Source organism: Chelonoidis abingdonii, chromosome 8 (assembly GCF_003597395.2).
Source record: "Chelonoidis abingdonii isolate Lonesome George chromosome 8, CheloAbing_2.0, whole genome shotgun sequence".
NCBI classification, from domain to species: domain Eukaryota; kingdom Metazoa; phylum Chordata; order Testudines; family Testudinidae; genus Chelonoidis; species Chelonoidis abingdonii.
Genome location: NC_133776.1, coordinates 56,418,157 through 56,489,719, shown reverse-complemented (window position 1 = coordinate 56,489,719; position 71,563 = coordinate 56,418,157). Strand labels below are relative to the sequence as shown.

Genomic DNA, 71,563 nt, shown 5'->3' with positions numbered 1-71,563 from the left:
CATTTTCACTAGGTTCTCTTGTTGTTACAAAACACACCATTAAAGTTATTTGTTCCATATGGCTAATGTCAGGTGTGCAGTCCAGAATAATAGAGTAATATCTTGCAGACTTCAGATCTGCCACAATCTTCTGTTTGACTTTTGTTGCCAGTAACCGTATGATCTCATTTTGAATTGTTTTTCCAAGGTAGTGGTATGTGTACATTTCTTGGGTGGTGACTCTTCTTAGATGCTCCTGGAGTACAGCATCAAAGTCAGCAATCAGCTCCACAATTGTGAAGAAATTTCCATTGTTTGGCACGTACAGCTGATCTGAAGTGCCACTCAGTGCTAGCGCTTAGCGATAGATCTTCCAGCTCTCCCCTTAGGTTAACACTCGTTTTGATCTCAGCCTCTGTAAGCTTGCTCTTTTAGTGATTCCTAGCTTGTACGAAGGAAGCCCCTGGTGCTGTGTGCCCAATGTGACATCTCAGCCTCAGTTAGCCTCTAGATGGAATGCAAATTAGCCTCTATTCTTCACACAGTGGAGATAGTGCGGAGCATGTGCAAATTGTGTGTTTAGGCCACTTAAAAGGTTCCTCATACCATCAGGTAGCACACACCAATCCCAACTTCTTCTCATTTCAATGGGTTTTAGGCACCAGGTTCCCTTGTCTAGCACAAGTACTACTTAATTGATATAATGAGACATCTCCTGTCATTAAAGCAGTTTTCATAGTCTCGATTCTAGCATAATCATCGGTGACAACACTTCTTCCTCCTGCCCAAGTAATCCAAACGAAATGGGGATCCAGAGCTGTCAATAAATAACATCCCACGCTGCTGTAGGGCTATGGTAGGTGCGTGGGTGAGCCACATGCAAATACCTAAAATTCTTGTCCACTACTCCGCATAATCTCACCACAGATGTCAGGCAGAGGGCTCATCCTTGATCTGTCTACAGATGGAAACTTCGTCTATTCATTGTCTTGGGGGAACAGGAAGTTTTTCAGCCTGCGTGGCCCCATGCCAATACAAGGAAGTCCCTTCAGCTACTGCTTCAGTGGGTTCACCGTCCTGGATCATCTAGACTTAAGGAAATTAAACTCAGCAAGCAGTTGTTGTCTTGCGCCTTATCACATTCTCTTTCTCTGATTTACCACTTTTTCTTCAGAATGTGCCATGGTATACAATCCATTTGAGATGAGATATGGCGCTTGCAGTAACTGCCAGTTCACCTGCATTCTGACTAACTGCAGAAGATCAGGCATGCTTAAGGGTAACCCAGGGAGGGGAAGCCTGGGAGAGGCAACGGTGGGGAAAGGGTTTACTTTCCTTGTGTTAAGATCCAGAGGGTCTGGGTCTTGGGGTTCCCCGGGCAAGGTTTTGGGGGGACCAGAGTGTACCAGGCACTGGAATTCCTGGTTGGTGGCAGCGCTACAGGTTCTAAGCTGGTTCTCTATTTGGGAGCAAGCATTCGCTACAATTGCAATAGCCTTTTCAGAAAATTTTTGCCAGTAAAGAGATTCTGACTGCAATCTTCTCTTGATGCTATTACTAATGTGCCTTTAACTTTAGTCTCATCTCAGCCTTCCTAGCCTATGAATGTCCTCTGATGATTTCTCTTACTTTCTCACTAGAATGCTAGATTTCTAGCCATATTTGTCCATGTCCTTGTTTCCTGTAGAACCCAATGTGCCAGAACAGTAGACTATCAAGAGTTGAATGCAACAAATACAGTATGCAGTCATTCTTGGTTGTATTTTGGATATCATAATCCATGGCCTCTTCATCTTTGTTCACCATTGGAGGATTTTCACACAGGTAATGTGGGAGTGTAACCTTTCTGCCCTTGCAGTTGGCAGCGCTAACAAGGTGCGGTCAGTATCCCGGGATTCGTTCATAAACAATGAAAACTGGCTCAAGCCCCCACACAGTGACCTGTGACATTAGCATCCATCCCCCCGGCCCTATAGGACAATAAATCTCCTCTAGGCATCTTCTCACCACTCACATCCTCACTGGGGCCGGAAGGCTCACCGTGAACATTTGTGTCTATGTATCTCAGGAGAGCTCCTCCCTGCTTAGATAGAAAAGCTTCCTTTGCTTTCTTTCTTTTTCTGAATGCTGCCCCAGAGGGGCGTTTTCTTCTTTCACTCATGATTGCTGGTCTCTGCCAGCTATAGTGGCTCTCAACACTCAGTTGAAGGGGATAAATAAGCAGGCTGGTAGTGGGGCCTGATTGAGGGAAGATATCAGTGTCTTAAGGGCCTAACTGGCTCCTACTACTTCAGCTGACTGCCTGTTCTCCTCAAGTGGGTTCAGGGAAGCAGCAGGAAACAGGAAGCTCTCTGAGAAGTTGATGTTAATCAGTCCAGGCTCCCGGGGATGCTAGAGAGGTTCCTCCTCCTTTCTCTCCCTGCAGCTCCTGCTGCTTTCTGTTATTCCCTCTCACCTTTTCTCCTGCCTGCCTGTTATGTCTCTTGTGCCCTCCTTCCTCCAGCATAGCACTCCACCATCTCTGTACATCTACAGCAGAAAGAATACATATGCACCAACAGCGGACACAATTTTCTACACTCTGGGTCCTAGTGGCACCCCCTGCCCCACAGTCTGGTACCTGAGGCAGCCGCTTCAGTTCGCCTCATGGTAAGGCCAGCCCCTATGGAGCCCTTGCTGGCAGCTTTTTGAAGTCGATTCTAGGCATTCCCTCCAATACAGGACTAAAAGAAATGCATTAAAAGTCAGAGATTCCACACCCCAGCCTCGGAATGCTATCATGTGGCTGTCTCTCTACTTTGGAACTAGATATGGTGACTGGGCAACTTTAGATCACATACTCTGCAGTTTTCTGACACGCTTGACTTTTCAGCAAGCCATTTTCAAAGATAATTGAAAGTCATTGTGATGAGCCACTGGAAGCCATGTTAGTTTTTGCTTTGGGGTTTTTTTCCTCTAGGCCCTATTGGGAGGGAGGGATAGCTCAGTGTTTTGAGCATTGGCCTGCTAAACCCAGGGTTGTAAGTTCAAAGCTTAAGGGGGCAATTTGGGGATTGGTCCTAGATGGTTTGGACTAGATGATCTCTTGAGGTCCCTTCCAGCCCTAATAATCTATGATTGCAATGGAGTATGTTCTCTGGGTATGTTCTCCAGCAGACTGGGTGGAAGAAATCAGTTTGTGATTCAATGAACATGAAGGCAGTTCAGCACTGTGCTGTGGGAGGTGCCAAGAGCATGACAAGGCACTGATGATGTCCTGGCCACCCACTGCTGCTAAGAACGTCCCTAGCCATAACAGCCCTTCATGCCACTGGAATCTGGTTTCCACAACTGAAAGAGTGGGACTGCCCCTGTGCGATGGCTTTCTCATTTAAAAATTTCCCACACAGGTTTTCTTGCAAATCTCCCCTATTAACAGCATCTTATCAAAGCTTATCATCATATCATCAATCCAAGTCATGTGACAATGGGGGATTGGCAAAGTGACAGGTGGAGATGACCACTGGCAGTCAGAGTCACAATCCTGCACATAGGTGGCCTTGGGACTAGTGGCTGTTCAGCTCCATCCCTGGGGCAGCAAAGAAGTTCAGCGACATCCTAGGCAACTGATCAGCCCTTTAAGGATAACACTGCTAGAAAAGGTGCCCTATACATTGCCTCCCCATAACATCTGGCCAGACTACCATGGCTGACAGTTCATCCTACAGCAGTTGAAAAACAATGAAGAAGAAAAGACTCATTCTAGGAGCATGGAATGTCTACTCCCTTATGGATGGAGGTGATGCATGAAAGCCTGAAAGAACAGCTCTTGTCTCCAGTGAACTCACCTGCTACAATATTGATATTACAGCACTGAGTGAGACTAGATTGGCTGAAGAAGGTTCCATCAGTGAGCTAGGAGGAAATTACATTTTCTTCTGGAAGGAAAAGTAGAAGATGAAGACAGGATCCACGGAGTTGGATTTGCAGTAAGAACATCTTTCCTGAAACAACTTCCTGACTTCCCTGTTGGCCTGAATGAACAGGTCATGAAATTTTAATTCCCCCTGAATTCTTTATGGTGTGTTACTGTCATCAGTGCCTAGGCATCAACACTGACATAGAGGAAAGCAAGAAGTAGTTCTACTCCAATCTGGACTCCATTATCAGATCAGCCCCTGCATATGAAAAGCTCATCCTGCTGGGAGACTTCAACACTAAGGTGAGTAGAGACAGCAGTGGCTGGAAAGGTATGATGGGATGACATGGAATGGGAAAGATGAACAGCAACAGACTCCTCCTCTTGGGTAAATGTGCAGGACACAGTCTGCTCATCACTAACGCTATCTTTAGGCAAAATGATAAATATAAAATGACATGGATGCACCCACAATCCAAACAGCACCTGGTCATCTATGTTGTCACCTGCCAATGAGACATCTGCAATGTCAGAATTACCAGAGCCATGCGTGACACAGAATGCTGGACATTCCACAGATTGGTAAGAGCAGTGCTCAACCTGTATGTAGTTCCCTCACAGTGCAAGTGCCCCAAGCTCACAGAACAGCCTTCAACAGAATAAAGCTCAAGCACGTCGACTATCAGGTGAAGTTTCAGCAGTTACTTGATTACAAGCTTTTTTCATGCCCATCAATTACTGGCAACCCAACAGAAAAATGGAACCGGTTCAAAGATGTGATTATTGACACAGATAAATCAGTGCTGGGGCCAAAGAAAAGGGTACATGAGGATTGGTTCGATGACAACAACGGGAACATTTTCAAACTCCTAAGTGACAAGTAAAAAGCATTTGTTGAATGGCAGAATGATCTCACTTCCATCTCAAAGAAAGATAGGTTTAAGTACTACAGAGAAAGGCCCAGTCTGAACTGAGGAGAATGCAGGATGAGTGGTGGGAAAAGAAAGCTGCAGAAGTTCAGCATTACACAGATACAAACAATGCAATATGTTCTTTGACTCTCTCAAAGCAGTCTACGGACCATTTAAATCTGGCACAGTGCCCCTGAAGTCAGCAAATGGCTTAACCCTCACCAATGACAAGGAGGGAATCATAAAGAGATGCGCCTAACACCTTACTCAAAAGACTGTCCACAGTCAGTCAGCATGTGCTTGATCAATTATCCAAGAAACCCATCAAAGAAGATCTCGACCTCCCTCCATCAATTGAAGAAGTCATGAAAGCCATCAAACAATTGAACTACGGCAAAGTATCCAGAGAGGATGGTATTCCAGCAGAATTGTACAAAGTAACAGGCCTAGAGACTGTAAAGGTGTTTCATGACATCTTGAGAAGCATTTGAGAGGAAGAAGAAATACCACAAGACTTCAAATATGCTATTATTGTATCACTGTTAAAAAACAAAGGCAACAAAGCTGACTGCAGAATTTACAGATACATTTCTCTCCTATGTACAGCACGGAAAATACTAGCTCACATTCTATTGAACAGATTCATTGCAAACATATCTGAGGAGAATCTGCCAGAAGCACAGTGTGGTTTCAGACCAGGTCATAGTACTATGAACAAGATCTTTTTTCGCAAAGCAGGTCCAGGAAAAATGTTTAGAGCAGAACATAGACCTGTATGCAGTTTTCATTGACCTGACCAAAGCTTTTGAAATGGTCAACAGAAAGGATATATGGGCTATTCTACATAAACTGGGCTGCCCAAGAAGGTTCATACAAATCATCCATCTGTTCCATGGCCACATGACAGTGTAAGTGCTTGCCAATGGTGACTCTTCTGACGCATTTGAAATCTCGAACATAATGAAGCAAGACTGCATACTTTCTCCAGTGTTGTTCAACTTATTCTTTGCCTGTGTCCTCAGCTGTGCCACAAGGGACTTAATCAGGGAATATGTTGTATATACTCATTCATAAGCCGAATATTTTTGGTAAAAAAGTGACGCATCACAGAACGGGGCCGGCTTATAATCTGGTGTCCTCCAAAATTTGATGATTTTAAACTCTAAGGACTCATTGAATTGAATGTCTAAATTATTGTAGTTTTGTTTAGCTGGAGTGTCTGCAGGCATGGAGCCCCTGAGCAACCTGTGGCTATTCCCAGCCAATGAGAGTTGTGGGGTCCCGCAGCTCCCATTGGCTGGGAATGGCGAACTGCAGCCACAGGGAGCTCAGGGGCTCCATGCCTGCAGACCCTCCAGGTAAACAAAACATCCTGACCCGCCAGCGGCTTACCCTGATAGTTGGGAGCCAAAGTTTGCCAACCCCTGCAATATAGGGTCAGCTTATGAAAGGGTCATAAAGTTTTTGCTATTTTTACGTAATCATCTTGGGAGGTCAGCTTATAAACGAACAGTTTAATGAATGAGTATATACGGTACATCTGCTACCAATTTGGTGGCTCCCTCTTTAATCTTCGAAGACTCAATGCTAAGACCAAGACACTGGAGAGGCTTCTCTTCAAGGCACTTTTTGCAGATGACTGTGCCTTGATGGCCCATAGACATGACAACCTTCATGTCATTGTTGATAGATTTTCTGAAGCATCCCAGCTCTTTGGCCTTACCATAAGTCTTGGGAAGACAGAGGTCTTGTTCCAACCAGCACCTCATTCCAATACCCCAGCACCAGCCATCTTCATCCAAGGCAGATAGCTGGAAAATGTTGATCAGTTCAAGCACCATCTCAAGTGATGGGTCCCTTGACAAGAGAATTGCCTCCAGAATTAGTAAAGGCAGCCAGGCCCTTGGCCAACTCCAAACCGAAACCTTTAACCAACACAACATTAATCTCTCCATCAAATTGAAGATCTGCAGTGCAGTGTTTCTGTCTTGTATGGATCTGAGACATGGACTCTGTATCGATGGCACATTAAACAGCTTGAGCAATTTCACATGTGCTCCCTCTGCTCAATAATAAGCATTCGCTGGCAGGACAGAGAGACCAATATTAAGGCCCTTGACAAAGCAAACACAACCAGCGTCAAGGAAATGCTACTGAGAGCACACCTGAGGTGGTCTGGACATGTTGTCAGAATACAAGACCATCGTCTCTCAAAACAGGTCTTGTACGGGGAGCTGAAGCATGGCAAAAGAAAGAAGTGCTGTCCATATAAGCACTTCAAAGATAACCTGAAGAGCAGTCTTCAGTGGGCTTCCATCAATATCCAAGAACTCGAGTAAATGGCTCGTAACAGGGCTCACTGGTGCAGGGGTGGCTCTAGACATTTCACCACCCCAAGCACGGCGTCATGCCATGGGGGGCGCTCTGCCTCTCGCCAGTCCCACGGCTCTGGTGGACCTCCTGCAGGCGTGCCTGCGGAGAGTCCGCTGGTTCCGCAGCTTCGATGGAGCCACAGGACCAGCGGACCCTCCACAGGCATGCCTGCGGGAGTCCACTGGAGCCACGGGACCAGCAGACCCTCCACAGGCACGCCTGCGGGAGTCCACTGGAGTCGTGGGACCAGCGGACCCTCCGCAGGCATGCTGCCGAAGGCACCCTGCCTGCCGCCCTCCCGGTGACCAGCAGAGTGCCCCCCGCAGCATGCCGCCCGAAGCACACGCTTGACATGCTGAGGCCTGGAGCCGCCTCTGCACTGGTGGCCTCTGACAAGATCAGCATGTAACAGGCTTGAGTGAGATCTATGAAATCATCTCCAGGCTGCACGTGAAAGGCAGAACAGAGCTGCACCATCAAACACCATAGATGTGGACTTCCCATGTCCTCATTGTGGCCGACTCTGTACATCAGAGTTCGGACTTCAGAGTCATATTATAGAATCATAGATTATGGTTGCAAGAGACCTCAGGAGGTCATCTAGTCCACCCCCCTGCTCAAAGTAGGACCAATCCCCAACTAAAACACCCCAGCCAGGGCTTTGTCAAGTCTGACCTTAAAAACCTCTAAGGAGATTCCACCACCAGCTTAGGTAACCCATTCCAGCTCTTCACCACCCTCCTAGTGAAATAGTTTTTCATAACATCCAATCTAGATCACCCCCACTGCAACTTGAGACCATTGCTCCTTTTTCTGTCATCTGCCACCACTCAGAACAGCCTAGCTCCATCCTCTTTGGAACCCCCTTTCAGGTAATTAAAGGCTGCTACCAAATCCCCCCTCACTCTTCTCTTCTTCAGACTAAATAAGCCAAGTTCCCTCAGCCTCTCCTCATAAGTCATGTGCTCCAGACCCCTAATCAATTGCATTGCCCTCTGCTGGACTCTCCAATTTGTTCACATCCTTTCTGTAGTGAGGGGCCCAAAACTGGATGCAATACTCCAGATATGGCCTCTCCAGTGTCGAATAGAGGGGAATGATCATTACCCTTGATCTGCTGGCAGTGCTCATGCTAATGCAGCCCAATATTCCATTAGCCTTCTTGGCAACGAGGGCACACTGTTGACACATATCCAGCTTCTCGTCTACTGTAATCCCCAGATCCTTTTCTGCAGAACTGCATCTTAGTCAGTCAGTCCCCAGCCTGTAGTGGTGGATGGGATTCTTTCACCCTAAGTGCAGGACTCTGCACTTGTCCTTGTTGAACCTCATCAGATTTCTTTTGGTCCAATTCTCCAATTTGTGTAGGTCACTCTGGACTCTATCCCTATCCTCCAGTGTATCTACCTCTCTCCCCAGCTTAGTGTCATCCACAAACTTGCTGAGGATGCAATCTATCCCATCATCCAGATCATTAATGAAAATGTTGAACAAAACTGGCCCCAGGACCGACCCCTGGGGCACTCCACTTGATACCAGCTGCCAGCTAGACATTGAGCTGCTGATCACTACCCATGGAGCCCGACAATCTAGCCAGCTTTCTATCCACCTTATAGGCCATTCATCCAATCCCTACTTCTTTAACTTGCTGGCAAGAATACTGTGGGAGACCGTATCAAAAGCTTTGCTAAAGTCAAGGTATATCATGTCCACCACTTTCCCCATATCCACAGAGCCAGTTATCTCATTATAGAAGGTAATCAGGCTGGTCAGGCATGACTTGCCCTTGGTGAATCCATATGTATGGTCATAGATGAGAATTGCATCATCATTGTCATCATTGCCAGCGATGGACTACCAACGTTTTTTGGATAGTCAAAGAATACACTCTGGGAAAATACCTCTTTTTGTGTTCCCAAAGTGTTAGAGAGGGCGCACCACCTTTAAACATGTACCAAAAGAAGTGGGAAGCTCTCTAGGATTTAGCTATTTTAAGATGATTCACCCAAAGGATAGCTTTGTTTACATGTGACAAAGATATGCAGCTAATCCTTGGAGTCAACCCAGTTCAGCCATGCCAATATCTCTCAGAACCGATATTTAATGATTTGACAGAGGGAAGTTCTGAAGGATTTATTACCTTGTGAAGAATACACACAGAATCTGTTCACAAGTTTGTATTTGTGATGTTTAGTCCTTTAAATTATTTGCAGGTTCTCCAGATTATCAATATTTGTCTGCTGTTGCGTGCTGGGGTTGGTTACGTACTGTGGGCTAGATCATAGAACTATAGGATTAGAAGGGACTGCAAGGGTCATCTAGTCTAACTCCCTGCCAAGATGGAGGATTTGTTGTTTCTAAACCATCCAAGTCAGGTTACTATCCAGCTTCCCTTTGAAAAAACTCCAGTGAAGGAGCTTCCACGACCTCTCTAGGCATCTATTCTATTGCCCTACTGTTCTTACATTTAGGAAGTTTTCCCTGAGATTTAATCTATATTGAATCATATTGAATCAGATCCACAATATGACGAAGGTGCCAAAGTCCAACAGTTAGCTGCCCCTGACATTCTGAAAACCCCAGCTCAGCTGCCAGCTAAGTTTTACTCATGGGCATGTGCAAAACCACCGGAGTCCAGCTCCTGCCCCACAGCTAACATTTCATTGGGCATCACAGGAGAGGAGTGAGCATATTCATGAGTGACACCCAATGGCCAGGGAACTCACCTGTGAGGTGAAAGACCCAGATTCACTTCCCTGCTCTGCCTGACTTGGAGCAGGGTCTTGATCACAAGTCTCCCAGGTGAGTAGGAGGTGGGAATTGTGACAGACATGACAAGCTCCTGCCACATCGTAGGAAGACCTTATTGAATTAAGTATCTTTTGGGTCCATTGTATTAAATGAAGGGTTTATGTGTTATTGTGGGCCAGGATTGTATGTAACCTTTCAAGGTGGGAGACATGACAGACCTGAGACCTGGGGGCTCAGAGGACTATACTAAACTATGTGCCAGACAACTATGGCCTCTTGGAACAAGGCATGTTAAGTGGTTTTCCTGGGGAATATCTAGGGGGAGATGAATGGAGATTCCCTTTGGCTATGCAAAAAGCCAGGCTTTTAAAGCTACAGAGTGGGCCTTTGTTTGCTGACCACTTATTACCTGAGGCCAGGATCAAAGAGCCAAGCTGTATGAAGGAAAGACTAAACTATTCATGGCTGTTCTGATTCTGAATCGTAGACAATCATGAACTTGTAACCATAGCGAAAACCCAGTTGTGGATTTTGAAGGACTGACGCACGCTGGTGACCAGGGTTGGAGTTGTGGAGGACCTGTGGTAAGGTTTTTAGCCTGCATGTAAGTTTTTGTTGTTTTTAATGTTTTCTCTGTAATGCTTTCACCATAAGTATAAAGGTGCTTGCTTATACTGGGCTGTGTGGTAACTTGTAACTGCTGGCAATTACAGCTCTTCAGAGCCTTCAGAGAGAAAGCAAGGTGCAAACATGGACTGTTTAGGCAGTCAGGCTTGCTCAGGATATCACAGTGTAGGCAGGGAATTGTGCAGCCTGGAAAAAACTCGGTCAGGAGGGAGAGAGGTCTAGGTCTCTATGCAAGAGAGGTGATGGCTGAGGAACTAGAGTGGGTGTCCTTGGTAGACCATGGAGAGGGAATATAGATGCAATTGCCCTAACCTGTGACAGGAGTTTCTCCTGCTGAAGCTATTCCACTGTAGTCCAGTGACTGGAGTACTCAGATGGGATGTGGGAAAGTCAGGCTCAAGTCCCTACTCCAGTGAATATTTATTTATATAAACTGGAATAACTTCTCCAAGAGAGAGGTCCCTCCTGAATACCCTATAACCTGATGGTTGGAGCATGCACCAGGGAAGTGGGAGACCTGCACTGAACGGTACTCCAAGTCAGTCAGAGTATGGATTTGAATCTAGGTTTCAGTCAGCTACCTATAGGCCCAGATCAATGGCAGTAAGATACCTGAGAACCTTTGTGGATCTGGGCCTTGACCCCTGCCCCTTCCCTCTGCATTTCACTCCTAGCTCCTTGCTCAGCACGCTGGTTTCTGATAATCCCTGTGTTTGGCACCAAACTCACCCCATGCACTACATGGGGAGCTGGGTGGCCTACCTGGGGCCTGAGGAGTCCACTGTGCAGCAGGGGGGCTAGGAACAAGGAGTAGCCACATTGAGCATTGCAACACCTCGGTCCCTTTGTGATTCTAGCAGTGTCTCATGCTCAGTAGCTTCAAGGTGTCCCCATGTGTTGTGCTACGCTCCCAGAAATCTCGGCACTGCATCACAAACCACACACTGATTTTGAATTTAACAGGGATTGGTCCAGGTGGTGGTGGCAACTCTTTTTGTTCACTTGAAAACTTAATACAAATGATCTTTAAAAAAGAGATGTAAATTATTCAGTGGAGACTATAGACAATGTTTTGATCCATGCATATGCTACTGGAACCTCATGCTCTCTGGGTTCCATATAAAAGCCTTGACTGGTCCAGGCTGGGCTGAATGAATAGAAGACAAGGATGGACAAGGTTCTTCCCTGGAGTTCCTGGCTGACATCAGGCAGGTCATTGTCTGGAGGTGCCCCATGGCCTTGAAAAGCAGCTACCCTGGACATGGCTTATGCATCCAGCTGTCTAGGTGAAAGCATTACCTGGTGTTCTCACTTGTGCTAGGAAAATGTTTCATGCCTGACCACGCACCATCCTGCAGCACTGAAAAGCCTATGTCATGTGCTGAGTAGGTGGTGATTGTGACAGATATTGCAAGTCCGTGTAGTATCTCTGGGGACCATTGTATTAAATTTATAAATGGTTGATGTATGATTATGTTTTCCTCTGTGGGGGAAGGTTACCACAGCACCTCCAGGAACTAAAAATTGGTGCGGGGCAGGGGGGATGATTACCTTGGAGATTGTGAACAATTCCAGGAAAGCCCCACTCCCTGGGATCTCTGGGTCAAACTGGGTTTTCCAGAGACTCAAATGAAGATTTGGTGTAAAAAGGCTGAGTTTAAATGGATACAGGCTTTCTTTCTGCTCCAGCAAATAGCTGGGGCTGTCTGTCCCGGGGGTGGGGGGGAAGAGGCCCAAACCTAGCAGAAGGGTGGGACAAGACTTTGGCGTGCTAGGGGCTTGTAAGACTGAGGGGTGATTGTGGTATTTAGTGTGTTTAAAATCTGTTTATTGTTTTTTACATGTGTTCTCTGTAATGCTTTTACCTGAAGAATAAATGTGTTTGCTTAGGAAGAGCTGTGTGGGACTGCTGACAATACACTGTTCACAGCCATCAGAGAGACAGCAATGCACAGGTGCCGAAAGTTAGGCAGGCGGCTTACTGGGGCTATTCCAGTCTAAGGCAGCTTTAAAACCTCTGGGCAGGAGGGAGTGGGACATGGGTCACTACCCAGAGACCGGCGATGACTGGAGACCTGAGACCTGATTGGGCACTGCTGGAGCGGCCCAAGAGAATGTGTGTGTGGTACGGGGAGGAGGGATACAGACACAGGTAACTGCACCAGTATTTTCCCCTTTATTATACCTCATCTGGTGGGGATTTACATGTTTTTTGTCCCTGTTTGCAGCCGTGATGGGATCGCGCCATTTCCCAGCTCGCACTGTGCTGTTCGAGAGGGAGCTGAGCGGAGTGACTTACCGCATCCCAGCACTGCTCTACATCCCCTGCATGGCGAAGCTGTTGGCCTTTGCTGAGGAGAGGCTGAGTATTGATGATGCGCATGCAAACCTGCTGGTGCTAAGACGAGGGACCTTCTACAGGAACTACGTGGAGGTGAGTGGCAAGGCCGATGCTGTTAAATCAATTAATGGGGCAGCTGCCTCGAACAACCAAATAGTTAGTGCAAGATTTGGGGGAGTCTCCATGGCTGAATCTGCATCACCCTTTCCCACTCCATTGGTGTGGGGCATGACAGGAGACCAATGGGCTGTGTGGCTGAAACAGACAACCCTGTGTAACATGATATAACTTAGAGCATCCTGAAGAGTTTTCTCTGTGGGGCTTTAAAATGAGGAAGGATAGATAAAGATGACATGACCTGATCTTGTTCCCACCCATGGGTCCTGCCTCAGGCATGACATGACCCAAGGAGCAGGCCCAATGTGCCTATCTGTTGTGCAAGTTGCTGTGAGGTATGCAGAACTGCCATTTTCATAAAGGCAGCAACACCTCCAGCTCCAGCACGGAGAGCAACCAAAAAGAGGATGGTGACTGGCCAGAGCTATGGAGTCAGCGTGGGACAATGGCTGAGGTGACCTGGTTTGTGAGGGAACAGACAAAGGCCACAGTTCAGGAGAAAAGATGGGTGAGAGAGAGTCGATGAGAGCCAGTAACCCCGTCCTGCCCTCTCCTGCTAGTGGGAAGACATGAGAGCACTGGAGACTGCAACCTTGAAACACCATCGGTCCATGAATCCCTGTCCTGTCTATGATGAATTCACAGGCATTGTCTTCCTCTTCTTCACTGCTGTGCTGGGCAAGACTCCCGAGGCCTATCAGATCGTCACAGGCCAGAATGTCGCCCGCCTCTGCTACGTGTCCAGTTCCGACCAGGGGCGGAGCTGGAGCAACGTTACTGATCTGACACAGCAGGTCATTGGCAGGTCCATCACAGGTAAAGATCCCAAGAGCTAGGCAGGGGCAGGAGAGAACAAAGGGGTTCAGAGGTGCCTGGGGCAAGGTGCTATCTCCTGGCTTCCTAAGAAGCTGTGTGGGGTAGTAAGTCAGAAGGAAGCGCACTTCTTGCAGCCTGGAGCTTTGCTTGCCCAGTATTGGTAAATGGCCAGGCCCAAGGCAATAGGAACAGCAGGAAAGAATGAGCAGAGTCACCAGGGTCAGGAGAGAAGGTGAGGAGGTGGAGCATGGGAGAGAGTCAATATTTGCAAGGTTCTCTCTCTTTTGATCAGTTGTTGCCATGGCAAGATACTTAAGGGAAATAGCCTGATCAGCTGGGCTTGTGCCTCCCCTCAGTTCCTGCTGGAGAAGCCTTGCTTGCCTTAGGCTCTGCATCCCATACTCGGTGGGCTGAGGTGACAACACAGGACTCAATGACATTCCTGGCTCTCAGCTCAAGTTCTAGTGGACATGTGGGCTTCTCACAAGTAGCACCATCAATGACATCCTTGGCAAAGAGGCTGAGGAGTGAATGAAGCTGGAGACAGAACTACCGTTTTCCCTGGAGAACTGGTCTCTAGAGCTCAGGATACAGGCACAATGAAGTGGTGCATAAGGGATGCTGGTGCTGCCACATGCTGTGCTGGGGACATCAAACTCAAAGGCTCAGCCCCTGGCTCTGGCACTAAGTGCACTTCTAAGGGAAAGCCAGTTAGGGGGAGAAGATGGAGAGGGTAGATGGGAAGGTTCCCAACATTGGTCTTTTCTTTTCTGCACAGATTGGGCCACTTTTGCTCTAGGCCCTGGACATGGAATTCAGCTCAAGTCAGGACGACTGCTGGTTCCAGCCTACACTTACCACATCGATTGCAAGGAGTGCTTTGGAAAGCTCTGCAAGACAACCCCTCACTCCTTCACCTTCTACAGCGATGACCACGGCCAGAGATGGCGCTTTGGCGAGTTCATCCCCAACCTGCCCACTGTGGAATGTCAGATGGTCTCTGTGGATGAGGAGGATGGCAGCAATGTCCTCTACTGCAATGCCAGGAGCCCCTTGGGCTTCAGAGTGCAGGCACTGAGCACGGATGATGGAGCAGTTTTCCACTTGGGACAGCTTGTTCAGCGGCTTGTAGAGCCCCCCCATGGCTGTCATGGCAGTATCATTGGCTTCCCAGCCCCTCTCTTCTATGCCCCAAGCAGCCCTTATTCACGGTGGAGAATGCCTTGGTCTATCAATGGCCCAGACTGCCTACTGCTGTCTAGAAAACACACTAGACACTGTTATCTTGCTCTCTGTGATATGGCTGTTGAAAACCCAGCAGCCATGTCTTTGGGCAGCCAGCTGCAGGACCACCAACAGCCGGCAGGGTCTAAAAAGCCCAGTCCTTCCAGCAGCCATCATGAGATCCATGATTCCATGTCCTCAGCTGTGTCATGTGGAGGTCAGGGGCAGCCTGAACCAGGAGCTGCTTCCAAATCCACTTTCCTCTTCCAGACCCCAACATGGGTGCTCTATTCCCATCCAACAAGCTCCAGGTCTCGAGTCAACATGGGCGTCTATCTCAGTACGTTCCCCAGGGATGCAGATAGCTGGACAGAGCCCTGGGTTATTTATGAAGGCCCCAGCGCCTACTCAGATCTGACCTACATTGAACTGACCTACTCTGAGTTCTCAGCCACTGGGATCCCAGCCATAGCCTTTGCTTGCCTGTATGAAAATGGGACGAGGTCACCCTATGAGCAGATCTCCTTCAGCATGTTCACGCTGTATGATGTGATTCAGAACATCCCCATGAATGCCACTTCACCAGACCCAAAGCGCCACTTGTATAAGAAAAAAAGGGGGAGGAGTTGTGTCGCCTCCTAAAGGTCCAACTCCACAGCACTCAGGAGCTAGAAGTGTGGGATGGAACTCGCTACACGGTGGCATGAAGGACGCCTAATCATTTGTATTCAGACTGATAGTGGGCCGGATCCTCAGTTGCTGTAAGCAAGCATAGCTCCCCTGCCATGAGTGCAGGAATGCTGCCTTACACCAGCTGAGGAGCAGACCCACACCTTCATCGGTGAAAACATCAAAGGCCCAAGCTGCAGACACATATTCACATATTCTACACAAGTCAACGGGACTAGAACATGCATAATAAAGCTTGTTTGTGTAAGCAAACGCTTGCAGTCAGGCTCAAGCCCAATGTATGGTTTAATATCCTAGAAGGATCTGTTACCCATATATTACAGTGCAGCTATGCAGGAACACTGTACATTTTTACAAGTAATCACAAAACATTGTGCACTTTTACTTAAAGGGGACTCACTTTTAAATAAGAGAGAAACATCCTGATGTGCGATTGCTCTAAGATACAGTAAGCCTGATTCAGCAGTGCCTTGAGCTCTGTGCAGTAGTATGCAGCACTGCAAAATGCTCCTACCAGTCTCCGGGGTAACAATATTGCACCCCTGCTGCACAGGTGTAAATGACACCACAAGGTGCCATGCGGCATGAGACCCAGAGACCCAATGGCAAGAAAACTAGACATTACAGAAAATGATCCGTGCTGCTCATTCATTACCAGCTAGAATAGAATAGTGGCATCTGTACCACTGCATCAGAAAGCCTGTAGAAACTTCAGCTCCAACTAGCCATGGCTCCTTTGTATAGGAACTGTGAAAACACCCTTTTTATCTGTCAAGCCTGGGGCTAGTCTCTGTCAAGGCCTCATCAGAGGGATGGTTCTGCTATGTAAAATTCCCCAGCTAGTGAAGCCTTGTTGACAAATGAAGTGAACTTTGGCCATAAGAGCAGGTATAAGCCCAAGGAAGGATAAGAGGAGAAGGAACTAGGACTGCCTCAGCATCAGTCACAGCTGTGCCACAGGCAATGTGTGGCCATGGGCACGTCCCTGAGGTTTGAACACTTTGGCCGAGGTCTAGCTAGACTGCAGTTCGAGGTGTGACTGCAGCACTGCAGTGATCTAGCTTGGCTCGAGACAGCGTGGGTACGGCTAGTCATGAAGCTGTGGTACTTGCACAGGTGGCAGTATTGACTAGCTGCTGGAGTGGCTCCCCAGGGCTCTGGTCAGGCTTGTACAAGCCAGCCTGCCACTTGTGCCACTGCTGCCGCCCTGCTGCTACTGTTCAGGACAGCCAGATTAAAGCTCAGTTGGGTAGGGCAACTCGTGCTGCAGGCCCCCCAGGGTGGACATACTCAGAGTTTGCCACCTCAAACCATGCTAATCAGGCTACTTATTTAGGCCCCTAATGATGAGGATAGTCTGATTTACTTTGTTTGTTCAGCTTTGCAAATGACCAGCTTTAAAGGAGAAGATTCAGAGATTACAAGGCCAGAAGCAAACATTGTGATCATCTACACCAGTGGTCTCCAAAAGTGGGGTGTGCGCACCCCAGGGGGTGCACAAGAGGATCCTTCAGGGTGTGCAGCAGAAGGAGTGCCGCCGGAGCAGTGCTGCTTTTTTTCGGCCGGGAGTGTGAGCGTCTTTTTTTTTTTCCCGTCCCTCGGCAGTTCGGCTACATTTGGACGACATTTCTGCAGTGCGGACAATTTATTGCCACATGATGCAGTATATTTAGATTCAAACCCCATAAAAGAAATACCTGAGAAAGGAACACAGCTTCTAAGAATACAATTCTACTTGATAGTACAAAATGGTGAATTTCAGAAATAAACTATTCATCATAAATCTGTTCTGTTATCCTTTTGTTAATGATATAGTTAAAACAAAAGCTAGTATGTCCTAATTTTGACACCCTCACTCATGTTGCTTGTCACCTTACTCTAAGAACAGTCCCATTGCAATCAGCAATGCTACAAAACATAAGAGCTGAGTAAGGAGATCAGTATCTAATCCTCAATAAACATCAGTATGATAGTTTTTTATTCAATTTTGATTACAATTAATTAGATAAATTTAAGAAAATACAAAAAGCCACCATAAATTCTTAAGATTTTTCTGTTTTGTTTTTTTTAACTAAACAAGAGGATCCTTCGGGGTGCATGGCAGGAGGAGTGCCACCGGAGCAGTGCCGCTTTTTTTTTTTCCCCTCCCTTGTCAGTTTGGCCAGGAGGCCTAGTGGCTTTTTTATTTTATTTTTTGCTTCAACAGTTTGGTTGGGAGAGGGGATGCATGCTTAAAAAGTTTTTACTGATGGGGTGTGAAGAAGAAATTTAGAAGAAACATTCAATCTCGATTTTAAAAGTTCCAGTGATGGAGAATCCACCACGACCTTTGATAAATTGTTCCAATGGTTAATTACCCTCCATGTTAAAAATTTACACCTTAGCCCAAGTCTGAATTCATCTAGCTTCAGCTTCTAGCCACTGACTCATATTAGACGAGGGGTAGGCAACCTATGGCAAACGTGCTGAAGGTGGCACGCGAACTGATTTTCAGTGGCACTCACACTGCCCAGGTCCTGGCCACCAGTCCGAGGGCTCTGCATTTTAATTGAATTTTAAATGAAGTTTCTTAAACATTTTAAAAACCTTATTTACTTTGCATACAACAATAATTTAATTATATATTATAGACATAGAAAGAAACCTTCTAAAAATGTTAAAATGTATGATTGGCACGTGGAACCTTAAATTAGAGTGAATAAATGAAGACTCAGCACACCACTTCTGAAAGGTTGCTGACCCCTGTATTAGACCTTTCTCTGCTTCCTTGAAGAGCCCATTATTAAATATTTGTTCCCTATGTAGATACTTATAGATTGTAATTAAGTCTCCCCTTAACCTTCTCTTTGTTAAGTTAAATAGATAGACTTGAGGAGCTCAGTCTCTACTGAGGTGATGTTGTGGTGGGAGTCTGCTATAGACCACCAGACCAGAGAGATGAGGTGGATGAGACTTGCTTCCGGCAACTAACAGAAGTTACTAGATTGCAGGCCCTGGTTTTCATGGGAGACTTCAATCACCCTGGTATCTACTGGGAGAGCAATACAGTGGTGCACAAACCATGAAGTTTTTGTTAAGTGTAGGGGACAATTTCCTGGTGCAAGTGCTGGAGGAACCAACTAGGGGCAGAGCTCTTCTTGACCTGCTGCTCACAAACAGGGAAGAATTAGTAGGAGCAGTAAAAGTAGATGGGAACCTGGGAGGCAGTGACCATGAGATGGTTGAGTTCAGCTAGCTCCATGTGAAGATAAGACGCTGGCCCCGGCCCAAGGTCATGGACACGACAAGAAATCTGCAGCTGTCTAGCCATAAGAAGAGAAGAACAAAGTTGAGCAGGGCTGCAGAGAAAGCAGTGAGAGTGAATGAGATGGCGAAGGCCAATGGGGGGAAAAACAAGTCTCTGGAGCCGAGGTGTTTTGGGAAGCCGAGGAGGCCACAGTGAGCCAGTTTGGACGAGTACAAAGAGCACCAGGAACAGAGGGCACTGGAGGAAAACACCCCCAAAGAAACCCAGGACTTAAAAAAAAACCTCCCGAGAGCCAAAGCAAGTCAGAGATTACAGCAGACCCCGGATGACCTGGGTCCAGGACAGAACTCCCAACCTTCCCCTTCTTCTTCTTACATTACACTCAGGCTTGAACAGCCTCGGGTAGAGCATGTGTGAGTATGAAAGTGGGTTAGGGCTTGGGGCACTAACACTTTCTTCCTTCCTCTGAGTGACGTGGGGAGCATCCATCACTCTCCACTGTTATTTTATTATTTTATTAGTAAAGCTTTAAAATTTAGACACTTGGTGTGTTTTGTCATCTCCCCACCTAAAGATCCTGTGGCTTCAGCCTGGTCACCTGATGCCTCAGGCAGACTGGTGACAGAAATCTGTCACAAGAGAGGCAAAGGGGGTGGGTAGTGGAGAGATGAGGGCAGAGAATAGGTTGGGGGAGAGGAGCAGAGGTAAAGCTATACAGCTAATGAAGGTTGGGTAGGAGGAACGTCATGTGGGAAGTGTGGCTGGAGCCTTTATTATTTTGCCTGCAGTTTTCTGGCAAGAGTTGGAAGGGAGGGGCTGGAGGTGCATGAAGCTGACTGAATGGCAGGACAGCAGCATGGAAGTAAATTGATAATGGTTATTTATTGCTACTGATAATGATAAACCTCCACTGGGGCTAGGCTGTGACCACTAAACTGACCCATCCCAAGTGCTGCCACCTCTTAGATCTAGGCACCACATTTCTGACCTTATCAGTGGGAGGAGGAGATTACTAGCTGCCTAAGGGGTGGGAAAGCAGGCAGAGATATGAGAGAGAGGCTAATCTTTTAGGTACAGTTGAAGATGTCATGAAAAGTAATAGACAAAGACTCTATCTGCCTGCTAGCAAACAGAAGTCTGAGTTAGAAAATGCTACATATGTGGCCAGCGTGCCCCTGGACTCTCCATCACATTCTGGCTAGAGGTGAAGATACCACTCCTGGGCCAGAGCAATCCCTCTAATCCTTTAACCCCCCACTCCTCCGCCCCCCTAAAATTGTCATGTGTGGTATTGCACGCTCCTTTACAAGCAGCTCAGGAGAAGAAAGCTGCAGTAGAATTAGTTTTCTTTTGCCTTCTAGGAATGGAGAAAAGCAGCCATAGCAAAGCTTGGCCATTGCTGTGGTTTTAGCTCCCTCCGGTGGTGTCTAGGAGAGTTCTGAATTCACACTGAGTAAGGCTATGATTCTGTCACAGATTCTGTGACTTTCCAGGACCTCTGTGACTTCTTCTGGGGCAGGGCTGGAGCAGCTGTCGGCCCAGGGGCTGCCCGAGCAGCAGCTGGGGTTGGGTCAGCTCCCCTGGGGCTGGAGCAGCAGCTGTCAGCCCGTCACAGGAGCAGCAGGGGGGTTGGAGCAGCTGCAAGCCCCGGCAGTGCTCTGTTTGGCTCCCCTTTTCCCAGGGTATTTTTAGTAAAGTCAGGATCAGGTCACAGGTTTCCATAAATTTTTGTTTATTGTCATGAGCTGTCCATGACTTTTACCAAAAATAACCATGACAAAATCTTAGCCTCGATGAGCAAAATGAATGGCCCCAGACTGCCTTAATGTTGAAGGACAGGCCCTGATTTTAAAGTCACCTCATTCTTGGATAGGCATTACCTCATGATTAAAAATTGTGTCCTCTTTTGACAAAAAGAGTCCAATAAAACATATGCAGCATTGATACACATGCAAACAGTGTGGCTGTATCAGTTCTGTCCAGCAGTTCAGCATAGATCTGTTCCAGTACCTACTAAGTATCAATGGATGTACCCGATTGTCTTCAGTGGGTACTGGTTTACAAGTCGTAAACTATATCATTCTAGTCTTTGTAGGCAAACAAGATTTGGGAATGGGGGAGGGATGACTTAATTCACTTTGCCTTTGGAGAAAGCATACCTCAGTCCTGACCTGGGTGCCCTCTAAGCTGTGCGGTCGGGCGGCCACCCACGAGTAACTCAAGTGCCGCGCACTTAATTAGCAGAGTTGTGCACATCTGGCAGCATGTGTTCATGTGCCCCTCCCCCTGCTACTTTGCAGCCACGTTGCACCTGTGACTGCTCCCAGGACCCTCCTGCTGGCTGTGCAGAAGGGGCAGGAGAGTGGGGTACTGATGTCAGGGTGTCCCCCTGCCCCCATCCCTGTACCCCATCTCCACAGAGCAGGGGAGAGGGGACAGCCTGGCTCAGGACTCTGAGTGGGAGAGAGCTGCTGTGGTGTCAGGTTTGAATGAGCCTTCCAGGTGAGTGAGTGAGTGCCTTAAAGAGGGAGTGTATGGTCTCTCAGAGACTTCCCTAGCAGCCATCTCTCTCTCTCTCTCTCTCTCTCTCACACACACACACACACACACACACACACACAGTCTCTCCCCATCCCTCCTGCCCATGTACCCCATCTCCGCAGAGCAGGGAAGAGTGGACAGGGCTCAGGAGCAGGAGAGCTTTCAGTGAGTGCCTTAAAGAGACAGCACACAGCATCTCTCAGAAACTTCCTCAGCAGCCAGCACACACTCTCTCTCTCTCTCTCTCACACACAGAGTCTCTGTGTCTCTCACACACACTGTCTCTGTGTCACACACACACACAGTCTTCCACTCTCCCAACACATACTTGTATTATTGTTGTTACGTCTTGGTACTTCCTGCAGTGCACATATATTCTCTGTAATTTTAATCTTTCAAAGTGTGTTTTTGTTTTTTGGCTGGTCTATGCATTTCATAATTTTTATTTCTCTCTTACACTTAATTTTAATTCTTTGAATAGTGAGTTCTAAAGTGCCTAACCTGTCCTGGCTGGAGTAATTATCCCTATGGTAACTTTTTAAGAAATATATGTTATATCTAGGTGTTTTGTTTCTACTGGATTCAGCACATGGATGGAAAAAATTAGAGGGAACATTGGGCCCAACCCAGAACCCAGGAATTGGTTTCTCACTCTTCAGAGATGCCAAATAATGATCAAACTCAATGGACGCATCCAGAAGGCTCCAACTCAGTTTGTCTAAATGCAGATTTATAGATAGATTAATAAATTAAAAGCCAGTGAAAAAATAAACCACATTTTGGACTAATGTCACGATAAATATTGCTACATGGGCTACAGTCATATGGGTTGTGCAAACAGAAAAAATGGGGCTTGTGGCTATTTTGCTTTGTTATGATGAATAAAGATCTGAAAGGTTATTGGTCCCAACTGATGCCCCCTTCCCTCTCTTTGTTCTTAGCAAAAATGTCAGCTTAAGGGTCACATGGTCTATCCAAAATCTCTCTGTTAATCAGCAGCCCTCCGACAGGCCAGTTTCAAGCTACTATCAAGAAGCATTGCCTCAGTACAGATGAAACTGAACGGTGGGAAAATCCAGATCAGATGACTCAGGATTCATTTGTTCTTCAAAGCGATCCCTTGCACGTGCAGAATCTGTCGTGTCTAGTGCCCCAGGCTTGCACAGTGTTCTTCTCTTGATAGAGGGTCTGTGCATTTCCTGAATCTGGTGCTAAGTAACATCACACCTTTCCCAGACAAAGATAAACAGCTAGCATGGATTATTTCCGCTTCCCCCGGGTTTGTGCCTGTAGAAATCAGAGGCTATTCATATAATGGCCCCATCAATTCAGTACAATGTGTTCATACAGAACCTACATTGTAGCTCCATAACACAAAAGCATAAGTCTGATATCCAGCTCTAGCTGCCACCCAGGAACAAAATGGTGGCAGTGATTCTAGTGTGTATTAAATGTCCTTGTAGTGATGAGCTAATATGGCTACCCAGGAGACCATGATCGGTTTAATATTTGCACAGGTGTAGCTGATGCAGAAAGCTCAAAGCTCTGGGATGATACTCCTTTGTAAATGCCACCTCTACTCAGCATAGCAAAATCCAGGCAACTCAGGAATCTGATGTGAACTGAACCTGCAACAAAATCAAACAGCATATCAGATTAGATGATAGCACTTTAGCCTCACCTGTAGCAGGAGGAAAGCAAGGATAGTCCATCTCTATATGATCTGTTTCCTAGACCTAAACGTCTAGCAGCTTCCCAGATGTGCTCAGAGCAGCTCTCGATGGCACAGCAGTGGAAATGGCAGCAGCCAGTACAAACTAGCCCTCCCACCAGTGCTAGCATTGGTGGAGCAGCCCCAGGGCAATATTGGAAGTTTGATTGCTTGAAAATCCTCAGTTTAGACAAAGTTTTACAACACCATCCAGATTTTTGTTCAGCTTTCCCTCTCTTGCCTTGCAGGTCTTAAACAAAAGAATGTTTGTGGTTACCTCAATTTGCATATAAACTGAGCCTGGGCATGACTGGGAAACATAGCAGGTTTGCAGAGTTAGCTTCACTTGATTGCTGTTAAGTATGTTTTTCAAGGTAGCCACAGTTAACACTTCTAGCAAGTCAAATGATAGTGTAGGTTCCTCTCCAGTTTTAGCTTGATCAGTTCAGCATATGCTAAAATTAAATGTGGCAGAATTCTTTTTTTAATTTTGATGGACGCTAATGTTTATTTTAAAGCATTTTTTCTGATTTATATTTATTTTAACTTTAACTTTCACAGTTATGCAAAATTATGGACAGTTTAAATTTTTTCCCAATTTTTATTTATTTAAATGTTAATAGTTGTGGGAAATTATGGGAGAAATTATCAGATTATAATTATTTAATGACAGTAAACGGTAAAATTCAAAACTGTTAAAACAAACTGTCTCTATCACATCAAAATATACAAAATAAATATCCTTAAATCAAATTATTATGTTTTCAAGCAGTATTTTTCTTATTTTGTCTGTCTGTAAATTTCAATTATGATTGATAGGAATGTTTTTTTCATTGCTCTGTGTGTGCAATCACAGGCGGTGTGCGCATGTACGTGCGCGCTTGTGTGTGTATGTGCATGTGTGGGGTGTGTGTGTACGGTGAAACCAACATTTACTGATAAAAACTGAATCCTTCCAAGCCTCCTAAAATAGATCACCCCTTTAAATCCTCATCAAGACAAGGCCTGACATTCTACTGGCTGAATCCATCATCACATGCTTGCCTATCTCCACTAGCATTTGCCACTGGCTGAAATAAACCCTGCCTGGAAGAAATATTCAGGGAGATTTCTTTTTCTGCTACTGGGTTCCTAATGCTGGGATTGACCTAACCATGTGGGAAGAAAGGACGGCCAAGGGAGCATGCCTCAGCCCTGTCTGAGCACTGGCTACATCTGCGCATTCCAGAGCCCCATTACACTAAACCACCACTGTAGGCCTGCAGTGAGATTATCCGTTGATCCAGTGTAGCATGGCGCACTGCAGGGTGTATCTTAGTCCAGACGTGACCCATCATCAGCTTTGAACACTACATTTCACCCCACGGCTGCCTCTCACACAGCTGGTCTATAGATAGACTCCTAACCCTTTACTCCAATCCAGTAGAAGGCAGTAACTTGGGGTCAGCCAGCCATGCTCTCATACTGTCCTTCACTTCCTGTCTTGTCCATCACATTTTACCTTGCACAGATACATAACTTCACTCTCACTCTGTACAGGATCAAGTCCTTGTTGTGCATCACGTCTGGGCGAAATCTCAGCAATAGGATGATGCCTTCAGGTCATGCGGGAAAGCCTGCAGGAGTTTTTGCCTGAAATCTTTGGTGGCACCATTCGCATAGGGAGGGAAGATGAGGAAAAGCAGTCAAGGAGAATTATTAGGAATTAAAGTTACCTATTTGCCTTCACATAAGCCACAGAGGCATCCAAAGAAGCCATTGATGACCTGAAGAGAAGCCAGGACCATTTCGACCACACTGATGACCAGCAGAACGGAGAAGAGGTAGATGTTCCAGGCTACAACATTTGGGGGCTCGATGCAGACTGAATTCCAGAGTGATGGGTCATACAAATAATTCTGAGCCCTTAAAGAGAGACTCTGATGAGACAGTGATAGGACAAAGACATCTGAAGGGGTGACACGCAGTTGATTGTGTAAAAAGTGGGGGGGGGGGCGTGTGTGTGTTCCCTTTTCACTTCACTGTGATGGATAAATGCAGCCTGCTACCTTTGTAAATTTAAAAATAATATGAATCTGATCAGATCTTCCTTGACTTATCTGAAGGACCTCATAGGAGTCTCAGATGTGTGTAGTGTGACCTATCAGGTCTGAATTATAAAACATCAACAAATACTTCCTTCCTCCAAAATGTTCAGTAGCCACTGAAGTTAAATAGCAAAAGCAGGAAACGCTAAAGATGCCATACACTGACATCTGCTCAGCTTGAGCTCGTGGGTCTTGTTAATGTAATAATTTCACTGTTTCTCCAGGCACCACCACAGAGCCATCCCAACTAGACAGGACCTGAATTTCTAATGAAAAAAACAAACAGGTAAAAACCCCCACCCTTAAAATCACCTTTCAGACCTGTCTTTATATATTATAAAGCCATGAGGGAATAAGTCCCCTCCCCTCATCTCCCCATTTTCAGGTCATCTTTAGTGGTCATTCAGCCTGGACTGTTCCACTCCCTGTTTCATGGCAAGCCAGCTTGCTGTAATGCTGGTTTTACCATCAGGAGGAGAAATTCATTCTCAGTGTTACTGTCTGTTGAATGCCGAATCATTAACATTTTCCCTGAGATTGTTAGATTAAGTGAAGAGATGAAGTTTTATGGGTATTTTAGCTCTACTGCTGCCTGGACATTGCAGAAGCTCCTTCTACCTGGTGTGGAAGGCCTGGTTTTCCATGTTTACGAAAGGGTAATCCCACTGCAGGACTTCAGTCTGATTGTATAGACAGAGGGGTCCATTTGTCAAGCCCACACCCGAAAGGATAAAGGAAGCAGTAGATCCCAGCAACGCCACCCCCGACAATACAATGGAAAGGAACATCTGTGGGTAAAAGACACAGAAACAAACTTGTAATTCCAGGTGATCATGCGGGACTCTTCAATGTCGGGAGTCCCGCATGTATGGGCCTACCTTGGCAGAGATTGGAGCAACAAGAAACCGCCAAGGGGGCAAAATGAACTTTAATAGCCTCAGATGCTGCAGTTACAACTGTTCGAAGAAGCTGGAAAACCCTTGCAGCTATTGTTTGACTTCAACCAAAGGAGTCACTGCAGATGAGAGCTATGTCTCGGCTCCTAGCCAGAGCTTCTTTACAACTGCAACATGAATCCTGATCCCCCACTGCCCTGCACCGTGCACCACTGGTTACAGCTGCATGCCGTGGCTGCAAAACATGGACAGATCAGATCGGCAGCTTGCTGCATGCTGGAAGAAAATACACAAGGCAGAAGACTCTGTGCACTTAACCTCCTTCCAACACATTATTAGGCGCATGTGCACAGGAAGTCACTCAGAAAATAATCACATCAATCTCATGGTTTGATCCAACACAAAGCGCTGGCAGGAGCCAAGGCTGCCATTGTGGTTCTCCTCCTCTGCTTTAACTTGCTCATCCACACTCAGCCACGAGGCACCGAGGCCATTTGCAAAAGTGGCAGTTGATTGAGTGGGCCTGCTTTGCAGAGGAGCTGAGCGCCCATGACTCCAGCTGGAGGTTATGACAGCTGCAGGTTCTCAGCTCCGCTGAACATCAGACCCAAGAGGCACCCAAATTCAATGGCTCCTTTTGAAAACCTGGCCTTATGCTCTCCTGGAGAGCTGGATTTGCATGAGATACCCTAGGAAAGGGCTAGGGGCATTACCCTTCCAGCTCCATTTGGGCAGGCACACTGGTTATTTCCCTGCCATTGTCAGGCATGGCCCTTTAAAAGGCCTAGGATCAGAAACTCCCATCAGGATTGCAATGCCAAAAAAGGCAGGTTCCTTGCTTCTGCAGGCTAGAGACAAACCGCAAGCTCCTGCATGGGATTTTTTTTTTTTTTTTTGTCCTGCCTAACAGAACAGCCGGTGGAGTCAGAGCAGTGAAAATAACATTCAGATCTGCATCAGAGAAAGGGCTGTGACCTTTTTACCATTAGAGACCCAGCACCCTCAACCTGCAGGGTGGGTGCGGAGATGCAGATAAAAGAGGATTTGCAAAACAGGGACTTAGCTTACCGAGCAGTGCATCATCATTCTCATCCAAAATCTCCTATGCTCGGGGCTGTTAGTAAAATATAGAGGCAGAATGTGAATCGCTGGGTTGGTGGCATGTGGTCCCTACCCCACACAAATACGCTGACTGCAAGTCTCTGGTGCTGTGCAATTCACACCCCAGTGCACAAGGGGGGTGCAAAAAAGCCATGGGACCAGCCAGACGTGGTACTGATCTGGCCAGGGCCGCCCAGAGGATTCAGGGGGCCTGGGGCAAGCAATTTTGGGGGCCCCTTCCATAAAAAAAAATTGCAATAATATATTCTCATGGGGCCCCCTATGGGGCCAGGGGCAAATTGCCCCACTTGCTCCCCCTGCCATGGGTGGCCCTGGGAAAAATAAACCTTCCACATCTCAGCATAAACCCAGTTTTGAGAAAACTTCTTTACAAGGTATCACTGGTTCTCACCATCAGCTAGTGCTAAAGGAACTAAAGCTCATTACAAGCATTGGACAAATATTTTCTGTCAAAACTTTTTGGATCAAAAACCAGGGGTTTTTAAAAAGCAGAAAAAAATCATGGACAAAGTCTGCTTTCCTTCAAAATTTGTTGTGTTTTTTTTAATTGAAAAGCTGAAATTAGTCTGCCAAAACCTGAATATGGTTTGGGGTTTCAGAAGCGTGTGGCCAAATATTTGCTGCTTGCTGTGTTTGGTTGTTTAAAGAAACAATAAAAAAATTATGCTTAAAAAAAATCCAAAACTTTTGAACCACCTCAGCTTGTGACCAAACGCCTGACCCATCCAGTCAGAGATTTTTGCAGATTTCAGATACTCTGCTGGTTTCCTTGACTCATATCTGTCTCCATAACTTTGGGTTCATTTGGCTTAGAACATAAGAACAGCCATACTGGGTCAAACCAAAGGTCCAACCAGCCCAGTATCCTACCTCCTGACAATGGCCAATGCCAAGCGAGGGGAGGGATAGCTCAGTGGTTTGAGCATTGGCCTACTAAATCCAGGGTTGTGAGTTCAGCCCTTGAGGGGGCCATTTAGGGATCTGAGGCAAAAATCTGTCTGGGGCTTGGTCCTGCTTTGAGCAGGTGGTTGGACTAGATGACCTCCTGAGGTCCTTTCCAACCCTGAGATATTCTATGATTCTGAGTGAACCTAGCAGGTAATGATCAAGTGATCTCTCTCCTGTCAGCCATCTCCATCTTCTGACAAACAGAGGCTAGGGACACCATTCCTTACCCATCCTGGCTAACAGACTTGACTTAACATCCATGCATTTAGCTGTTTCCTAGACGTGGGGTCCCTCACAAACTGGAAACAGTTACTATGGATTTGTCTTTAGTATAGCTTATATACATAGTCCACAAACTGAGCATTTAAGCTTGTTCCAGAATCTGGGATGAGCCTATGTTATGAAAACTGAAATGCTGAAAATAGCACATGCATGTGAATGGACACAGAGTGCTAAAAATAAATTAACCCAGGAGTTCTCAAACGGGGGGTCAGGACCCCTCAGGGGGTCACGAGGTTATTACTGGGGATCACAAGCTGTCAGTCTCCATCTCAAACCCCGCTTTGCCTCCAGCATTTATAATAGTGTTAAATATATTTAAAAGTGTTTTCAGTTATAAGGAGGGGGGTTACACTCAGAGGTTTGCTATATAAAAGGGGTCACCAGGACAAAAGTTTGAGAACCACTGAATTAACCCCTCTGAAGCCTCAGGGAATGCAGGAGAGGGGGGGGTCACCCTTGGTAGGGTTGGGAAGGAGCTAGGTGGTGTAGGATATTGCCCTTCTCATGTGATCCCTCCCCCATTGGCTAATTTTAAATGATGCTACCCTTCCCTGACATGAATCTCCCTATGGCACTGAAATAAAATATAGACTATAATTTGGCATTTGAGAAGAGAAAGGGATGGTAGCCCTAATGGAAAACCTAAGAGCTTGGCTCTTCTGCAAGCCTCAAACTGATGAATGAGCTTTATGGTAGGGAAGGCTGTGCATCCCAGACAGCCTGGCCCTGCCCCCTATCTGACTCCCACCCACTTCCTGTCCCCCAGCTTCCTGCCCCCCTCAGAATCCTCGACCCATCCTGCTCCTTGCCCCCTCACCTTCCCCCAGAGACCCTCTCCACCACCTCCACCCCAGGACCCCACCCCTACTCCCTGTCCCCTGACTGCCTCGACCACTATCCACACAACCCCACTGAGTCCTGACAGACCCCTGGAATGCCCACGATCCAACCTCTCCATTCCCTGTCCCCCCACCTCTGCCCCCTCCCTATCCCCTGACTGTCCCTGGGACTCCCTGCCCCTTATCCAACCCCCATGGCCCTTTACCCCTGGCTCCACCCTCTCAGAGAGCCTCAGCTCATCCAGGAGTGTCCTGAGCTGCATGGTAAGGGAGCGGGGCTGCAAGCTCCAGTGGGGCCTGAGCTTCCTCCGCTCGGCCCGGAGCTCACAGCCCCGACCCCTTACCATGCAGCTCTGAGTGGGGAGGAACTCAGGGACTCCGCCAGAGCCACGCTGCAGCTGTTCAGGGACATTCCTGAATGCGCTAAGGCTCTGGATGCAGGCAGAGGTGGGGTCGGGCCAGAACCGGGGCGGGAGCCTCAGCTGTTCTCTTGGGGGCCCCTGCGGAGCCTGGGGCAAATTGCTTCACTTCCCCCACTCCCGGGCAGCCCTGGATCTGGCCCCCATTACTGGAGTAGCTGAGCCCCTCACAAGCTGTGATGTTTTTAGCCTCAATGCCCTGTGAGGTAGGGGTGACCCCCAGTTCACAGAGGAGGAATGGCTGCCCAGAGGCATTCAGCAGTTTATCCAAGCTCACACAAGAAGCAAGGCTGACAAGAGCAGGGCAAAGGAGACCCCCCCCCAAAATGCCTGTAATTGATGTGAAATGGGAGGGGGTGGGGCCTCAGAAAACAAATTTCACTTGATGAACCTGACAGGGAGTTAGGGTTGCCAACTTTCTACTCGCACAAAACTGAACACCCTTGCCTTGCCCCCTGTCCCACTCCTTCTCCGAGGCCCCACCCCTGTTTACTCATCCCCCCTCCCTCTGTCACTCACTCTCCCCATTCTCAGTCACTCACTCACTCATTTTCACTGGGCTGACTAGGGGCGCTGGGGTGCAGGTGGGGGTGAGGGCTTTCGTTGGGGGTGCGGGCTCTGGGGTTCAGCCAGGGATGAGGGATTTGGGGTTCATGAGGGGGATTTGGGCTGTGGGGTGGAGCTGAGAGGTTCGCAGTATGGGAAGGGGCTCTAGGCTGAGGCAGGGGGTTGGTGTGTGGGAGGGGGAACAGGCTCTGTGCTGGGGACGTGGGTTCCAGGGTGGGGCCAGAATTGAGGGGTTCAGGGTATGGAATGGGGCTCCGGGATGGGGCATTGGGCTAGGGTGTTGGGGGGTGAGGGCTCTGGCTGGGGGTGCAGACTCTGGTGTGGGGCCAGGGATGAGGAATGTGGGGTGCAAGAGGGGGCTCTGGACTGGGGGGTTCAGAGTGCAGGAGGGGGCTCTGGCCTGGGGCAGGGTGTTGGGGTGCAGGGGGGGTGCAGGCTCCACCTAGGGGTGTGGGCTTTGGTGTGGGGCCAGGGATGAGGGGTTTGGGGAGTAGGAGGGTGTTCTGGGGTGGGATTGAGGGGTTAGGATGGCAGGAGGGGGATCACGGCTGGGGCAGGGAGTTGGGCATGGGAGGGGGTCAGTTGTGCAGGCTCTGGGTGGCGCTTACCTCAAGCAGCTCCTGGAAGAAGCATCTTGTCCCCTCTCAAGTTCTTTGGCAGAGGCACAACCAGGCAGCTCTGCGTGCTGCCTCATCCGCAGGTGCCACCCCCGCAGTTCTCATTGGCCACAGTTCCCAGCCAATGGGAGCTGCAGAGCTGGCACTTGGGGTGGGTGCAGCATGCGGAGCCCCTTGGTTGCCCCTATGCATAAGAGCCAGAGGAGGGACATGATGTTGTTTCCAGAAGCCGCGTAGAGCCATGGCAGGCAAGGAGCCTTTCTTAGCCCTGCTGCACCATTGACCGGACTTTTAACAGCCTGGTCAGTGGTGCTGACCGGCCGTCAGGGTCCCATTTCGACAGGTGTTCCAGTCAAAAACCGGATACCTGGCAACCCTACAGAGAGTCCAGGGCGTCACAAACAGCTGAACCCAGGTCTTTCAAATTCCAGGCTAGTGCTCTAATCACTGGATCACCCTTCCTCTCTTTGTTACATAATTGCTGCTCATTGAGCTGTCTCACTCCCCATCTAAACAGTGGCCTGTTTGGAACATAAGCCAAGGAATTTTTCTTTCTACTTGTCTGCAAAATGTCTCATTCCCTTCCAGGGCTATGCTAACACAGCACTGTTAAATATGGCGCCTGGCGACAGAGGGTGAGGCCTGTTAACTCTGGAACTGTGGGTCCGGAGTCTGGTTCTGCAACTAAAATAAGAACATTTTCTACATGTCAAAGGAATCTCTGTCTTACATTCCGACAAGTTCCACAGTCGGAGGAACGGCCACAGCGCCACCCAACAGCCGTGATCTGAGTTGCGGCCAGAAGAACCTGAGAGAGCAGAAAATGATTCAGGATGAATGGTACAATCGAATCTGCTGGCACCAAAAGCTGGCAGTGAGCTCTTTCCCTTATTCAGCATGGAACATTTATGAACTACCCTTCATCCCAGTCTTAAAGACCCCAAATCCTGCAACAAGACCTGTGGACAGATCTTCATACCTAAGCAGAGCACCACTGAAGTCATTCATGGAGGTTCTGGAGGGTGCTGTGCTCCTTGTGGGATTAGGGCTAAGGTTAGAACCCTGGCAATAGGCTGTACCATGTTTATCTAATATCTGTCTGCAACTTCTAGGTGACTGGTTATGCACGTGTGCTTTGCTCTTAGAATAAATGTTTTGCTGCATATAGAAAATTAGAAATGTCAGAAGGACCAGCATTTAGAAGCTGTTATCCACTACCATCTCTTTATTCTGTGTTTGTACAGAGCCCTGCGCCTAGTCCTGGGCTGTAACTAGGGCTCGTAGGAGCTACAGTAATACAAATAAACTATAACAAATTGGTGTATGCAAAATGCAAGATGAATCCCCAGAGAAATAGAACTGGGATTACAGACACCTAAGTTCTATTACCAGGGCTTTGTCAATGACAAAATCACTTAATGTCTATGTGCCTCTTTTATGAACATAACACATGGCCTTTAGAGCAGCCAGCGATACAGGGTGGAACCCTGGGCTCACTGAAGTCTATGGAAACTTTACCAAAGACATCAATGAGGCCACCTAAAGTGATTTTCCTCTAACAGCAAAATAGTGTTACTGCTGTTTAAAACCAGCCAAGGAGTCATTGCAAACGATTGTACAGGAGACTGTGTTAGTTATACTGATACTAGTGCAACATGCCAGTGGCCATCTAGGAGCCAAGCTGGGCAAACAATAGGAAAAGTTAATTTAAAAGCATCCCAGAATCGTCAGATATATTATTAGACTATTGCTGGCTACCCAGCTCCATCCCAGCTCTTGCCAGGGTGCCTGATTGCATTGCCGAGGTTCAGAGCAAATCGTGGCGATTCTGGAGCAGCTTTCTTGGAAGATAACGATCATTTCACTCAGTGTCCTGATGTGTCACCATGAACCTGGCTAGGCCCCAAAATGGTCTCATTGGAAACCAGCATGGAGAAGTTTGGATTAGCAAATACAGAAATTACTAGCACCAAGTAGATGGGCAAAACTGCGACACAGCATGGGCTGCGGGTACCATAGGCTGAGGGAGGCTGTGCCTCCCCAAACAGCCAGGCATGGCCTCGCCCATGCTCTGCCCCCAGGTCCTCCGCTTCTGCTCTGCAGCCCGGCTCCAGGGGCTGGGACCGCGCCACCCACCCTCCTGTCACTCCAGGGCTTGGAAGGGAGGGCTGCAGTGGCCCTGTCTGCCCTCCCTGGGTGGGTGGCTGTGGTAGTGGGGCTCTGGGATCTGGCAGAAGGGGCAGAAGGGGTGGTGTCTGGGGCAGAAGGGACGGGGCTGAGGGCTTGCCTCCCCCAGCCGGCGGTTCATGTGCCGTCCATGCGACATGGAAGTAATTCTTGCTAATGGTCATTATACCAACTAAGGACATTATGGGGGAAAGGACTAATTATTTTAATCTGTTAGCTGTTCCAAGAGATTTGTAAATATGTGATTTTCTATCTGGATTTTCTTTTCTGTTACTCTTAGGACTTGATCCAAAGCCTATTAAAGCTGATGTGAGTCTTTCAGCTGACTTCAGGTCAGGACCTACACAGTATGTAAGTATGAGGAGTATGTTAGTGTCAGCCATCAGTATACAAAGCCCTGAGGAAAAAGGGGATGTACTGACATCCAGAAGCCTTTCATAAGGCTGTAAGGGGTCACCCTGATCATCCAGTCTGCCCTGCTGTCTAACACAATCCATAGAATGTCAGCCAGGGGTTCTAGCATGGAGTACAACACTTCCCCAGTTTATCAACATCCCCACTTCTCAGGTGGGGATACGGAGGCACAGAGCAGGGAACAGACTTGCCCAAGGTCACCCAGCAGTCCAGTGATATCATGCCCTACCCACTGGACACACTGTGTCCAAGTCTTGGTCCTGTGACTTCTTTGGTGAATGTTCTGTCCAAGACAGTGCATACATTCTGAGGGAAAGGGAAAGGAGGGCAAAGGAGTCACACCACTTACAATTATGCCTCCTCCCCAGACTCCTGGCACTTGCATAGCCTGTTTGGTGATGAGGCCTTCCTTCACATAGCTCCACGTCCAGCTGGGGAAGAGGAGGAGCACATTGGCAGCAATGGAAAGCACACCCAAGGCAATGAGGCATGGGCCCAGAATCCGAGTGCATTTCCCTACGCACATTGTCGCCAAGCCACTGAGTCCTGCACAGAGGGGAGGGGGAAAAGGAATGATTGGATTTCACACACTCTGGGTCAGATCCTCATTGGTAGAAGGAAGCGTAGCACCAATGACTTCTGCAGAGCTTTGCTGAGGATAGGACTCCTCTTCTGGGTTTGTATGACGTCTAAATGCCATTTCTAAGACTTACTCAGGTACTTAAGCCATGGGCACTTTCCTCTTTGCTTGCTATTAAGATCATGTCTGCCTTCTCGCTAGGGCTGGATGTTTTTGCTCTAGCTGCATGTACCCGGGTAAGAGCATTGCCATAAATATGGTAAAGCATCGACAATAAAGAGCTGTATATACTCAACATATTTCCACTTTGTTCCCACTCTCCATCCTCAGGCCTACTGCTGGCTAGCACAAGAGAGAACAAGGGAGACATCGAATGCTTTCAAAAACTTGGCCTCTTTATTTTGGTGAGCTCTCAAAATCCAACCCAATAGTGAGTTCTGACAGGGGCAATAGAAGCTCCCTAAAAGTGGGGGGGCCACCAGTGCCTGAAATGAGGCCCCACCTTTGCGCTGCCCCTTCCCCCAAGGCCCCACCCTTGCACTGCCGCTTCCCCCAAAGCCCCTTCCCTGTGCCACCTCTTCCCCCAGATCCCGCCCCCTTCCTCCTCCTCTCTGCTCCCTCCCTCCCGGCCAGTACAAAGTGGGAGGGCATAGCCTTCATACTTTAAAAAGTGATGGGGCCATGGTACCCTGGTCCCCCCTGTTCTGGTGCCCTTGAGTTCTGAGCACTTGAAAAATCTGGAGCCTAGTGTATAGCTTCCATCTGAAAAATTTCTCTAACAAGGATAAGAATAGCCCTCTTTCTGCACATCATGAGAAAAATTAACTGCCAAGAGATTTAAGCTGTTAGATTGAATGTGCCCTTTCCTGAAATCTATCAGCTATGACCGGGCATGCCAAATATAGTAGAGAAAATATCTGGTCATTAAAGCAAAACCTCTTCATCTTTCATGACACAAAGGGTATGTCTTCACAACTGGCCGGATTGGTGGGCAGCAATCGATCTACCAGGGATCAATTTATCGCATCTAATCTAGACGCAATAAATTGACCCCCGAGCGCTCTCCCATCGACTACTGTATTCCAGCTCAACGCAGAGTCGACAGGGGACTGGCAGCAGTCAACTCACTGCAGTGAAGACACCATGGTAAGTCGATCTAAGTACGTCGACTTCAGCTACGTTATTCACATAGCTGAAGTTGCATAACTTAGATCAATCCTCCTCCCTCCACCTAGTGTAGACCAGGCCAAAGATACCATGGATAAAGAAACATAATTCATAACTAATCTAAAAAACCCGGCCCTAGGATGAGAGGGGTGACCTTCTGGTACAATACTGAGACATCTCATTTAGACACTTTTTAAAGGATATGAAAATATGAAAACATTTGCCCAAGAACAGCAATAAGTCAACACTACCAGATTGCTACTAATCAACACCTAGCTCTTCCCTCGCACTTTGCAGCCAGAGTGCTCAGCGCACTTCACAAAGGAGGTGAGCACCATCATCCCATTTCACAGAGGAGGAAATAGAGGCACAGAAAGGTGCAGTGATTGCCAAAGGCCATTCAAAGTTGAGAATAATACTTAGATCACCAGGATCTCAGTCCCTGGGTTTAAGCAGCTTCTGCTGTTACAGCAAGCTAAGAAAGGAGCCCAGCATGGCCAGATTCTACTGGTCAGCACTGGGAATAGTTGGAGGCTTTCTTTCAAGTGGAGGCTAAGACTGAAAGATATTGATCTGCACCAAAGTTGGCTCCTCAGTAGATTCTTGGATTTCTAAACCAATTAAATGGTACATTTTGCCATCCATAAAGACAGCTGAACAAATCTTTGTATCTATCAGGGGCTATTGCACAGATCTTGTACATATATTGCAGTGGGATTGCAACTTTAGTAACGTCCCAGATCAGAAAGACCATTTCTTGACAAAAACCCTACATAGCTTATGAAAAAGCAAGAATATATTTAAATAATCCCCTCTTGAAACTCACATCCCAGGTAGAGAAAGGTAAATATCTCTAATAAAATCAACAAGCTTTGCTGGAGTGAGAAATGCCTTAAATAGGAACTTAAAACATGATCTCCACAGCCTTGTGGTCAAAATTTCGTTTGTCTCCCCAGATGTCTTACAGTTTGAGAACAACAGATGAGAGAGGGCCAGAAAAGGAACTTACTGTTTACATTAAGATCTCCAGGGTAGGGACTGTCTCTTACATGTGTTTGTAAAGTGCCTAGCAAGCTGGGGCTCTGATCTCTGCTGGGGGCTGTAGTCACTACCCTGGTTTTTTATTGGCCTTTCTCTGCAGTACGGCGTACAGGTCACCTGGAGGTTTAAACTAATGTAAATGGTGAATTCTTTGTAACTTGAAGTTTTTAAACCATTATGTGAAGACTTCAGTAACTCAGCTTGAGGTTAGGGATCTATTACAGGAGTGGATGGGTAAGGCTGTGTGGCCTGCAATGTGCAGGAGGTCAGACTAGATGATCATGATGGTCCCTTCTGATCTTCAAGACTGTTTATTATTCCTGTGTTGGTCCAACTAAGAGATCTTCTCCAGAGCAGTTTCTACCAATTTTATCAATCTCTTTACACTTGCCCTACTCTCCCGCTCTTGCTTATAATGATTAGGGTCGCCTGTCAAAGACCAGAAACTGAACCATGCAACTTTGCGAACAACCCACACAGCTCAAACAGCGAATTCTGATTGAATACTCAAAGGAACTTGTCATGAAACTGGTCATAGCAACCCATACGTGTTTGTACAAGAACAGTTATAAATAAGAAGAAAATCATGATTTGTTCATGGTCAATATGAAAAGAGAAGGGGCAAATCTAACCAAGCTGTTTGTATTGAATACTTTGACCAGTTCCACTTAATAACACTTTGCATTGTCTCTTCAAAATTTTACTAGGAATATATTTACAAAGTAGCAGTGAACATCATTTGGTAACATTCTGACTATTTTAATCTCATTTACACTAGTATGAATCCAGTCATGCTACTGAAGTCAACTGAGTTACCATGGATTTACATTGGTGTAGCAGATTAGAATGTGATACAGTGACTTTACTGAGAGTTTTGAAGCTCACTGGCCAGATTTACTTTAAGGGACAAGTTTTCACACCAGCATATACAGTCTAAACTGGAGCTTTTGGCAAAGTGTTGGGGTTTCCAGTTTATCTCTCTTTCTATCCTGTGCATGGGATATTTAGTGTTTATTTTTCAGATACATCATTTTACACACATTCTTCTCCTAGCCACATCTTCCTAAAGTCCTCAGGCCAAATTCCACTCAGTTACACCAGAATACATTTGGAATAATTATTCATTTCAGTAGAGTTACTTCTGTTTAAACTCATGGGTGGTGGGTACTGTAGGCTGGGGGAAGCTGTGCCTCCCGAAACAGCCAGGCATGGCCCTGCCCACTCTCTGCCCTCAGGCCCTCCCTCTCCTGCTTCCCACTCTGCGTGGCTCTGTCCCTGTGCGCGTGGTCCCCGCTGCCCATCCTCCTGGCACTCTGGGGCTGATGGGGAGTGGGAGGAGGCAGCCATGGTGGGTTGGGCTCTGGTGTGGGGAAGGCACAGAAAGGGCAGGGCCTCAGGTGGAAGGGGCAGGGCTAGGGGCTAGCCAACCCCAGCTGGCGTTTCATGTGCCACCTATGTTTAAACTTACAGATCCAAGACCAAAACTTGCCCCTACATCAGTAGAAAATGAGGGTTCCTGTCTATCGGCAATAGTTGTGTGGGTAGATCAGTATCTCAAATAACCTTTCCCCAAGCTTTTAGCATCTTCTTTGTGAATGGCTTAATTACTAAACAGTTAGTCATCATTTAGTATGAGTAGCGCAGTGTTATTTTGAAATTGGGTACTATCAGTCTAGATTCACTTTACTTTGTATAACAAGGAACTACAAATTATAAAGGGTCAATGCAACACCCAATTTTGGGGGGTATTGTAGTCAGATAAAGTTAACTTCTGAGCATTTATTGCTGCAAATAAAGTGGCAGCATACTTACAACATGCAGTGATTTTTAACTGAGGCTAGAAGTTTTGCAAACAGCTGCAGCAAATGAAATTCAGTCTTGCTGAGACATTCAATTAACTCACATCAGCATATGCTCATTTGGGTTAAACAGATTTCCAGTGCTTTTTATAGTATCGTGCCTGAAGAGCGTCGTTACTATTTAACTAATGTATTTGACGCATCTGGATTCTGTGGCATTTATTGTGCAATCACAGTAAAGCAATCATTTAAAATAATTTTGCTTCAAAAAAATAGACTTCACTTCACCAGTTCCAGTTCAATTTCAGAAGTGAAAGTCGAAATAATTACCCAACAACCCCTTGTATATCTCTGAAGTCCTGCAAAACCTCAGCATCAGGGTGGAACACATCAATTTTGCAAGAACTGAAGTGGACATCCTGCCAGAACTAAACCAGAAGGAAGTGGACATGGAACCCATCAAGCTGCCACTTACTGAGAATTCTATTAGCCCAGCTATTTCATGTTCTAAGGAAGCTTAATATCTGAAGCCCATGCAGTGCAAAAGCTAGCCAGTGCAACTGATTAGTGATAAGCTAATCAAGTGCCAGGAAGACTCTAGAGCAACAATATAATTTGCACATTGCAAGATTTGTGCACTATTGCTTGGGATGCTCTGCTCGCAACTCTTTGCTAATGTAAATTCACTGACATTGATGGACTTGGAGAGGGTGCTAGACTGAGAGTTAGGAGGTCTAGTGTGATTTTTGCCTCTGCTCTGCTCTATCCTCTTCAGGAATTCATGTCCCCTTGTGTGCCTCTGTTTCTGCAGAGGCTGTTGTTTTGCCTATTTTGATAATCATAGAATCATGGGTTTGGAAGGGACTTCAGGAGATCATCTAGTCCAACCCCCTGCTCAAAGCAGGACCAATTCCCAGCCAGATTTTTGCCCCAGATCCCTAAATGGCCCCCTCAAGGAGTGAACTCACAACCCTGGATTTAGCATGTCGGTGCTCAAACCACTGAGCTATCCCTCCCCCCATCTTTGGGACAGGCACTATGTGTTTGAACAGTACCTAGCACAATGGGGTCCAGCTCTCAGTTGGAGTCTCTAGGCACTACCACAGTACAAGTGATAAACAACCAGCTGTTGCTTAGCCTTCCAAAGAAGCTGCTCTTCAGAGCCAAGTGTGATGTGGGCACCACCTGCTAGGAATTGGATTAAGCCCACAGGCTCATTGCACACTGGCAGTTACACATGATTGAGGCAACGACCTCTACAACCTTCCTGTTTCTTGTACAAAGGGACATCCCTTGGGATGCTTTGGAAATGGCATCAATCTCTTTCTCAGCAGAAGTTTAACTGCTTTGATTAACCTTTCCCCTCAAGCTGCAAACAGGTTCTGTCTCAGCTGATCTCATACATGACAAGCCACTGTTGGGTCACTAGAGGAGATGAAATCCACAAGGGAGAAAGATTCTACACCAGGGGTCGGCAATCTTTTAGAAGTGCTGTGCCAAGCCTTCATTTATTCACTCTGATTTAAGGTTTCGTGTGCCAGTCACACATCTTAACATTTTTAGAAGGTCTCTTTCTATACGTCTATAATATATAACTAAACTGTTGTTGTATGTAAAGTAAATAAGGTTTTTTAAATGTTCAAGAAGATTCATTTAAAATGAAATTAAAATGCAGAGCCTCCCGGACTGGTGGCCAGGACCTGAGCAGTGTAAGTGCTACTGAAAACCAGCTCACGTGCTGCCTTTGGCACATGTGCCATAGGTTGCCTACCCCTGTTCTACACCAACAATCACAAACCAACAAGCACAGATGCCCAAGACTTGGGAATCAGTCCCAGATTGGGAACCTCAGAGAAACTCTCCACTCCCTGTAACCTTCCATTGATGTTACATCTAAGTGCTACAGAAATACAAAGAATCATCATCATCATCATCACTCAGAGCAGATGCATTTGGTCCCTAAATCATCCTTCTCAAGTAGCCCACAGTCATATCAAATCCCAGTGAATGCTTTCCTTCTCCACTTACCTGAGAGAAATGAAGTGATGTGATGCAAAAGCAATGAGTTGTCTCCCAGTACAAGGGCAGTCTCACCTGTCTCCCCCAATGGACAGCATCTAGGTTACTGGAGAGGATCTAATGAGGCTTGTTATCATCCCCAGGAAAGGCGAAGATCCCTGAAGAGTCATGGATATTGGATATTTATACGTGTTTTGACTATCAGGCTGTCTCCAGTTTTTCCCATAGATGGTCTGAAGTTCTATTCATCTGTCACCCACACACCAGTCATATGCCTCATTTCTTCCACATGACTGACAGCTCTGAAGTGGTGATGACCCATTCTCAGAAAAGCACCTCACACTCATATAAGGAAATGAGAATTGTTACTAAACAAGAAAGCTGCTTCCTGGTTGGGGCAGAGTGTGTGCACATTTGCATGGAATGATGTGGGCAGCCAAGAGCCAGGCAGACAGGCTGAAGCTGATTGTCTATGCAAGGAGCTTCCCTCTGTGCCCCTGGCATGTGAATTAATCAATCAAATGTGAATGGCATGGACACCCAAGGCCCGGATCCTGCAAACACTTCCAATGACGCCCTGCTGAGGCCATCTGTGGGGACAGGATCTGGGACTGCTGGAGTTAAAACCATGACTCTCTTATGGCTGGAGCTAAAGAAGCAGCGGTATCACATCAGAGACAGTAGCAGATCTGACATCTATGCTGTGCTCCAGACTCTGGAAGCGGACAGATAGCCACACTATCAGAATCGGTTGTGCACTTAGGCAGGTGTGTAACCCTACTCACATGTAGTGCCACTGAAATAAATTGAAACACTCAGATGCATACTGTTGTGCATGATAGGTTCCAATCTTGCTAACACTTAAGGAAGCACAGAAAGACTGTTCTACAGAGACCATGGCTACACACACACTTCTATCAACACATCACCAAATGCAAAAACAGTGTGCAAGAGATCCATTGCATTTTAAAATGTTCCAAGTTACCTTACAAGTATCACATCAACATTTATCAAGTACTTGTCACCAAAGAAAAATGCATTCATCAAGTTATGTTTACTCCAATAATATCTGGTGATCCACTGAGAGCAAGGCCCCATTGCGCTAGGTGCTGTATATACACATTCAGAGACAGGCTTTGCCCCGAAGAGCTTAAACTCCAAATAGCCAACACATCCAAAGGGCAGGAGAAAGGGATATAACATCCAAAATTCTTGGGAAAGCTCTATGGACATCTTAAGGAGAAATCTGTTCCTCATAAGATAATGATAATTTTTTGAAACAGAGCTATTTCAAGTCAGTATTTCACTAAACAGAAAAAACCTTCAGCCACACTTGGTAGCAAGATTCCACATATGGGTTAATAAATGATTATCAGATGTTAAGGCATGTTACAGACATTAATGGCATGCATTGTAGTAGGTTATAAGCACATCAGTAGAGACTGTTAGAAGTTTATAGGCCATGATTACAAGCAACACATTGTCCTGTTGGCCTTAATTCTTATCAATTGTTATAAACTGTTTGTCAAAACAGTCATTGTGTACTAACCCGTTATAAGCTATTTGTAAATGTACTGTTAATGTTAATGGAGACCAGACTTTTAAATCTATTGAGGCACATCCTGGTGTTTTGGGATTTTTTTTTTCTTGGATTGACAAGTAAATAGCTTAACAGAAATGTCTTCTGGCATTCAAATGCTGTATTTGCATGTCTCAAACTACCTCTGCAGCCTGGAATGCCTGACAAGCGGCATCCATTAAAGGACACCACCATTCAGAAGTAGAGATAGTGGGGGTATCTCTAAAAACATGCTGGAAAACTAACATTTGTTGAAATTCTGCAGATTCGCATTACAATATGTATACTTACACTTTATTTTTCAATGAAAGCTGAGATCTTCACGGGACTCCAGGCAGTGGGGCTTTGAGTAAAATGTCCAGTATTGGGAGAGTTGGCAACCCTGATGCTACTTAAAAAACAAACAAAAAAAACCACCAAAAAAAGAACCCTTTTAAAACTAGAAAAATCTAAAATGAAACCAATAAGTAGTGTCTGTTTATGCCACTTTTTTTTTTGCTGTAAATAGATATTCATGATTTTAAAAGTTCCTTTGTGTGAATTTGTGATGCATTCAAGTGCTGATCAGTATTACTTACCTGCATGTTCAGTCATGCTGTCTGATTGAATGTAACAGCTGTCCAATAGCTCTAAGTTTCCTACCTGTATGTTTAATTTGATTAAGGAGGATAGATGGGTTTGGACCAGTGACAAACTAGGTTTCCTAGCCAACTTTCAATTGGCCACTATTGGTAAGGAAGTATGCTGAACAGTCTAAGTGGTAATTATTGTACTAACAGTTTATGAACCAATATTAGACTGATGGCTGTGGCAAATTGTCAGCACTATTATGATGGGTCTTGCGCTTTCTCTTCTTTGTGGGGGGTTCAGGGCACCATTTCTTGCCCCTAAATTGGAATATTAATTGCCCTACTAGTGTCCTAGAGGAGGGGAGTGGAGAGGGAGCGATCTGGGCCCGCTCTCTACTCCAGGTCCCAGCCCAGGGGCCCTGAGGATAGTGGTGAACCACTTGAACTGACGGTTCCTTCCCCTGGGCTACTTCCCTCTCCTGCCCTTCAGCTTGTGGGGAGGCTTCCTGCTCCCCCTCTGCACAAGCCAGGTGCCACTTACCTAGGGTCTAGGACTTCTTAGCCCACTGCAACACTTCTTCAAACTGTCCTCTGCTTCCCTTCAAACTGTTCTCTGCTCCAACACCAATCCTTTCTGCTCCTACTCCCACACTGTCTGATTGAAGCATGGGTTTTTATCATGTGACTGACTGCAAGTGCTCTAATTGGCTTCAGGCGCTCTAGTTAATCTATAGCAAACTTTCTTCCTCTTACAGGGAATAAGGCTCCCTTCTAACCTTCTCCTGCTGCCCTCTGGCCATGCTGTATTACTAAGAAAACGTTACTCACCCTGGGCCATAACTGTAGTTCTGTGACATGTGTCCCTATGCATGCTCCACTTCAGGGCCACCTGCACCTCTCGAGCCCTTGATTGGAGATTTCTAGCTAGCAGTGCCCATTCAGCCCACGCATGTTCCCTATGCCTCCTGGTGGCAGACACCGAGGATATATAGGGGTGCTCTGGCAACCCGCCCTCAGTTCCTCCTCTATTCAGTCATCCCCTAAGAAACAACCAAAGCAGAGGGGAAGGACAGAGGGTAGTGGAGCACCCATCGGGATACACATCTCGAAGAACTCCGGTTACTGCTCAGGGTGAGTAACATTTCCTTCTTCTTCTAGTCGTATCCTATCCCTGTGTGTGCCCCATTTCAGAGCAGTATCCAGTGAAGGGGGCAGGAGCTTCAGAACAGAATCCAGAACTGAAGACTGTACTGTAGTGCCAAACACTGCATCAGATCTAAGGGCATGGAGCAGGGTGGATCACTTCGAAAACATATAGATTGGAGACCAGGTAGTGACTCTACAGAGCTCAGATACTGGGATGTTCTTCAGAAATGCAGTAGTTGTTGCTTGCGATCTGGCTGAATGTGCTCTCAGACCTGGGCGTGCTGACCACCTGCAATGTCATAACAGTTGTAGATACTACAAATTATCCATTTTGAAAGTCTTTGTGCAGAAATGGAAGCCCTCTCAGATCTGTCTGCAAAGGCTATGAAGAGTCTAGGCAATCTCCTAAACTGCTTAGTCCTATCAAGGTAGAAGGCCAAGGGCCTTCTAAAGTCCAGAGTCTGGAAAGAAGATTCCCAAATTGTGACATTTTGGAAAAAATTCTGGTAGATGGATAGATTGGTTAAGATGAAAATCCGATGTAACCTTGATTAGGAACCTAGGATGCGGATGTAAGGAGACCTTGTCACAAAAGGACATGGTAAAGGGAGGATCTGCCATCAAGGCTCCAATCTCCCTGACCCTACAGACTGACACAATGGCAACTAGGAAGGCTGTTTTCATAGATAAATGAAGTAGGGAACAGGTTAAAATGGAGGTCTTGTGAGGTGATTGAGAATCAGGTTGAGGTTCCAGGATGGGATGGGATGTCTAGTGTAGGGGTAAGAGATTACTGAGACCAGTGAGCGAAAATGAAGAATCCTTTGACTGGGGGATGAAAGGCTGTACCTTGACATAACTGATGGATAACCCAGATGTATTCAGATCCAGCAACCAATCTAGGATGAGGGAAAGGGAAACTAATTCAGGCCTGAGGTAGTGATGACCATATCAGTGTATGAATCTCTTCCATTTCTGCAGGTAAGTAGTGTGGGTTGACATTTTTCTACTGTTTAATAACACCAGCTGCACTTCTATAGAGCAGGAAACCTTAAATGCTGAGAACCATCCAGGAGCCAGACTCTGAGGTGTAGAACTGCCAGGCTGGGGTGAAGTGTGTGACCCAGATCCTGAGACAGGAGATGAGGGAATGTCGGGAGCTTGATTGGCAGTTGGACACAACTGAAGTAGGTAAGGGTAAAAAGCTTGCCTCGGCCAGGTAGGTACTATGAGGATAACTTATCCGGCCTGATCTTGTTCATCATCCTTAAATTGGGGGTGTTGGTAGAAAGGCATAAAACAGACTCCTCTTCCACAGTAGAACGAAGGCATCCCCTAGGGAGTGGTGACCCAGACCCCCTGAACAGAAGAGAAGGCACTTCCTTTTCTTGGAAGTGGCAAAAAGATTGATCTCTGGCTATCCCCATCTCTGGGATATGTCTTGGGGGACCTGAGCATCCAGCTCCCATTTTGTAGTCATGGCAGAAGTGTCTGCTGAGGGCAACGGCGGTGGTGTTCTGGAGGCCTGGAAGGTAGGCTGCTGAAATCTGGATGTGGCTGCTTATGCACCAGTTCCAAAGCTTTTATAGCTCTGGCACTCAAGGAGGGGGGATCTTGCTCCTCCTGCTTGTTGATGTAAAATATACAGGACACATTGTTCATCAAGACTGATTATTTTGCAGCTGATGAATGGCAGGGCTTTTCTGACTCCCCTGAGCTCCAACACGTTGATGTGGACACTGGTTTTGTGGAACCTTTATTTGCCCTAAACCATGAGTATGCCAGGTTGGGCTCCCCATCCAAACAGGGATGCACCAGTTTTTAGAGTCACTGATAGGGTTGGGTAGCAGAAAGGAATGCCCGTACAAACATGGAGTTGCTCCTTCCAGCAGTTTAGGGAGTTCTTTATGTGAAAGGGGACCACCACTTGCCTGTCCAAGGCATCTCTGGTCAGAGAATAGGCAGTTCTCAACTAACCTTAGAAGCAGCGGAGGCTCAGCCTTGCATGATTGGTTACAAAGATGCATGCTGCCATATGACCAAAGAGTTGGAGACAATTCCTTCTAGATGTTCAATGGCTTCCCTGAATCATCCCTATCACTCTTAACAGAGTCATGAATCTATCTAAAGGGAGGTATGCCCTGGCTGTCACTGAGTCCAAGTAGACCCCCTATAAACTGTATCCTTTGCACTGGTACTAACATGAATTTCTTTGCATTCAGCTGTAGGTCCAACTCTCGGAACAGAGCAAGGGCCTTTTGGGTGGATGACAACATTGCTTTGAAAGAGCGGCCTTTGAGAAGCCAGTCATTGAGGCATGGGAAAACAAGAATTGCTTCCTGCTGAAGGTAAGCCACCATTACTGCTAGAACCTTTGAAAACACCATCGGGGCCAAAGACAGGCTGAAGGGAAGCACTTGGTACTAGAAATTATCTTGGTCTATGGTTATTTCCTTTGTGATGGGTGTATACTTATATGGAAATAGATGTCTTGTAGGTCGAGGGATGAAAACCAATCACCTTCCTCTAGAGAATAAATTATAGGTGCTAAAGTCACCATCCTGAACTTCTTAGGCCTCAGAAACATGTTCAGCTGTCTTAGATCTAAGATTGGCCTCAAACCTCTGTCCGTCTTTGGTACTAGGTAGTATTTTGAATAGAACTCCTTGCCCGTGTAAGGGGAAAAGACTGCTTCTGTTGCTGCTAGCTGGAGGAGAGAGTCCACTTTTTGCCTTAGTAGCAGTTTGTGAGAGGGTTTCCTGAAGGGAGGGTGGAAGGGAGAGAATACCAAAAACTGGATGGTGTAGCCCAATATTATGACCTCCAAGACCTATTAGTCCATAGTGATCCATTCCCAAGCCTGGTGGAGAGGGACAAGGCCACCACCAGAGTGCGGGAGATGGATTAAAGGACACAACTGTAAAATCAGAGGATTGGGAGGATTGGGATCTTCACCCAACCCATCAGCACTGCTGTTTTGATGTCACCTTGGTGGCTGTGGAGGTTGCATGGGCAGACCTCTTCCTCTGAAACCTGCCTCTTTCTGGAGGATTCTGGGGGTCTTTGGTACCGCAAGAACTGAGCAGGGCATGAGCTTTGCTCACTCTGTGGCCTACTGAAACATTTCTTGCTTGTAGGTGTATAAATGCCCAAGGAACGTAGGGTAACCCTAGAGTCCTTGAGTGTATGCCAGGAGTCATTCTTGCCCTTTGAGAAGAGTTTATTATCATTAAAGGCAAGGTCCTCTATAGGAACCCCAAAAACTGGAGCCAGGACACCCTGTGCTGCAATGGAGGTAGATCTGGCAGCAGTGTTCACAGTGTCTAGGGCAGCGTTTCTCAAATGTAGCCACTGTGGCCACGTGTGGCCACCTGGGGCTTTTCTTGCTGCTACAGCCTCCGGAGTAGTGATTGAGGGAAGCAGTGGCTCCTCTCCCGGGGCCACCAGTGGGGGGTGGATTCTGCCCACCTCCAGAGACACAAACATTGGAGGTGCAGGCAGCTGGTGAATTCGCCACTTTTCCAGGGGCGGGGGGACAGGCTTCAGCCGTAGGGCTTTGGGCTTCATCCACACAGTAGTAGGCTCTGGTCCCAGGCTCACCACCCAGGCCATTGTCCCTGGGCCCCGCAGCTTCCCTGCCCCCTTCCCCACTGAGGGCTTAATTTGTCCCCAGACTTGCTGGGGCTGAGTAAGTATGCTGTGAAAAGTGATATTAACAAACAGAGAAATATCACTTTTCACAGCAGCAGACTTACTATGTAGCAAGTTTTTTTTAAAAAAAAAGCAACCAAAAAAGCAAAAGAAACAACAACAAAAAGACAAGAACATGCAAAGCATCTTATTTGTGTTTCTATTCTGTTTAGGTCCAGTAAAGAATAGAGACCACTCTGCATTTTTTTTTATTACTGAGTCTGGAAAAAACCCTACCCTTCTAATGAGGTCATGGAACAGTCTGAAATCGTTGGCAATGGAAGGGGAGGCATGAGCAGCTCATCTGGCAATGACAATGAAATAAGAGTCTCAGGGGTGACTAGCCTCCAACTCCTCAAATGTCTCCTCCTGCCTTGGCAGGGTAGAGGGAGGGTGTGAAATCCCAGTTTAACCTAAGGCACAATACCTGTCGTCTATTGAATTGCTGCTGATAGGCAGTCCAGGGTCCCAGTATGGCCATTTCAGGGGTCCGTAAGGGAGGGAGGTGGCATACAGTGTTGGTTCCACCATCCTTGATGAGCTGCAAGGCCCTCTCTGTACAAGATGGATTCAGAGGGGTTGTCGCAGAACCCCAACAGCAACAGGGACTCTGATTCATCTGACACCGAGAGGTCCCTCAAGTATCAGAACTCCTGCGGAACCAGAAAGGACCCTGATACCGATATCATAGCCGAACTCGTCATGGCTGGAGCTAAAGGTATCAGTGATGATCTGGGTACTGCAGGCTTTGTAGATGTCAGACACCGATGCTTGCTCAGCACTGTGGGTATGGCTTGTACAGCTACCCCCAGCTTGAGCTAAGCGCATTGGTACCAATGGCTGGGCTAAGGTGCATGATGGCATCAACACTGAGCAGGATGTTCAGTGCTGATGAAGGGACTGAGCTCTATGGTACCCTGTACCCAGTCTCCTTGCTAGTGGAGGATACCGGAGCCTCTCCTTGAAGCTCCAGGGCTTCGCAGGCCTGCTGGGATCAGAGCATGAGTCCTTGGCCTCAACAGTACCCTCGGAGACCAGGGACCTCAACAGGGATCTGGTTTTTTTTGGAGCTGGCTCCTTAGGTATGAAGTCTGGGCTCCTCTTTTTGGGAGTCTTCCCAGCATGCTCCAAAGGCTTCTCTTTCTTAGGGGAAGTATGCCCTGAGGCTGGATCCAGGATGCTGGATCTATTCGAGCACAGATGTACGGGAGGGGGATGTCTCCTGACCTGTCTCAGAGGATAGTTGTAGGGACCATTCCACTGCCAGCAACCTGACTTTTATCTCCCTGTGCTTCCTAGCCCTGGACTTAAGTGCTAAACAAAAAGCAGCACTTCTGGGAGATGTGGCAATGGACATACTCTGTCACTCACTGGTAATAGCCTCCCAGCAAGACAAGCAGCATTTGAAGCCCAGTGAACCAGGCTTCTGCTAGGAAAAGACAAGTCTCCCGGGAAAAAAAGAGGGAAATGGTCCTATCACCTAAAACTAACTAACTAGATGTAACACTAACAACAGCTGTAACTCACTTTGATAGAAAAAAGAGTGAAAGAGAACTGAGTACACTCTAGGCAGACATGCTAGTGTTCTGTCTCAGGCCAAGGCAGTAGACAAGGAACTGAGGGTGGTTCACCCGCACACCTCTTTATAGCCTTGGTGTCTGCCATGAGGAGGCACAGTGCATGTGTGTGCGCTGAACGGGCACTGCTAACTAGAATGCTCCAATAAAGGGCTCGAGCAATGCATGCACATCTGATGCACAGCACCCATAGGAACAATACTGGAAGAAGAACTACACTGATGGCCCTTGAAGTATCAGAAACAAAGCCCAGGAATTCACCTACTGTCCTGGCTGGTGGTAAAAAGGTGAGACAGCAAGAGGTTTTCTCTCTGTCCCAGAGGCGAGTGTCTGAACCAGGACAGCCGCATGAGTTGTAGGAGAGCAGGTACTTGCAGTGCCGAGAAGGTTAGAGAGAATGCTCCTTTCTGGGTTTAAACACATGCAGCTGTGGAGCAATGCTGGCCAATGGAAGTGACAGCGTTAACCTGTCAGAAAAGCCCAGGATTGAATGAGCTATTCCTGGGGAAATTCTGCACCACTGTGCAATGCAGAATTTTGCAGAAATTAACATTGTGTATGAAAAATTTTCTTCCTCTCTGCTCAAAATGGGCTGCAGTGCTGCTAGCTACCACTAGGGGCCACGGGACTTGGCAGAGCCCAGCTCACACTTGAAAACACTGCTGGTGAGGAGGGTGAGGGAGCTACAGCAGGAGTGGGCAAACTTTTTGGCCCGAGGGACATATCTGGGTATGGAAATTGTATGGGAGGGCCATGAATGTTCACGAAACTGGGGGCTGGGTGGCGGGAAGGAGTGAGGACTCCAGCTGGAAGTGCAAGCTCTGGGGTGGGGCCAGAAATGAGGAGTTCAGGGTGTGGGAAGGGGCTCCGGGCTGGGGCAGGGGTGTGTGTGTGTGTGATGGTTCCAGCTGGAGGTGCACGCTTTGTGGTGGGGATGAGGGGTTGGGGGTGTAGGAGGGTGCTCCAGGCTGAGACCGAGGGGTTTGGAGGGCAGGAGGGGGATATGGGTTGGGGCACAGGAGGGGGACAGGGGTGCAGGTTCCGGGCGGTGCTTACCTCAAGCAGCTCCTGTAAGCAACAGCATGTCCCCCCTCCATCTCCTATGTGGAGGTGATGCCAGGCGGCTCTGTGCACTGCCCCGGTCCGCAGGTGCCACCCCTGCAGCGCCCATTGACCGTGGTTCCTGGCCAATAGCGGCTGCGGAAGAGGTGCTTGGGATGGGGGCAGCGTGCAGAGCCCCCCGGCTTCCCCTAGGCATCGGAATTGGAAGGGGACATGCCGCTGCTTCCAGGAGCTGCGCAGAGCCATGGTATATGCAGAGTGGGGGCAAGTTCCCAACCCCACTCTCCAGCTGGAGCCCTGGAGTGGGGCAAGCCCTGGACCCCGCTCCCTCGTGGAAGCTTGAGAGCCAGATTAAAATGTCTGAAGGTCTGGATGCATTCCCCCGGCTGTAGTTTGTCCACCTCTGAGCTAGAGGGTTCCTGGCAGCTGCCGTTCCCAGCATGCCCTGAGGGGAGGAGAGGGCAGTGCACAGAAAACTCTGTGCAAACCTGGGACTAAGCATCAGGCTGTGTCTCCCTCTGGATCCCTGGGCTGTCAGGAGAAGAGGGGTGAGTGTCTGGGCAGGGTGGGGGCACGGTTGGACTCTGGGGAGTAGAGGTTTTGGGTGTATTGGCTGAAGGGGGGGGCTGCAGGTGAGCTCTGGGTGGGGGAGGGGTTGCGGTTGTCTGGACCCCTGGCTGCCTTCTGGGGGGGAAGAGGGAAGAGGGCAAGAAACAAGAATTGGGTTGTCATAGGAGTTTCTTTAACTCTCTGCTCCCGGGGGGAATTTTTGTCTGTGTCTGTATTGTTACAGATATACTTGCTGACCAGTATTTTGAAATAAATTACCAAAATAATTGAAACTGGCATGATTATGTAGTGCTATTTTGACAAATAAAATTTGTAGAATTTTGCAGAAATTCAAAATATTGTGTGCAGAATTTTAAATTTTTGGCACAGAATGTCTCCAGGCGTAATGAGCAAAATGAGATGATTTTCCTCTTCCCTCAAAGATGAGGCTCTCTGGTGGCATGAGAAGAAATGCTGAGATCCAAGGACTAGAGTCAGTCAGGAGGAAAATCGAGTTTCTGAATCAAACCCATTATTTGCCATCATAGCTGTTCTTAGAGAGACAATCACACCCAGGGATGGTTGTACCTTGGACAGTAGCTCAATCTCCAGAAAGCAGTGTCCCTGGGCCCAGTTGCCCTGCACCCCTCATGCAGGGCTCTCTGGGACAAGAGATACTTTCCCCCATCTCTTCCCAGCATCCGAGGGAACATCAGGGGAGGTCAGTGCCAGAGCGGAAGGAGCAAATGCTGAGGTATCATCGATACTTCTCTCCCCTCAGTGCTGAAACAGAGAGTGTTGCATTTCTCTGCCTTGGGCAACACAGAGAGGTGACCTTTTTCCATTCAGCCAGGCAAAGAAGGATCCCAAGCTATGCCCCCACCCTATGCAAAACTGGGGTCCTGAGCCTGTTCAGCATCTGCACCCACCTTTGTGCTCCTGGTCAGAAGAGGCAGGACTTTGATGCCCCTTTAGCTGGAGTTAAAAGCCAATTGGGGTGAACAGGTTGGAGTGGAGATGCTCAGTGTCAATGATACCTGATGTTTGGTATTGGATGAGACCAGGGACTCTGCAGGACAGAAGACTTTGGGAAGTAGGTATTTGGAATAGATATGCCTCTGGGCATTGCCACTGAATGCTCTGTATTGGCTTCAGTCGCTCGGGCCTGGAGAGTCTTCCTGTTCAGTAGGGGTTTGAAACAGCTTTCTAATCTTCATGGGTTCAGAGATGAGGCAGATGGGCCACCTCTCTGACTTGTGACCTTCTGTCAGGCACCAGACACTGAATGTGGGCTCTGAAACAGGCATCATGCTGAAGCATGAAGCACAAGACCTGAAGCCAGCTTAGCAATGTCTGCGAGGCCATCTATTAGGGAGCTGACTGCAGCCAGGGAGGACACTTATGAAGAAAAGCTAGCTGAACAAGACTGACATTGGGAAACGGGAACTAATGAATGTGCCTCCAAGTCAGTAGGGCCCCAGACAACATAGGCAATGGGCAAGCCTAGAGTTGACCATAATAGCTGAGAATTTTAAACACAGCTTGGCCTTGTCTATACCAGATGGAAAGTAGTATTTAGAATAGTGTTTGCTAACATGTTTCAAAACAAAATCGACTTTCCCAGTCTAGATGTGACCACCAGTGGAAGCAGGGATAATACAAAACATGCTCAAAGCACCTTCAGTTGTCAGCAGGAACTGATGAGCGGTTTGTGCTGGGCTCCTTATTTACACCTGTGCATGAAAGGCACGGTGGTGGCAAGTGCTCTCAGTGGACCTTGCTTTGCTTTCTAGAAGCTCCTGTAGTCTGAGGGATGTGCTTATCCTGAATGTGGGAGTCCACATGGACAGTTCGTCACAGAGGGTCAGTTGTCTTCCTCCAGGAGAAAATCTGAATTAGCCCTAACATGGAAATACCCGTTTATTCTCGGATAGCATGACTTACTCAGCTCAACCTAGTGATTAGCTTAACCTTGAGAAGGCAGGTGACAGCACCAAAGAAACATTCCCTTAAGAAATTCATGGTATTGAAACAGCTGACAAAGGAGAGTAACATGAGGAGTTTCTTTTTACAGAAGGAAGAGGAAGTGGTTTTTTCCACTGGAAGAGTGTTGCAATTTCATCTTGTGTCCTTGATACGTCAAACCAGCGTGAGCAGCCTGCATTGCTACACCAATGGTCTGATCAGCTGTGGCTCAAAGCAAATCACACAGTATGAAACATTGGAAATATTTTTTCTTTACAAGTCTGTAGCATTCTTACCCTCCCTCATTTAGGGACACAGACAAGTATTTTTAGAACTATATGGGAGGGCAACATCTTTCTGAATAAGAAGTGAAATGTTCACGTTTCACATCAATTCCAGTTGTGAAAGCACCAATATAATCAGGTCTGGATGAACAGCTCAATATACAGTTACAAATTACTCAGATCTGTCAAGATGTTTTCATTCATTTTTTCTCTCCACTGTTAACATAGCTTGAGTGTTGTATAATAGCTGCTGAAAAGTTGGTGGCCACTTAATCTAGGAAATCTGCATACCTTTTGGCAGAGGTTAATATATCACCAGCATGGGGACAGAAGTCAGATGCCATGGCCACATATTTGTATCAAGACACTTCAGTGTAGCTTTGTCACAGCACAATCTAAATGCTGTGCTCCACAGAGTTTACACCTAGCAAGGGACATAGGTCAACAGAAAGAGATTCTATAATACTTTAGGAGCAAGAGAAAGCCAAAAGAAAGTGTAGGTCCTTTACTTAGTGAGGAAGGAGAGTTAATAATAGATGACACCAAGAAGACTGTGGCATTTAATGATTATTTTGCTTCAGTCGTCACAAAAAAGGATGTGTGGCCAAATAATACAATTAATATTCAAAAGAAGAAAAAAGAAACACAAGCCAAAATAGAGAAAGAATAGGTTAAAGAATAATTAGATGGATACAAGTTGCCTGATGAAATTCACCCTAGAGTACTCAAGGAACTAGCTGAAGAAATCTTGGAACCGTTAGTGATTATCTTCAAGAACTCATACAGAATAGGTAAGAGGGTCCCAGAGGACTGGATAAAGGCAAAAACAGAACCAGCCTTTTAAGGGGGCAGGAGGGCAGGGAACTGGAGACAGACAACCTAATTTTGATACATGGAAAGATACTGGAATAAATTATTAATTTGTAAGCACATAGAGGGTAAAAGGTTACAAGGAATAACCAACATGGATTTGTCAAGAACAAAGCATGTCAGACCAACCAAATTTCCTTCTTTGACAGAGTTACTACCACGGTGGATGGGTGGAATCTGTAGACATGATATATTTTGATTTTAATAAGGTTTTTGACACAGTCTCGTGTGACAGTCTCGTATGCAAATCAGGAGAAGTGATCTAGATTAAATTACTATAAACTGGGTGCACAACTTGTTGAAAAATGGGACTCAAAAATAAGTTATCAATGGCTTGCTTTCAGACTGGGAGGCTGGCTCTGGTGGGATCACACCGGAGTCTGGAATGACATGGATAATGAAGGGGACAGTATGCTTATAAAGTATGCTTATAAAGTCTGCAGATGACACCAAGTTGGGAGGGGTTACAAGCACTTTGATGGACAAAGTTGGGAGGGGTTACAAGCACTTTGAAGGACAGAGTAAGAATTTAAAATGAGCTTGACACATTGGAGAACTGGTCTGAAATCAACAAAATGAAATTCAATAAAGACAAGTATGAAGTACTTCACTTAGGAAGGAAAAATCAAAATGTACAACTACAAAATGGGGAATAATTGGCTAGGCAACAGCACTGCTGAAAAGGATCTGGGGTTATGGTGGATTACAAATTGAATACAAGTCAAAATGTGTTGCAGTTGCAAAAAAATACATCATCCTGCGGTGTATTAACAGCAGTGTAATTGTCACTAATTGTCCTGCTCCATGTGTCAAGTATCAGAGGGGTAGCCGTGTTAGTCTGGATCTGTAAAAGCAGCAGAGAATCCTGTGGCACCTTATAGACTAACAGACATTTTGGAGCATAAGCTTTCGTGGGTGAATACATGCATCTGACGAAGTGGGTATTCACCCACGAAGCTGCCAAAAACGTCTGTTTGCTTTGCATTTCTATTAGGTGCGGACGATCTCTGCGCTTTGTTACTGCTCATGTGTACTGCATAGGCCTAGCTAGAGTGGCTACATGTCCAGTTCGGCACCACACTTAGGAAACGCTAGATAAACGCAGAGGGTGGAGTAAGCAACCAAAATATCAAAGGTTCGAAAACCTGACCTTGAGGAAAAGGTTAAAAACTGGGCAGGTTCAGTCTTGAGAAAGAAGACTTAGGAGGTACTGATAACAATCTTCAAATGTGTTAAGGGCCCTAAAAGAAATACAAAGCTCCGGCGGGAGCCGTGTTAGTCAGTACCACAAAACAATGAGGATACAAGGGGGGGGGTTGGGGAGGAAGCTAAAGCCATTAGAACTGGAACTTGCATAGGAATTAAAACGAATTAGTAAAAGGTTCCTACAGCCACATAATTAAAAGAAAACAAGAAAAGAAGAAGTGGCGGCGCATAGCACTGAGAGGATGGAGGTTAGGATAACCTAAGGATGGCCCAGATATCAAATAGTACTTGCCTCTAGTCTTTAAAGAGTAGGAGGAGTTTAGGGATGATGGGGGGTGATAAACGGGAAAGAGGATAGGAGCGTGGATATTAACGCATCGAGGTAAGAGCGCCAAACTTGAACAGCTTAATGGGACAAGAATCGGCCGGGCCGCGACAAATACTACATCCCAGGATATTAAATGGAACAGGCCGGCATGAAATGCAGCCTGTTAGTGATGAAATTTTAATATCAATCGGTAAACTCGGGCGTGTCGTTACGCTGGAAGAGTTGCTAACGTAGTTCTATTTCAGAAAGGGAAAAAAGTGATCGGGTACTGATAGACCTGTTGACTTGACGTTGTAGTAGTAAGGTCTGGAAAATTTTAAATAGAGAAAGTAAGTTAAGGACCATTGAGGTCAAGTGAATTTGGAGGACAATGCACAGTGTTTATCAAAGGTTAGATCGTGCCAAACCAACACTGATTCTCCCTTCTTGAAAGGTGACGGATTATAGACCAAGGAAATCGGTAGATCTCTTTACCTCGATTCGTAGGCGTTGAAACACGGTTCACATGGGGACTGTAGTTTAAATTGGAAAAGATGGGGAGAATATAAAGTGTAAGGTGGATAATGGACTGGTTAAAGGGGAAACTCCAGCAGGGTTCGTACTGAAGGGTGAACTGTCAGGCCTGGAAAGGAGGTTACTAGTGGAGTCGCTCCAGGATCGTTTGTGGACCGATCTAATTACTCTTTATTACTGACCTGGCACAAAGAGCGGAATTCGTGTAATAAGTTTCGCGGCATACACAAACTGGCGGGTGCTTTCTAACGACGGAGAGGAACCGGGATAATACACGGAAGAATCCTGGACCACCTTGTAAAACTGGAGTACAATAGTTAGATGAATAACAAGTGAACAAGTGCAAGGTCCATGCACTTAGGGATTAATATAAGACTTTAGATATACATTGGGACAGCATCAGTTGGAAGCAACGGAGGAGGGAAAAGGACCCTTGGAGTATTGTTGAACTAGCAGGATGAACTATGCAGCCGCCAATGCAATGATGCCCGTTAAAGAAAGCAAATGCGGTTTTAGGGGCATCAAGGCGGTATTCCATGCAGGATAGGAGGTGTTAGTACATATAAAGAGCGTCTGGTGAGACCCAACCCTGGAATTTTTTGTGCAGTTGGTGCCCATGTTAAGAAGGATGAATCAAACATGCGAACAGGGTAGAGACGGCCCTACTAGGATGACGAGGAATGGGAAAACTCCTTATGAAAGAAGACTCAAAGAGCTTGGCTTGTTAGCATAGCCAAAGAAGGGCTGCGGGGGGATATGCGCCTGCTCTATATAATATATCAGGGGATTAACGTTAAGGGAGGGAGAGGAATTTAGTTTAAGTTTAGAACTAATGTAGGCCAAGACAAGATGGGTCACAACTGGAATTAGGATAAGACTTGAAATTAGACGAAGGTTTCTACCATTTGAGAGTGAAGTTGTGGAAGCCTTCGAGGAAGTAGTGGGGGCAAAAGACTTATTGGCTTAAGACTAAGCTTGATAAGTTATGGATGGATGGAGATGATAGAATGGATGTTAATTGTGGCAATGCCTCTTGGTTATCAGCAGAAAATCTGCAAGGTCGTTGGAGGGAAGATTTGGATGGAGGGATCTGAGTTAGCGCAGAGAATTCTCCCTGTGTGCTGGCTGGTGGTCTTGCCACATGCTCAGGGTTAGCCTGATCGCCATAAATGGGGGCGGGAAGATTTTCCTCCAGCGGAATGGCAGGGGCCTGGAGGTTATCCGCTTCCTCTAACACGTGTGGGGAAGGGTCACTTGCGGGGATCTCTCAGCTTTGAGGTCCTCCAAACACAATTGGGACTTCGAATACGCAGTCATGGGTTAGGGTTGTTATAAAAGTGGTAGTGGAGGGTTCTGTGCCCTGCGTGTCAGAGGTCAGCCCGGATCATATTGTTCCCTTCTGACCCTACGAGTCCTAGAATATGAGTCCGGTTGGCACTAAACGACCACAAGTTAGGGTATAAGCTGTGTGGGAAATCCCCTTCTTCGAAGATGCAGGAAAAGGAAAATTACTAGAGCAGGTATAATATACTGACACGTGAAGAGAAGAAAGTCACTTACATAGTGGAAAGAAACAGTGTGGACAGGGCCTCAATCAGGGTGGATGTGGTCCACTCCCAATAATTGATGAGGAGGTGTCAATACCAATAGAGGGAAAATTGCTTTTGTAGTGAGCCAGCCACTCCCAGTTCCCAGATTCAAGCCCAAATTAATGGTGTTAAATTTTGAAATGAATTGTAGCTCTGCAGTTTCTCTTTGAAGTCTGTTTTTGAAGTTTTTTTGTTGAAGGATGGCTACTTTAAAATCTATTATAGAATGTTCAGGGAGATTGAAGTGTTCTCCTACTGGCTTTTGTATGTTACCATTCCTGATGTCTGATTTGTGTCTATTTATTATTTTACACAGAGAGGACAGCGATCAACTGCTCTCCATGTCTTTTGAAGATAGGACAAGCAGTAATGGGCTTCATCTGCTGTAAGGGCACCTAACAGACAGAATGGGTCAGATCAATGGCCCATCTAGCCCAGTATCCAGTCTTCTGACAATGGTCAGTGCCAGGCGCTTCAGAAGACATGAACAAAACAGGGCAATTGAGTGATCCATTCCATGTCATAGTCTTAGCTTCTTGTAGTCAGAGGCTTAGGGATACGCAGAGCGTGGGATTGTGTCCCTGACCATCTTGGCTAGTAGCCACTAAAGTTCCTGGAGGATACATCCATATCTAACTCTTTTTTGAACCCAGTTATAGTTTTGGCCATCACAACATCCCCTGGCAACAAATTCCACAGGTTGACTGTGTGTTGCATGAAGAAATACTTCCTTTTGTTTATTTTAAACCTGCTGCCTATTAATTTGATAGGGTGTCCTCAGAGGTGAAAGTAAGCTGGTATGGCAAGAGCTGGTACACTGTGCTGGACCAGACCGGCTTCCCCAGACTGGCAATTTAAAGGGCCCAGGGCTCCCTGCAGTGGCTGGAGCCCAGGGCCCTTTAACTTGCCTCCTGAGCCCTGTTGCTGGAGCCCTGGAGTAGTGGCGGCAGGGCTCTGGCGGTGATTTAAAAGGCCCGGGACTTCAGCTGCTGCGGGGAGCCCTGGGCCCTTTAAACTGCCAGCCTGGGGGAGCCGGGGATCCAGCAGCTGGGCTCGGGCAGTGATTTAATGGTCCCGTAGCTCCTCTGCGGTAGTGGTGGCCAGAGCCCCAGGACTCCCAGCCACCTCTGCAGCTGAGAGCTCAGGGTTTATCTTGATTTAAAGGCCACGCCTCTTCCGGTTGAGGCCACACCCCTGCTAAGGACTCTGGTGTACCGGTAATTACTTTAACTTACTTTCACCTCTGGGTGTCCTGGGGTTCTTGTGTTATGAGAAGGGGTAAATAACACTTCCTTATTCACTGCTCCACTCCATCCATGATTTTATAGACCTCTATTATATCCCTCCCCCTCATCTCTTTTCTAAGTTGAACGGTCCCTGTCTTTTTAATCTCCCCTCATATGAAAGTTGTTCCAGCCCCTTAATAATTTTTGTTGCCCTTTTCTGTACCTTTCTCATTTCTAGTTTCTTTTTTGAGATGGGGAAAAGAGCTCTGCCCACTGTGTTCTAGGTGTGGGCATGCCATGGCTTCTGCTATGCAGGGCAGGCTAGATGATCATAATCATCCCTTGTGGCCTTTAGAAACCCTTTGTCCATCTTTGGCAGGAGACAGAACTTTCCATGGGCCTTTTATAGAGAGACCTGGTGACAACATTGTAACTGAAATGATATTTTGCTAAGGAATGCAGTTTTGAACCAGAGCCAAAACGATTCATGGAGGTGTCCTGTGTTCCACAAAGCTTTTGTCACATAGGTGTTTGGGTCTGAGATAGACATACTATAGGATGTGAAAAATCTAGGTTCAAGTCCTGCTCTGCTCAAGTTGGAGTGATCTGGGATGAAAAGCTCTCCACTGAATCAGGCACAGCAGGGAGGCCAGCACCCTACCCACCAGTCATGGGTGGCGAGTTATATATCCATATGGTGCCCAGGCACCAGCAATATTCAGAGCCCATGGGCCAAGCTCCACTAATGTTTGGGCCTGGATCTCCTGCCAGCTGCACCTGCTGCCCCCCAGAGCCTCCCCCGAGTGTCCCCCAGCCTCCCCTTGCTGGCCCCGTGCACGTCCCCAGCCCCGGAGTGAGCAGAGCGTCCCTGCCTCTTCCAGGCAGCTCCATGCTGCCTCCCTGAAGCAACTGCTGCCGCAGGGTCCTAGTGCCCCCTACCCACATTGACTGCCAGGACAGATTGACTCTGAGCCCGCCCTTCCCCTTTAGACCCTTCCCTTTTCCAGAGGGACCCGCCCCCAGCACCTCTGCCCTCTGCCCACAGTCACCACTCCTGCCCCATGCTGGGCAAGGAGACAGTCCCATCCCCCACCCCCAGTGAGACTACAGTCGGGGCAACAGCAGGGGAGGAGGCGCATGCAGCACCCCCCCGGCACCCACCACATGGGAGGTGAGGGAGATTCCTGGACCTGAGAGGGGCCTAGAAGCACATGCACTGACAGTGGTGGGGGTGAGTGTGCTGCGGGGGGGGGGGCAAGAAATGGGAGTGGGAAAGGGGGCCTCCTCCCTCAGAGCTCGCTGCTGCCAGCAGGGAAAGGGCTGAGGGGAGTCCTCCTCTCTGTCCCCTGTCCCAGAGCAGCCTGCCTACACCCCAAACTCATCCTCAGCCCTCCCTCATCCCAGAGCCCATACTGCCAGCCAGCCAGAGCTTTCACTTCCCCACTGCACCCTCAACCCTAGCCCTGAGCTCCTCCAACACCCCAAACACCTTATCCCCAGTCCCAGTTAGAGCCCTTATCCCCCCACCCCAACCCTCTGCCCCAGCCCTGAGCCCCTCCAACACCCCAAACCCCTCATTTCCAGCCCCAGCCAGAGCCCCACACTCCTACTCTTGTCCTGAACCCCTCCCACATTCCAAAACCTCTCATTCCCAGCCCCAGCCAGAGCCCTCATCCCCCTGAGCCTCCTCCTTCATCATGAACCCCTCATCCCTATCCCCACCCCCCTCACTCCCTGCCTCTGCCATAGGCCTGAGCCGCAGCCTCACCCCAAACTCAGCCCCACCCTTGCCCTCCTCCCTCCCCCTAAGTCCCTTCCAGAGCCTGCACCCCCTCCCTCCACACTCCTTCCCATCCCCAAACTCCATCCCAGCACCTACACCCTGCACCCCAGACCTCCTCTCCCACCCAAACTCCCTCTCAGACCTTGGGCAGGTGGGGGCAGAGTTTTGGGAAGGTGGAGTTTGGGCAGGGGTGGGTTCTGGGCACCACCAAAATTTCTAAACCTGCTGCCCATGCCTACAGAACACATGACACACACTAACACAAAAACAAAATTTCAAAACCTCAGAAGTTGCTGTGAAATGGAACTGTCATCCTCCAGTCAGCTCTAATTATAACCAGTGTTTTTAGGTTTCTCTCACCCCTCCTGCTGGGGCTGGCTTTCCCAAACACACTGGGTTTTGATGAAGTTGCATGGTGAGTTAGCATTTAGGAAGGGAGTGGACGGACAGCTAAAGGATTGGTAACATACCACGGAGTCTTTCAGCACTAGGTCGCCAATTCAACTTCAGCCTGGGTCAGCCCTAAATCACTAGTTTAAAGTGAAGTGCTTTAGAGGTTGGTGTCCACTTCCAGGAGGAGAAGCATCCCTTTTAAAAAACAACAGCAGCATCATAACTGTCGCCCTTGTTAACAGGCTCAGCAGAAAGATCATAAAGACAAATATGTGATCCCATGATAGCTGGTCCCGCCAGGCAGAGGGACACTGATGGGGCTGCATGGAGAAAACTGCATAGGCATTAGCTCCACTGGAGACAGAGGTGGGATTTTGTTTTCAAGAGCTCTCAACATGGTAGCTTTCATGAAGTACTAACCTTACTTAACTTTTCATACTCAGATTTAGCTCATCGAGAACAGTGAACTTTAACCTAATTTTAGGGCTAAGGGAGTCAGGTCAGATGAGCACACACAAAACAACCACAATTTTGTAATTTCTAAAGAGGTCCTCACATGACTCTGTACTTCTTTTTTTTTATTTGACCTAGATACTGGGAGGAAAAGAAACCCCCACCATAAAGCAAGAGGTATTTTTACTCAGTCGGTACTTGAGATTTTGCAAGCTAGACAGGAAATACTGCAGATTCATGCTGTTTTCCAGCTTGGAGAGGTGGAGGTGAACATTCCAATTTCTGAGGTGGATTGTCTTTAGTATTATTTCCTTTGGTGTAGCTAGAAGACTGATCTATGTGGTGAAGTTATAGGACACTGGGTGGGCAAGGGAATGCTGATTTTAAGGTAGCAATAGGTATTAAGCCTTGGCGACAGCAGCAGTTGCCTCTGAGGCTCCTTTGGCAAATCTCCATGGCTTCTATAGTGAAATACTAGTGCAAAACATGGGAACCCTCCAACACAAGCTTTTGCTTTGGTTGAGCCAGGCCTGGTGCGGATGCTATTTGTCACTGTCCCTGATTCTATGCTAACACATTGTACTACTGCCACCCAGTTAAATGACGCTTTGAAGACAGCATAGCAGAGTTGTTGCCTGTCAACACTCAAGAGACCAAAAAGCTGGTAGAAGTAGCTGTGATTTTTAACATTGCCTGTAAATGTACATGTCAATCAACTACAATGATGAATATATTTGTCCCTGTTTATTGAGGGGATGTAAGTGCAAGCGAGTCTGAATGAGCTCTCCCCTGACATCTAGTCCTCTTCCACAGCTCATCACTTCAGGAACTGATCTCATTTGCATGGGCACACCCACTCTGCCTACATGCTCAGCATGATGGGATTGCTTGTCCAAAATGATCACTTTGCTTTATATTCTAGTTGAGTCTTTCCTGATTTGGAGCAAAATGTTCTGAACTTCAGATGACCAACTTCTTGTGGTGGATATCATCCAACCAACATCCAAGGCTGCTAACTGTAATTATGCTGAGCTTAGTTGTATGATTTGACCATTGTACTGTGAGACTGTCAGACAGCCAGTAAGGTGCCAGGGGAGCTGCACCAAGAGGTTCACCAGAGCTGCCTACTCCCTGCAAAGGCTGTTGCAGGATCTATTAATATATCTTGCCTCAGTTTTCTCAGGACCATCTATCACCGGGAAGGTATACATCAGTCCTGAAGCCCAGGGGATGAGAAAGGCTTCAACAGGGAGTCTGGACTGGAACCCCTCTGGAACAGAACACTTGATATTTGTTATTCTGGTCTGTGGCAAATAGGTCTATGGATAAATAAATCCCTTGCAAAAGATGCCCTGCAATACTAGATCCTTAACTGACCACTTGTGGTTGTCTGAGAACTGCCTGCTGAGATGAGCTGCTAGTGTGTTCTAAATGCCTGGATGATGGAGGGCCAACAGCGTGACCTGGCTGAAGGATGCCAAGTCCAGAGGCAAATGGCCTCCTGATAGCAGGGAGATAACCTGCCTCTTCCTTGTCTGCTTTTATAAAAGAGATAGTTGCGGTGTTGTCCAGCAGCACTTGGACTGCGGCTCTCTGGAGACAAAGCAGCAACTGCCAGCAACCACACACCTATTGAAAGGACACCATCATAGGACCTAATCACATCAGCCACACCATCAGAGGCTAGTTCACCTGCACATCTACCAATGTGATATATGCCATCATGTGCCAGCAATGCCTCTCTGCCATATACATTGGCCAAAATGGACACAAATCAGATATCAGGAATGGCAATATACAAAAACCTGTAGGAGAGCACTTCAACCTCCCTGGTCACTCAATTACAGACCTAAAAGTCACAATACTCCAACAAAAAAAGCAGACTCCAATGAAAAGTTGCTGAATTGGAATTAATTTGCAAACTGGACATCATTAAATTAGGCTTGAATAAAGACTGGGAGTGAATGGATCATTACACAAAGTAAAACTATTTCCCCATGGTAATTTTTCCCCCTCCTGTTACTTACACCTTCCTGTCAACTGTTGGAAATGAGCCATCCTGATTATCACTATGAGAGTTTTTTTTTCTCCTGCTGATAATAGCCCACCTTAATTGATTAGTCTCCTTATAGCTGGTATGGCAACACCCATTTTTTTCATGTTGTGTGCGTGTGTGTGTGTCTCTTCCTACTGTATTTTCCACTGCATGCATCCAATGAAGTGGGTTTTAGCCCATGAAAGGTTATGCCCAAATAAATTTGTTAGTCTCTAAGGTGTCAAAAGTACTCCTCATTCTTTGAGCTTCTTGCAGGACCATGATCAATGTTTGCATGTGGTGACTGCTGGCTAGATACACACTCTTTTCAACCTAGGCAAAGTCTGGCAAACTGCATGACACAGGTGCATGAAGCCATGTATCCCAGAAGTCTGAAGCATATGCTTACTTATATATTTGGGTGAGCCTGAAGTTGCTTGATGAGGTTCAGTTTGGAATTTCTTGAAGAAGGCAACGTCTTGCTGACCTGGAATGTAAGCCTGCTCCTATTAACTCTGCTTTGAATCAGAGTAAGGTGAATTTTAATCTGATGTTTTTGAGGCCTGGTAAGGCAAAGAGCACAAAGGTTACTCATCTATTGGTGTGATCTTTGTTAAGTCAGCCAGTTATTAGTATGGGTACACCTGAATTCCTTGTTTCTTTAAATGAGCTACCATGACTGCCAAGCACTTGGTGAACACCCTCAGTGCTGTGGGAAGGCCGAAGGCCAGAGCCCTGTACTAGCAGTGAGATTTTTCTGCTAGAAATGTGAAGTATTTCCTACAGGCTGGATGAATGGATGCCTGAAAACAGGCATCTTGAAGGTCAAGAGCCACAAACTAGTCTTGTGGATCTAATGAGGGCATAATGGAGGCTAGAGTCACTATTCTGAACTTGAAACAATGGATACATATGTTAAGACACTGAAGATCCAGAATGGGACACCAACCCACTTCCTTCTTTGAGATCAGAAGATAATGGGTATAATTTCATTGCCCCTGAACTCAAAGGGCATCTGTCACGGAGTGTGGGGGTTCCAGCCCTGCACCCCTCTTCCTGCCACAGTACTTTATCCAGCAGTAAACAGAAGGTTTATTGGACACAGGAAAACACAGTTACAGGCAGGCTTGGCAGCACGTCAGGACTCCTCCATCCAGTCCTTCTGGGGGTTCAGGGCTTGGATCCAGCTAGGATACCCTGAATTCCGCCCCAAACCCAAACTGTCCTGCCTTTCCTCCCGCCGGCCGAATCCTTTGTTCCCTTCTCCTCCGCCCAGGAGCTCTCCCCTCCCCCCTGCCGGGTTCGGATTACAACCTGACTACCTGTCCCTCACCTACAGACATCCCCTGCTTTCCCGTTCCCCACACAGACAGCCCCTACTCCTTTCCGTTCCCCACACAGACAGCCCCTACTCCATCACAGCATCTGCTCTACTTCTCCTGCATCTCTGAGCAAGTCCACTTCTGGTTTCAATCTTATCTTGTAAGAGGGTTCCCTGAAGAGTGCTAGGGAAGGTGGTTGTGGTGGAGATAGGACTGGAATTGCTTGCAATCTCTTTTGTTGACACTCTGTCAGACCCAGTGATCCCAGTCCAGGTTTTCCAAAAAAAGCATATTTGGACACCGACAGAGGAATAAATTTTTCTGCCAAACAGATCCAGTCTCTTATAGTCCTTTTCTTTTGATGTTGTTTTAAGGGGCCCTTGCTGCTTGGATCTTTCCTGAACCACCGCTACAATGAATGAGTCTGGAATCAGATGCAAATGAAAGTACTAGAAGCCATTGGGAAAAAACTTTGTACTATCTGCCCTTTTAGAAGTAGTACATATAGATGCTGGAGTCTGCCACAAGTCCTTTATAGGCTCTAACAATCCCTTGTCAATGGACATAGTGAGTCTACTAGGCATGGAAGGATGCACAGCACACCTAGCAGCTGGGGTGACTTCTCTTCCAGTGCTTCCAGCAGGAGGTCAAGGCCACACATTTCATCAGGTCTTGGAACATCTTAAAGTCATCTGTTGGATGAGACAGAGATTGACTGCCTGATCAGGAGAGGATGACAAAATTGCCACCAGGATCAATTGTTTCTGCCCATTGCACCTCTCCTCATACTACTCCTCTCTTTGATCTATGATTGCATTAACTGACCTGTATTCTATCTCTTAGAGGAAGGTAATTTAACTCTAGAAGGCGGAGGAGGGGCAAAAGGATGTTGGCTGGTGGGCATATAACTGCATACCCCAGGGTGCCCACTGAGGCCATGACTGATCAGCATAAGGAGACGAGGGATCCTGTTCCCTGCAAGACCCATGCCTTCTCCTGCCCAAAGAATGACCTCTGGCTACCCTTTCCTGTGTGCTAAGGTGTGCCTGCTCCCTTCTACATGTGTAGGGGAAGTCACCAGTACTAACATTGCTACCACTGTATGAAGGGTACCACGCTTTTGGTGACCAAAGTTATAGTTAGCACTACAGTGGATGATTTAAATCAGCAATTTAAATCATCACATAGAAAGCCTCAATTTAAATCAGATTTTAATTGTTTTCTAAAGGCAGGTGCACTCTCATTGGCTGATATAACCATAAAAGCATGTTGATTTACAACTAAATAGAGCACTTACACTAGATTTGGTATATCTTTTTGCTACTTCAGAAGGTATATAGTTTTAGTGTACATTTTTTAGGCAATTACATAGCTCAGTCTTTTCAGATTAATTCTACATTTCTAATGTTAGAAAATGGTGAATATGCTACTTATTTAATAGTGAATATGCTAATTTTCTATTGACTTTTTGCTCATGCTTTGTGTCAAGCTGCATGAGGATAACAGGAATTTAATTAAACATGCAAAATCACATATACAATTTCTTTTTTATTAAACAATACAAGCCCTTAATATAGCACATGACCTATTGCAGGATGCTGATAAAGTTTGACCTTGAAAGGTAGACTTTTCCCCCTGATTCTTTCTTTATATAGAAAAGCAGTTTTTACAGTCAAAAGTTTCTGACAGAGGCTCCTGAGTAGAGCAGACTTATTTTTTACTTAACTGTTCTAAGAGATAATAAATTTAGGCCTTAATATTTTGTATTAAATTCAGATTTAATTTTAAAAAAAGTTTTATTTTAGAAATAAAAATATTTAAATTTAAAATTATAAGTTTCATTTTTTCCCTTCACAAATGTCATCAATTTTTATTCACACAGGTTAGCACTATTGTATCAGGCCCACTCTGAGGCCTCTTGGTGCCATATGGGCTCTAAGCACCAAAAGAGACATCAGAGAAGTGCTAGGTACTGCAGCAGAGTGCTGGAGGAAAAGTGGGCTGAGCTGGTACTGCAGGCAGTCTTCTAATAACTGGCACTGAGGTGCCTAGGGCCCATCTTAGGCCATTGGCTGCAGAGCTTGAGACGTGTGGCCTCGTGTAGCTCAGGTCTGAGGGTTCTGAAGAGGGGATCCGTGTCTCTTCTGTGGAGCGATGCTCCTGCCTATTTCTTCTGGAAGGGGTCAACAAGTGGATCAAAGTTGACAGCTCTGGAGCTGTGGAGTTCAGTGCAGAAACATGGCTGGCTGGGGCCCTAGCCAGCACAGAATGGAGAGGACTGAGAGAAGTTTATTCAGTCTGTGAAGTACCTAAGGTTCTTCAAGGTGTGCATCCCTGCAGGTGCTCCACTTCAGGTGTTGGTGCATCCCCGCGCTTCTGATTGGAAAATTTCAGTAGAAGTGCCTGTCCAGGTTGCCTATGCCTGGCCCCTGTCTCATTGCACCATTGGCACCTCATATAGCACACACGACCCAGTCCCCTCAATTCCTTCTCTACCATACAGGTCAGAAATTGAACTCCAAAGTAGAAGGGAGGAGAGTGGGTAGTGAGTACACTTGGGAAAAGAGTGGCTGAAAGAGCAGTGGCCAGGGAGGCAGTAGGAAAACAAACAAACAAACCCATCTGAGCACCATAGCTATGCCAACCTAACTCTCAACATAGATGCAGCTAGGCTGATGGATGAATACTTTCATTTACCTAGCTACTGTCACTCATGGAGATGGAGTTCCCACAGCAATGGAAAAACCCCTTCTGCCATTGTACAAAGCGACTATACTACAGTGCTACAGCAGCATAGCTATGGTGCCATCGCTGTGTTGCTGTAGTGTAGACACGCCCTTAGAATGCCCATTACTGAGTGGCAAGATCATTGGAGGGGCATGTCTTAAACCTCAGATTTAGCTTCATCCATAACAGCTTAGAGTCCCAGTATGTGGATGGGGCAGCTATCTATGAATATACAGTAAAAAAAATTCCCTTGGTTTAGGTCAACAAGCAAATTAACTATACTAACTAATCACTAAAACTACTGCAACTGTGAGGGGTTTTTGAGTCCATTCTGCCCTTATGCTCTCAGATGGGGGATTGCAAGGACATCTGGGGCCTTAGTGTGGTTACAATGGACACTGTTAGCCAAAATAATCCATTCTAGATGCATGGGGCTTGTGTACTCAAGAATGGGATCCTTGTGAACAAATGCACATAGAATTTGGTATTAAAGCTACTGCATTCTGTCTTTAAAGGGTAACAGTATTATTCCTGTTGCAGAAAAAAGTGCCCCCTTTTAATATAGCATCTTGTATAGTAAATGAATTTAGCTTTTGATTATATTCAGTAAATAACCCAAAGGGGCAGGAATTTCGCTATCATACCTTGAATTACTCTGCTAAGTCATCTAACACTCAGAAGCAATTAGCAAAAGAAAGATTGAACATAGGGACTAACTCCCCATATGAGCTCTGGCAATTCCACCACCTTGTAAGATCACACATGAACAAGAAATTGCCTCTCAGTGGGTACATCTACACAGCCATAAAAAACCCACAGCAGAGAGGCCCAAGGCCTGCATCAGCTGACTTGGGTGCATGCAGCTTGGACCGTAAGGCTAAAATGTCGCAGTGTAGACCATGGTTCTCAACCTGTGTACCACTGTAGGTTGGATATGCAGCTGTGTGTGTGTGTGTGTGTTACGTGAGCCACATCCACACTATATATATACTACCTTTATGGCTGTGAGGATGTCACATGGGGCCGCAGCTGTGTGCTGATAGGGCCGCAAGCAGCCCACAGGTTGAGAACCACTGGTGTAGACAATTGGGCTTGGGCTGGAAGCCAGGTTCTGAGAGCTTCCCCCAGGCTCCAGCCCAAGCCTGAATGTCTACACTGCCTCTTTCAGCCCTGCGGCCCAAGCCCTGCAAGCCCATGTCATCTGACCCAGGCTCCAAGACTTGATGCTGAAAGTTTTTTATTGCTGTGTATATGTACCCAATGAGATAAAATTCTGTCAACTGATGAAAATGCAGGAGCTCCACACATGGCCTAGGGTCATGACCATTCCCACTAAAAAACAAAAGATGAAGCTACTGAAAAGAGTTTGTTTTATTTCCAGGATCAAATATTACAATAGGACATTTACATATATTTATAAAAAATGCAGCAGTTGTTTATATAGATGAGAGAGGTTTCCTTGAGTTTGGTCCCTCCCAGCACAGTGAGCTGAAATCTTCCAAAGACTTCTCCTCCTCCCACTCAGTTGCATCATAATTAAATAAAATTGCTGCTGTACAAAATGACAGGCAAAGTCACAATTTTGCACAGTTAAAAACTACGTTTATCAACTGGAGGAGCCAACTCCATAAACAGACATCTTGTAGCAAAGTGCACGATGTGCCTGGTTAGACACCACACTTCTCAGACTCTTGAGTGACTCACATTTTTGTCAATTAAAGCTGTTCTATAAAATAGCACCACATCCCCCTCCATCTAGGTTTATACTACATCCTCTTATGACTCAAAAGTTCCTATACCTTTAAACAATTATAAGATACAGGATTATTACTCTCTTCTGTACTGAAGGTGTACTGGTGGAAATAATGACAACTGACAGTGACTGAGTCCAGAATTTCTATAATTATTAGTAATGTATTTTTGCATAAAGGTAGATGACAAAACTGAGGCAATTTAAGGCATAAGGCAGTGACACTAAGTGCTGCATTCTTCAATAAAATGCCAGTATGGCCATTTTTACTGGGACTGGATAGACACTGTAAATGATCTCACAGCTAACTATTAACAGATTCGAATAAAATTCTCCTGTATGACACAAGGCTGTGTCTATTAACCTCACAGGTTCAAAAAGTAAACAGCAGATCATAACTGAGCTGGAATAAAATTGAGCACTTTTCTGGCATATAAGGGAAAATCCTTGTAAAATAATTCTTTTAGAATGCCTATAGCAGTAATGTACACAGATTTCAACAGCAATTGTCGAAATCTGTTCTGATTAATTTGCAGAGGAACTAGCTTGAATTTGGAAATTAATGAAAATTCCAACCCAGGTAGGTGTCTGGCACATTTGTGTGTGTCAATACTTTACCCAATTTTGAGTTATTTGATTAAAAGGAACATTCTAGCCTTTACATAACAGGGGAAGATTGCTTTTTAAAAAATGTTAACACAGCATGACAAAAGGCATGCCTACCTATCCTTCACGTGACTGAAGGCTGTCAGTATTTATACTTAATATAGCAAAACCATGTCCATAGATCTCCATGCCCTGGACTGCATCACTGTTAACTACTAGCTTGGTAAAAGAAAAGATGAAAAAAAAACCCTAAAGACATGACTGTAAATTGATTCAGCAGTTCTGCTGAATTAGGCAAGAAGAGTGGGGGGAAAAACAGCTAGTATCTAGTCCACAAAGCCACTACAAGGATAACTGCTAAAGGGACGTCTCAAAGGATACATCCAGTTTCACCCAGACAAGTCTCTGTAACAAATTTTCAGCCAACCTCAATACATGAATAGCATTAATCACTTGTCTATCTGTATTCATCTTTACACAGTTTGGCATTTGGAATAAGGATAGAAGACCAATGAGTTCTCTCACGTGGTCCCTTATTTTCCTCCTAGAAAAATTATGATTTGTAGATAGAATTCTTATGGTCCTTCAGTGCTAGTGGACTCAGCACTCCAGTTGGGAAGAGCAAACAACAAATGGAGAAACAGACTTCTTACCCCAAAAGTTACATTCTAATCATCACAGTCACTAATTAGTCATGTACAGTACTGATTGTGAAGGTCATATACCACTCAGCTGAGAATCTACTGGGCTGTACCACATAGCTACATATGCAGTTCTGTGTGAGCTCTACAGATCAAACACTCAGAACAGAAAAGGTGAAAGGTAGTTATACTGTACTAGCACCCAACTGTTGGTATATTTAATCTGTTTGGTTTGATAACAAAAATGAGTATTGTCTGACATGCAAGGCCAATATTGCTATTGAAGGGCAAGCTGGGTTTTAAAAAATTTTTTTAAGATTTCAGGACGTCAATTATACTCTTAAAACAAAGCTGTATTCTGAGCAGACTGAGTACTTGGTGCTGTCAGTTATTTAGCTCATTCAAACTTTTGTAAAATGCATAAATATTATGGGGAAGTAACAAGAAGAATATGGAACACTGAAATGAGCTGTTCCTTTCAGTCTACAAATCCCATTTTAACTGCAGTCTGTACAACTATGTGGGTAAGTCTACCGAAACAGAAAGACAGTGAGGGTTTTGTTACATCTGCTAGTTTTTAAGATTGTGCACAAGTGTCTGAGGCAAGGCTGTATTTCATCAAATGGTTTCTAGCAACAGCATAAACCATGATAGCAGAAGTAGAGGTTTGTATGCATTGTATGTATCTCAGATGAAAAATGCAGAATTATATGCAACTGAGTATTTACAACACTAATACTAACAAATTACAGGCACCTAAATTTCTATTCAACTATCCACACTGGTTAGCAATGGAATGCATCCCCCATCCCCCAAAGTTTTTCACTCTACTGTACTAACAGACTAGCAGATTTGGCTCTTTTCGAAAAGCTTTGATGTAGCACAGCTAAGGAAATGCTCTTTAAACAACTCCTGATAACTCTGACACCCTTTGTAATACTATACTGTGTCACTATAATTTAATAACACTTTAAAAATAAGACTTTAAAAGCCTGTAATTACAAGGCTATTAGACAATTTCAAAAAGAAAGAGCATGAGCACATTTGGTGATTTACCAGGGAGTGCAATGTGCATCCAGAAGCAAAGCTTAGCATGTGAGTGTACAATACCAATCTTTTAGGTCCTAATTCAAAGCTCACTGAAGTCAGTGGAAAGACTCCCAGTTGCTTATGCTCAGGCCCTCACTGCCTTCTCTAGGCAGAGTGTGTTGCAAGGTTGAAGCTTTCAGTCAGCTTGCTATACTATATGCTGTGTCTGGAAACCTAGCACAGTAGCAACCGCTCGCTCTACATGGGAGTGGAGGAGATGACTATAAGAGGACCACGGTTCCCAGTATCCTGGGAGTCACTCATCTCAAATTCCTCCTCAGTAGGGATGAACCAATATCATCATTATCATCATCCTTTAAATCGATGCTCTCTTAATCTGATGTTTATAAAGCTACTGTACACATCAACTCCTAGTCATGATTAACTGCAATACACGATTA

General features: G+C 46.4%; 2 protein-coding genes across 2 annotated transcripts; one reads left to right on the top strand and one right to left on the bottom strand.

Annotated features, from left to right (window-relative positions):
* The first annotated feature begins 12,772 nt into the window (after nt 1–12,772).
* NEU4 (neuraminidase 4) lies at nt 12,773–15,679 on the top strand. The gene is made up of 3 exons (XM_075068989.1): nt 12,773–12,973; nt 13,558–13,813; nt 14,592–15,679. The coding sequence occupies exons 1-3, from the start codon at nt 12,773–12,775 to the stop codon at nt 15,677–15,679; spliced, it is 1,545 nt and encodes a 514-aa protein (XP_074925090.1).
* Nucleotides 15,680–22,239: 6,560 nt separating this feature from the next.
* TM4SF19 (transmembrane 4 L six family member 19) lies at nt 22,240–40,506 on the bottom strand. Its single transcript, XM_032806146.2, has 6 exons — nt 40,220–40,506; nt 33,954–34,150; nt 31,734–31,811; nt 25,932–26,101; nt 24,942–25,131; nt 22,240–23,143 (listed from the first exon to the last, which is right to left on the bottom strand). The coding sequence occupies exons 2-5, from the start codon at nt 34,128–34,130 to the stop codon at nt 24,942–24,944; spliced, it is 615 nt and encodes a 204-aa protein (XP_032662037.1). The 5' UTR covers nt 34,131–34,150; nt 40,220–40,506; the 3' UTR covers nt 22,240–23,143.
* Nucleotides 40,507–71,563: the final 31,057 nt, after the last annotated feature.

Excerpts from the sequence above, each read along its gene's own strand:
- TM4SF19 (XM_032806146.2), bottom strand. The coding sequence starts at position 34,130 with ATGTGCGTAGGGAAATGCACTCGGATTCTGGGCCCATGCCTCATTGCC. Across the intron at positions 26,102-31,733 it reads ACTGTGGAACTTGTCGGAAT|ATGTTCCTTTCCATTGTATT; the intron begins GTAAGACAGAGA and ends TTTTACCCACAG. Across the intron at positions 25,132-25,931 it reads AACCAGGCCTTCCACACCAG|GGCTCAGAATTATTTGTATG; the intron begins GTAGAAGGAGCT and ends TCTCTCTTTAAG.
- NEU4 (XM_075068989.1), top strand. The coding sequence starts at position 12,773 with ATGGGATCGCGCCATTTCCCAGCTCGCACTGTGCTGTTCGAGAGGGAG. Across the intron at positions 12,974-13,557 it reads TCTACAGGAACTACGTGGAG|TGGGAAGACATGAGAGCACT; the intron begins GTGAGTGGCAAG and ends CTCTCCTGCTAG. Across the intron at positions 13,814-14,591 it reads CATTGGCAGGTCCATCACAG|ATTGGGCCACTTTTGCTCTA; the intron begins GTAAAGATCCCA and ends TTTTCTGCACAG.